Raw genomic sequence first — 72089 nt, 5'->3', positions numbered from 1 at the left:
AATAAAAAGATTATTATATAAATACTAAGGCATGGGCAGTGTCTTGGCGGTCCGAAAGGAGGAGCGCAATAAGTGAGAGTTAACAATGGGGCAACACTTCCATTCCTCGGCCTGAAGGAGTAAGGGCACTGGGAAAATACCAAAACCCAAAGTGAACTGGGTGGAGAGGGCCTAACAGAAGTTGCGACCTTTGCTTAAACCTAGCCAGTCCAAGGCCATCCTAGAAATCAGGAATCTGGGACGTCATTATCCTCCCTCCTTCCAATAAGGCACACATTGATCTACAGTAGACCATAAAAATCAGCCTCCCAGAGCAGAGGGCGGGATTGAGAAGGGTGGAAAATCGATCTGGAGGGGCAAATGGAAGGTAATCCAGAGTAGTGTACCTACCACTCATCTTGAGAAATGGAATATCGCCAACACCGTTGAAGTCCTCGGTGTACCCTTCCCTGATCACGGCCGCCTTCTTCCTCTCCTGCAGGAGAGTCATTATCCTAACGGTGGTGTTGACTGTTCCCATGAATATCTTCAAACTTTAATGGTCTTGTACTGTGTGTAGTCTTCAATGTACCCTCATCATTCTTCATTATGACTGTGACATTCGTCCTTGTACTTTCACTCCAGTTTGTTTATATTCTGTACCGCACAGTAGTCTATTCTCTGAATATACCACACTATACATATATTCTCCTGTTCATGGGGGCAGCTCAGCATGGAAAGTCAGAGCCTGACGGGGGTAAGGTGGGATACCCCCCGGAGGGACAGACCTATATGGGGAGTCAGAGCCTGAACACCGTGAGTCCATGGGGAAGGGGGCAGGTGCCGGGTGTCAGAGCCTGAGCTGAGTGAGGAAGTCATCCAGATGGAAAGGGGAATTCCAAAGGGGGTGTGGGAGCCCACGTGTGATAGGAAGAAAATGTGGACAGGGAAGGGCAGCTGCAGCCTGGAGATGAGTTGCATATGGTCCACCAAATAAATTAATATGTTAAGGATAATTGAAGCCAGTCTTCTCTCTGTCAGAGAAGAGAATTAGAATATGGAAAGGTGGAAAACTGAAACAAATCCTGTGATGTTAAGTTGGAATTGGGGGACTTGGTGTCAGCTACGGTTTTCAATATATAGTATATAGACAGATATAGACATCAATATAGATGTGGATGTAAGTATATGTGGGATGTGGGTATATAAATGCATCCATCCTCTAGCTCTATCCACTGAACGAACGAGCCTGAGACCTGCAGCATCCCAACAGCAAGGATCATACCTAGTGCCCAGATCTTGGCTTCGAAATATCAATCTGTGCTAAAAGGAACGCAAATAATGACAATGATGGTAATAGATTATAACCCATTGAATAAAGTAACAAACAATGAATCATACTGCTCTAAAATGATAAATGAATAAATTGACAGTTTGATAAGGAATAGAATACTTACATGGTTTCAAAGTACTTCCCCACAAAATGCTTATCAATTACAAAGAATGAAAATTCACTTCAGAGCTGACAAGTATAGCAGACACCATCTTAATCAAGTACTCAAAGTAAATACCATCGGCAAAGAGACACATTGAAATCGTGTTCCACCTGACAGGATCCAGTGACAAGAATTTATGTCCAAAGATGCATAAACTGAAAGTTTATCCAAAGATGCATAAACTGAATCTAATCACAAGGAAACATCAGACAAACTAAAATCGAGCAACATTACACAAACAACTGCCTTGGAATGCAGAAGAGTCAAGGTCACGAAAATAAAGGAAAGACTAAGGAACACTTTTGGACTGAAGGATGCTAAAGACACATGACAATTGAAAACAATTCATGATGTGCTGAAATGGATCCTTTTGCTCTAAAGGACATTATTTGAACAGTTGGCAAAACTTGAACAGGTCTGAGGATTAGATGGTAGTAATGTATCAATGTTAATTTCCTGATTTTCATGGTAGCGTGTAATATGTCTCATTATGTAGGCGAATGTCCTGGTTGCAGGAAATATGCTCTAAAGTATTAGGGAATGATAGGTCATCAAGTAGGAAATTTATTCTCAAGTGGTTTAAGAAAATATAATTTTTATACTTTTGACTTTTCTCTAAGTTTGAGATTGTTTCAAGAAATATAGCCTCATCCTATGCAAAGTATTTACAAAGTAATATTTTATGTATCCTAGTTAATTTTTCTAATGTAGAATACAATAAACTTTAAAAAATTTTAATTATAGGCAGAGCTAGTGCTTGACCTACAGGTATTGTGAAAATTGCCTGACCTACTTTGAGGTGATACCTTGACCTTGACTTAAATGCTTTCATTTTAGCAGATACATATTTTAATTCTACTAGAGAGCGGACAGTTAATATTAACAATGTAATACTTGTGTATATTTTTATGTGTATACCCATATGTACACAAAGTAACAAAATAAAATGATGGGACCACACAAATGTACATTTCGGCCATGCCACATAAAACATATCTCTCTGGTAATATACAATATCCATGTGTTCATTGAACAGTGGATATGGCAAATTGTATCTCCCATAATGGTTTTTACTCAAGAAAAGCAATAGAATTAGCATGTTTTGCTAAAACCTGTCTAGAAGTCATATTTCCTTTACTGTGTTGCCATAGAGAGACTTTTCTGCAATTTACTTTTTACATTAAAAAGAAAAAAACAGATTATAACAGGCTGTTTACAATTCTGAGCAATGATGTCTTGTTCTTATTAAATTATAAAGCACTAAATGAATTTTAATAGATGATTTGATTAAATTATGAGTATGAATAACAAAATTTCTGTTGGTCTTGATTTACCAACATGGATGTAGAATCATCATCAGGGGAAAATTCTCCCACACTCACCTTGCACATAAATGAATAAGCTCTTAAAATATTCAAAATATGATATTTGCATTTAAAGCCATATTAAAAATAGACATAATAAATTTTAGTTGATAAGTATTTGTTAGTGCTTTTAAGAGGATGATTTTCACACTTTATAAATGACATCTACTCAATATAACAAATTTGAAAATATAACAAAAAGGTCTTCTTTTACAATACCAATTTTAAAAATACCAACAAGTAGCTTGTTGAGAAATGTGTTAATATCAAGAGGAAGAAATTTAGAAAACCTTATTGAGAGACTTAAATAAATGGAAAGACACACATATTTATATATAGAAATACAGATTTAAAAAAATATATATGTTTTTCCCAAGTGAATATACGTTAGTTATAACTACGATTAAAATACCAGTGAGCTATGTTGTTATTTTAATAGATGATTATTATTCTTATTGTTCTGTTGGTATTGAAATGATTTTGAATTTTATTTATTTTTTAAAAACAGGCAAGGGTAGCTACAAAATTATAGAAGAGCAATAAATGAAAAAAGAAGACTAATTCTACCATACATAAACAATATATATTAGCAGTATAATAATACAGTCCCATGGGACAAAGTAGTGTAGAAAGCAGAGTCGTGAAGTGGGGAAAATGGGAATGTCTGAATTCAAGTTCTAATTCAACCCCTACCCTTCTATATATGAGAATTTTCTCACATATGATGTATGATAAAAGTATTACAAATCAATATAAAAGGGAAGAATGATTGAATAAATAATCTTAAGAAAATTAGGTAGCAGTTTGCAAAAAATAAATTTAAAAATGATGAATTAAAGAGTGAAGTAAAAAAACTGAAGATTATAAAATTAGCCAAAGAATAGGTGACAGAAATAAAATTAGATATTTAGAAAACCTCTGATTTTCTAGAATTCCATTTAGAAATTATCAAGAACAAAAGAATAAGTCCAAATGCCACTGTATCTTGTATCATTGAGCATCTACCACATCCTAAGCACTATTCTAGATCCTCAGGATAGATCAGTGAACAACAGACAACATATAGTTTGTATTCTTGAAGGTTCCAACAAGAATCAAATAAATACATGTTAGGGGTACATAAGTGCTTTCAAGAAAATGAAGAACTGTGTGATACTAGCTTATAAACAGAAATATAAATCAGTGGAGTAGAACCGAAAGTCCAGAAATAACCCCATACCTTTATTTTAATAAAATGGAAATGCCCATTAATTGATGAGTACATTTTTAAAATGTGTTATTTTTATATAATAGAATATTATTCAGCCATAAAAAGGAATGAAGTACTAATACATGCTGCAACATGGGTGAACCTCAAAAGCATTATGCTAAGTGAAAGAAGCTTCACACAGAAAGCCACCTATTATATGATTCTATTTATATGAAATGTCCAGAATAGGCAAATCCATAAAGACAGAAATTAAGCTAGTCATTTTCAAGGTTTCTATTTAAAAGCCAGTTGTCAGTCTTTTTGTTGTTCCTTTGAAAGTGATTCTGCACCCTTCACCCCTGAATGCCTTTAAGATTTCCTTCTTTGTCTTTGGTTTTTAGTAATTCTTCTGTGATGTGCCTAGACATGATTTTTCTTTGTATTTATCTTGTTTGAAATCTAGAGCTTATTGACTCTATAGCTTGATATCTTCTATAGGATTTTGAAAATTCTTAATCAGTATCTCTCATTACGTATGTGTTAAAAGTAAACTCCAATTGAGCATATATTCAATTTCTCCTCTATGTCCAATATGATTCTCACGCTCTTTAAAAATATTTTCTATCCTTTCTCTTTTTCACATTTCTGTTTGAATATTTCAGACAACACGCTCTCATGTTAGAAGCCCAAATGTTATTATTTGGTGATCTTTTCTACTGATCTTAAGTTCTCTTATTTTCTTAAGCAGTAAAATAATCTCCCGCCAAAAAGTTGTATATATCTGACTGCCTCAACCCTCAGCAAAGAGTCTGCATATTTTCACTTTATTCTGATCGGCTCCTGGAGTCACAGCTCCCTCTGGTCCAAATCTCATATTTTCATTCTCATTTCTTTCGATTTTGTGAGTTTGAATATATATTCTTCTACTGTCTCTTTAACAAAACTTTGACTAGAAGAGAAAAGAAGTATATATGGTCAATGTGCCCTGTTTATATATATAGCATATAAATATAATGCTATAATATATATAGCATATATATAATATTATTCAATGCTGGCAAGAGTGCCATGAAAATAAAGCACTCTCATAGAGTTCTAATGGTATTGGATGGTAGTGTCCTTTTTTTAAAGGTCTTTAAATATGAGTTTCCTTCTTTTAAAGGTCTTTAAATATGAGTTCCTTTCTGAGAAGAAAGTCTAAATAAATCATCTAAAATTCAAAATTGAGAGTATTCTCTATGCACAAAGATATTCACAATAGTATACTTTATGAAAGTTAAAACTTAGATCACCCGAAATATTTAATGATCTGAGACTAGGTAAATAAACTATGGAGCCCACATTTAATACAAAATTGTATGACCCTTTAAAATTGTTTGTAAAGGTATGTATTAACATAAATAAATGCTGTTACTTACTGTTAATCATAAAGGGCAGAATAAAGCAATTGTTTACAAAAACAAACAGAAACTCAAGACAGAAACATAACTAAAAAGTACAAAGGAAACATATCCAAATAAGGATAATACCTATCTTTGGATGTTGAGACAATGACAAATACATTTTTTTCTATATGCTTTTCTATATGTTCCAGTTCCCTAATGAAGGTGTGCTTCCTTAAAATGGAAAGCTATTTTAAAATGAAGAAGCATTATTTCTTTAACTTACATACTATGCTACTTATAATAATATGAAACCCATGTTATTTGTCCAAAATGTCCTATTTCTCTTGAATTCATTACAAGTTCTGGATTTTAGTTCAATGATAAAGATAAAAGAGATTTTTCAACATGCATTTCTAAAAAATAGTGTCTAAGAGTTTTGGACTCACAAACCTAACTAACTCATGGGACCATCCATCTTCTTTACTTTTCATAGAAATGCATGGTTCATTTACAATTCAGCCTCTGAATTAATTGACTCAAATTTTGTGCTAATACAACTCTAAAATGCAATGCCTCAGATAAATATCAACCAAGCACTGCAAAGTTAAATTTGAAATGTGTTCCACGTTACAGTCTGGTTTCCCTCACTACTGTCTAATAAATTAAAATGGCAAGTGGCATCATCTGTTAATGCTTTGAGGCAGCAAAAGATATTGAAGAGTTGCTTGAATTTATTTCTGCTGTAATGTATTACAAGACTGAAGACTGATTACATATCCAAGTTGAACTAAAAGTGATTTTCTTAAAACGTGGCTTGAACACATGGTATAAAGTAAGCACTACCTGGTTTTCTGTCTTGAGTGCTTGCGATAAATTTAAAAGAAGTGAAATCTTTGAGTAAGCAGAGTTAGACAAATTTCCATAAATTGTGAAATATTCAACATATGCATTAACACCAAAGCCACATTGCAGATTCTGAACTTTATTTCTCATTTGAACAGTAAAAATGCATCATCTACAGGCTAACAGGATCAAAACGATGGAGACTTGATTAACCAGGAACATAACTTTTATATGCAAGGAAATAGCCTCTAATTTTCTGCTATGTTCACAGCAACCCGTTTAGCAAAGAGATAGACCCAGGAAAGAAGGGGAAGTGCAATTCTTTTATATCTTTCAGTTTTATATCTTTCAGCTCAGATTACACAGAATGGTTTGTCATGCCTTCCAAGTAGATGGCAGGAAAGACATCTACACTACACCAAACCAGTCTGGAAATGAAAAACTAGCATCTGTTTGATTTATAAATTTATCAGCTTATTTTCTGATAGCTTCCTACGAGGCCCTCCACAGCCGCTCTTTCACACTGCTTGGTGGTACACTCACATGATTTCTGTTGCTTCCTTTCTTAGCAAAATGGCCTTTTTCTATCAGTGCTTTCTAGTTACTCTATTTGCATAGCTTTATTTCTCTCAAAGGAACACACACCATATAGCATCTAAATTAGGAATTTTATAGTCTCCATTCATGAACGTTGATTTATGGCAGGACTTCACTTCAGCTCTATTCTGGGCATGTCTGAAAAAGTGCAAGAGATGAGATCTACAGGGCCTAGCAGAGAAGGCTCAAAGGAGAGGTCAGATACTATCAAGGTTAGAATATCTTTGTGAGGATGCAACTTCACCCCGCTGTTTTGAGAATGAGCATGACTGTGTGATGCTACTTAATTGTTTCTTGATACCATGTTTCCCCAAAAATAAAACCTAGCCGGACAATCAGCTCTAATGTGTCTTTTGGAGCAAAAATTAATGTAAGATTAATATTATTATAAAATATATATTATAATATACTATACTATAATATATAATATATATTATACTATACTATATTATACTATTATATTATATTAACATCCAGTCTTATATAAGACTGGGTCTTATATAATATAATATAATACAGTGTCTTATATAAGACTGGGTCTTATATAATATAATATAGTATAGTATAATATAATATAATATAATACAGGGTCTTATATAAGACTGGCTCTTATATTAATTTTTGCTCCAAAAAATGCATTAGAGCTGAGTGTCCGGCTAGGTCTTATTTTTGGGGAAACAGGGTACTTCGAAAAGCATCAGTGTGCAACCTGGGATTGCAGAAGCGATCTGCTTTATTCCAGTCTCATCAGTATCAAAATTAATAATGCAACTGAATAATATAATTCAGTCTCTTTCCTTATCTTACATTTAAACCATATTTCTTCTCAAACACAGTGCATTTAGGCAAGTTTCTTTCAATAATAGTTTTTACAACAAGAATATTAGTAATGCATCTCTAAGGATTCTCAAGTAATTTTATATTCATTACTGTTTTCTCCATGTATTCTAGTATTTTTTACAAAGATTGACAGGATAGGCTTCCAATTCCTTGTTATTTCATATTATTTAAAGCATTGCTATTATCTATAAGTACTTTATAATTTACAAAAACTGAGTAAGACATTACCATAAAATATTTTTGGAGAGCTCTCTAAAATGTCTGATATTAGTGAACTTGCTTTTCTAAGGCTTCCATCCTCTCTTAAAATAAACCAAAATAGAGGTCTCCAAGAAAACCATGTTATGCTCCCAATAGTCCCACATTCCCTTGAATTTTGAAGGAAAATATTTACGATAAAATCTTTCTTTTATGTTTCACGTAGGAAGAAAGCATTTGATGAATGTGTGAGATTATCAAAAGAATCTTTCTAACTAACACTATTAGTGATATTCCAAGATTGAAATGCATTCAGCAGCTTTGTGGGATATTCCCGACTTACTTGAAGAACTGGATTCTCTCAACCCAGAAAATAAAGGAACAGTTTATAACATACTGGGATTTTATAGGATGCGGGCAGAGAGCTCTTGCCCGTGGAATTAGTAAAACAAAAAAATATTTGTGTTCATAATATTTAGAGACTGGCTCCTATATAAAAAATCTTGCCCACACTGTGTAAGATTACATTTGTGATGACAGGAGATTTGAAGGGCAGAATGTTGATTCTGGGGGACAAACTAATCTATTAGTTTACTAGGGCTGCCATTACAAAACACTACAGAGTGGGTGGCTTAAACAACCGAAGTTTGTTTTCTCACATTCTAGAGGCTAGAAGCCCAGGATCAGGTGTCGGAAGGTTTGGTTTCTTCTGAGTCCCCTTTGCTTGGCTTGCAGATGGCTGCCTTCTTGCTATGCCCAGGTATGATCATCCCTTAGTCTGTGTTGTCTGTGTTCTAATCTCTTATAAGGACAGTCGTCATATTGGGTTAGGACCCATCTACATGACCTTGTTTTACATAAATTGCATCTTTAAAGTCCTTATCTTCAAATACAGTCACATTCTGTGATGCTGGGGGTTAGGACTTCCACATATGGATGGGTGGGGGATGGAGGTGCACAGTTCAGCCCATAACATTGGGAAATACGCTATTCTAGATCTATCAGAATCTAGATCCAGGAAATCTGGAAGCAGTTCACAGTATTTCCTCATTGATGTTTTTGATTATTTACATGGTAATTCTAGGAGGTCCAGGGAAAGATGCCCCAACCTACAAAAATATTTGCATATATGGCCACATAGGAAGAATGAAAGTCAACTGTTGCTGTAATGTATCAATCTTTAGTAAAGATCAGTAAAGATTTGCAGAATTTTCTTCCCAGGGCCTTTTTCAAATTTTTTTTTAGGTCACCTCACTTAATACCAGGGTCCAAAGCATTTACATGGTTTGAACATCTCAACTACATATTTACAAACAAATTTACAAGTTTTATTCAAGAAATGAATGGATGCTTACATGGCATATTTGTCTTAATAGGCTAACTGCTATAACAAACAAACCCCCACAATAAATTGTGTTTCTCCCTCATGAAAAGTCTAGTAGATGTTCTTCCTAGGCAGTTCTTCTCCAAATGGTCACTCAGGGAGCTAGCCACTTCCCTTCTATGGCACTGCTATCTTAAATATGTGAATTCCAAGGTTTCCATGCAGGGGAATAGAGCATGAGGAAGGCACACCTGACACTCACCTCCTTGACCTGAATGTGAGGCACATAACTTCAGCTCACATTGGCTGGAACCAGTCATGCTGGTTTCATGCTCCTACTGTGTTTCCCCAAAAATAAGACCTAGCCAGACAATCATCTCTAATGTGTCTTTTGGAGCAAAAATTAATAAGACCCGGTATTATATTATAGTAAAATAAGACCGGGTCTTATATTAATTTTTGCTCCAAAAGATGCACGATAGCTGGTTGTCAGATTAGGTGTTATTTTCAGGGAAACACGGTACTTACATTCAAAGGGAATGGAAAACATAGTCAGTGGCTGACCAGCTGCTTTCCAATAACAACTAACAACTCTCCACTTTGAACACTGAATTGGAATCTTTGGGGGTCAGCTAGCCACCTCTGCTATGCACAGCAACTCCAATTCAGTCTCTTTAAATTCAGTTGAATTGAAAAGACAGTGGTTACAAACCAGACTGCCAGCTAGAATTCGGCTCTGCTGCTTACTGTCTGTGTGACCTTGGAAATATTGCTCAACCCTAACCATCTTAGCTTCCTCATCTGTAAAATGGGAATTTTATTCAGAGCACACTAACAATAAATCATTTGGAACAATGTGTGGCCCACAGTTAGCACTGGGTTATTATTTTCAATATTCTCACAGAGTCTGTTGCTACCACAACTCGTTTTGAAGTAGGCTCAGAAAGGATCAGAAACCCATAGCCCTGGCTGCAGCAGAGATGACCCAGGTGTAAGAGTTCTGCCCAGCAAAGGTGGCCATGACTGAATGAATGGCCCAACATTCTCTCTTGCAAAGGCTGAGTATACAACACACAGAGTAAGTCAGCAGTTTACTGTAGGGGTAGAATTCAAAAAAATGAGAAGAACAAAACCAACCAAACACCCAGAGGAAAGGCAATGATCAGAAGCCACAAGACAATAAAAGCTAAGAGAAGTCAGAAATCACAAATGGCAAGAGCTAAGAAAGACAATGGAGGGAAGGGAATAGCAGCTACAAAGATTAGCCGAGTCCCTGAATGGTGTAGAATTTCAACAGGATCCATGGTAGCATGAGAATACAAATGGCATGAACTTCTAGGAGGCTGAATGGCCTTCTAGATTCATTCCAATGGGGGAAGAGGGTCTGACTGTACGATATTGGTCTTCCTCACCTTAAAGCCCCATTACTTAAGATTTCCTAGCCTGTCATTTTGGCTTGTGATTTGAGAGAAGCTATCATGACAGCACAGGTGATTAATTTGAAACTTAGAAGTGATCTTGGTACTTTTTTCTGGTAATGTGAATATCAGTTCACAGACATATATGTACAAAAATTGTACGTCAAGAAACTTCCTGATTCTGAGCTCTATCACCACCATTCCACCAGGCACGTGGAAATTTAATGTGGTTCATTCTTGGAGCATGACCCCCACCTGCCCAGAGTTGTTCATGGTTTTAGAATCTTATGCAATGCCAACACGTACACAGGTAGGGGAAAAGGCCCACTGGTCATTGGTTATCTCTTCACAGCTCTGACCATGCTGGTCTGAATCATCCCTCCGAGTCCAGCAGCTCTCAGCTGCTTCTGCACTAGGTTTGCAGCACGGATATTTTTACCAAGGCTTAAAATGCCATGCCTCGGGTCTCATGTACCTTGCAGCAATTCCTTTCTGGAGTCGATCTTGCCTAGTAATACTACCTGAAAGTATGATTCGGGTTCCCATGTTCAAAACCCAAATCCTTTGGCCCCCATGAAGCCTGCAGAATTTTTTTTTTTCCCTGAACTGTGGGAAGTCCTTTTACTTCAACTTTCTCCAAGTCATTTTGTCTCTACCTGCAATTTCTCTCCTCTACTAAGGATTAGCCTTTTGAAATAAAAGCCAGAAAGTTTTCCAGGCAATTTCAATATCCATCTTCACTACACACTTCATTTTGATGAAGAAAGCACAAACTTGGCTACGTACTTATCTGAGAGGAAGGGAGATGGAAAACTAAAGGGAGGCAAATGTTTCAAATATTTTTGTTCTCATTCTTTTTCTTTTTGCCTTAGATACCTGAAAGCTCAGCTTCAAATTTTTATGTTCAGTACACAGTAATTATAGATCCTTGGAGTTAGAATATTAACTAGCTTACCTTTCTTAAATTCTGATTTCCAATTGTCATTCTCACGTTATTAACTTCATTAGGTATGCCTTGTAAACAAATACATTTTCCTACCTGTTCAAATCAGTATAGATTTTGTTAAACTGATAAATTTTATTGCAGCCGTGTAGGGGTAGCTAGGATCCAGCAGGTTATAGGAATAAAAACATACTCAAGCTATTAGGACTCAGGGAGCTAGAACGTGGCTTGGGAACTAGAAAGCCTGTCATGGTGTCCAGCAAGCACTTCCAGTGACTGTATAAGCTTCCAATGACCCCATGGTATGTCCCATAGCATTATGTGCTGCATAAGGCTCAGCTACTCCTGATCTGATTGTCCTGCTCTGTGTCAGAGGCCACCGATAAAGTGACTCTCTTCTTTTTCTCACCTGAAGGAGAAGCTTATCTTTTCTCCTCTTAGCCTCTCCTTGTTCTTCCTTCTGTTTATAGGCTTCTACTAATCACCTTTTCTCCAACTTTGTCTTTCAGATTTAGCCTTTGCTACCATTTGAACACCTTGCAAAGAAAGACGACATTCATCAGACCAATTAGATATGATTTTCCCCATTGGACAGAGTTTTCATGATAGATTAACTCACAAGTGTTTGACGAAATAGGTTATTGGCTTTCCTTGGATCAGACAACTGCCCTTGTTCACATTCATTATGCCTTAGGTGACAAGGTCATTTTATAAAAGAAGACAATTCTATGCAGAAATGAAACTATAGGGAAGAAACTCAGAAGGAGCTATGCGCAGACAGGTATACTAAGGTTTAACTTGTTCAGTATTGCTGTTAAAGGTAGGGTAAATAAGGCAAATATTGCTCTCGGAATATAAATATATCCTTTCCCTTTGGGCATAAAACCCCACACTGATTCATGCAGACAGGGTTTTTGGCTCCATGATCTCTATGAGGCAATGACCAGAGTCCAGATTGGTACATTTCCCAAAGTCTGGGTTATTTAGTCTTATTTAAGACCTTATATGTGGTAGCCTACAAAATGAGATTACTTTCTATGTGTCTGTAAATTATTATGACACTAGTTCCCAAGCACCCCCTTCAAATATTCCCAACAGGTCTGATGATGATTTCTGATCTCTAGATTATTTTATATATCCATTTGCCCAACTTCCACTAGCTTGTAGATACAAATAAGGTCACATTAAAAGGAACAACCCAGTAATCAGTTGATGGCCCCCCTTTGAAATATCACTTTCTTGAGGTGTTTAGGTATTTTCAGGGGTGTCTCTGATGTGCTCGCAAACACCCGGATTCAGCAACCACCAATCATTTACCACCTTCACTCACTGGAGCCTGGTGCTCTCCCACTAGCACCGAGTTCCCCCAGCAGGATCCGGCCCTGCTCTGCTAGCCTGGTGACTTCCACTGGCTTCTGCTGATGGTCAGGGAGGCCTCTGGGTCACTTGACAGGCCCTGCAGGCACACCAAGCTCCCTGCAGACTTTGCTGGTGTTCCACAGGGAGGCTCAGCCTCTGCTCTGCTCCCACAGGCATGGCAGTTTTTACTGGCCTCAGCCACTGTTCTGCCTGCCAGTCTCACCAAGCACCACCACACAGGCACTGAAGGAAGATGCTTCTTTTCCTCTTGGCTTCAGTTCTGACAGAGCATGTTGGTGTCAGCCTTCAGTGAAACAACACTTTGCCTTTTTACATACAGTCCTCTCTCTCCTGAGGTCCCAGACACCCACTCAGGGGACCTGTGAGAATGAGCTAAAAGACAGTCACCAAGCTACCCACAGAACACTTCTCCTACTAGGGCTCTCTTACAAACTCAGATCCATTGTTTCTGACTTGGTCTTTCTTCAAGGCCCAGCCTACCTGTTTTCCAGACATCCCTACCCACGCCTGAAACTTACCTAATTTCAGATTGAGACTCCCTGTTGTGCTTCAGTACTATTTGGTACGTACGTTGTTCTCTCTCAGTCCTATCTGCCAGAATAAAAGGATATCTTCAAGTAGTGTTCCACAAATACATACGCTGTTTCCACTACTAAAATAGAACTAAGGCATCCCTATAGACATTGGCAAGTGATAACATAGTGACAGAAAATACTGTAGAGATGAGAAAAACAAAACCTACCTCATGTCAGAGCCAACTGCTTACTCTAATATGTGTAATTAATTATAGACTTGCCAGATTTCAGCAACTTTGCAGAAATTGTTGCACAAATAATAAATCATTGAAATCCAGAATCTTAGAATAATTTAGAAAGCTGTCAGTAATTCACAGTACTGAAGAACAAAGAAAATAAAGACCAAACGTATCATGATCACTCATAGAAAGTGACTTGATTTAGTCACATAAAACTTGCTTAAAGCAAAATTTTTTATCCAAACTAAAAAGAATAGAGAAAATAAAATGAAGTTTTAAGCTAGTTTTGTTGAGAAATGCCAAAAATATTTATTAGGGATTCAAGAAGAATTTACCATGAACTAGATAAAAGTTAACTGTAAATTTTCTTATAATAAATCACTAATTGATTAAAGTGTTTTGTTTCATACTGAGTTTACATATCTCTTAGGTTTCTGTAGCCTTGGTTATTTCTTTGTTTGCTTTTTGTCTGTTCCATTTCCAGAAGAGCTTTTTTTTGTTTTAATAGTAAGCGATCCAAATAGCCTGATAATGAAGGAGCAAATGAATGACTGGCATGTGTAAAAGGAAGAATGTTTCCCTTAAATGTTTTGGCCACTGTTCTTGCAGCAGCATGGCAAAGTGGATAAGAGTACATTCTAGAGCCAAGCAGTCTGGGTTCAAATTCTGACTGTGTATCTCTTAGCAATGTGAACCTGTACAATGCACTTAATATCTCTGTGCCTCAGTTTCCTCATCCGAAAATGGGATAATAGTGCCTATCTCATAGGGTTCTGGTGAGGATGAGATTTCACATGTAAAGGCCTTACAATGTTGCCTGACACATGGTAAAGCAAAAATGATTTCTATTATTATTCCTTCAACTTATGTATGAATGTTCCATTTTAAGAAAAAACAAACTTTAAATCATTTTGGACTTTCAAAATTATATGTAATTAATTCGTTTTACATAAGCTGAAGACTAAACTTCAAGAAATTTTCAGAATAGAAAATGTCATGCTTGCTGAAGAGAACAAAGTTATCCAGGAAATCTCACCACGAAGTAAGAGAATTCTGAGGTTTGGGGAAAATCCTGGTGACAGAAGCTAGTACTGATGGGCAAGGCAAAAAGCAGAGCTGAGAGATCCCAAATCACAAGGGACTAAAGAACCCCAAAACAAAGATCACCAATGGACATACCACAGGTCTGGTCACCATATGAATTTGATCTTAAAAGATTTCAACACAATCTTTTGGGCAACTTTTCCCCTATGGAACGATTTCTTGCATTTTCTAAGTGGACAGTATAAACAGACACATCCCTGAGGCTACCTCTGATGTGTACCACCACTGACGTGGTTCACAATTACATGCAAGTTCAGACAGAGACTAACAGAGTCTCACGTCAAGCTCACTTGTGTGAGTTTTTCTGCTCTGTTTCTGCGTTGTGTTTGGAGATGCTTACCGGCCAGCTAGCACACACACAGGTGCTACCACGATATAGAGCTTCCCCACATGAATGCGATTGTCAATTGACATTTATCATTATACTTATGTTGCAGTGGTTCCTATAGTACAGTTCAGAGGGAAATAAAACCTTTCTTAAACCCATGTGTTACATGTTTCTTGAAAAAGGAAGATAGCATTCTTCTTTCTTGTGGCAAAGAATATTTTATCATACCCTGGCTGCTTCACACATTCATGCAACCTACTTTCCATGTAGGTATTTTGTCCAGGCCTATGCTCAGAAACTTTGCTTACGTCGAACCGTATAGAAAGTCATAACAACTATTATCTTGGTACCGATTTTTTAAAGAATAAAAATGTCCAGGACTGACTTCAAACGAATGCCTGTAGTATTTCATTGTTAAGAATGAAATTGGCAAAAATAAAATAGAAAAAAGGAAGAAAAACTTACAAAAACCAGAAAAAAACCAAAAATAAACTAAAAACAAATGACATTGGCTATTTGTTTCAGATAAGTAATTACTGTGATAGTAAGAGAGGAGACTGTGATTCTAGTATGAATCTGAGGTGGGCACTGAATTTTTATTAAACATATTTTCAGTATCTTGATTTGCTAAGTTTTTACTTTAACTGTTTAATGTCCTCATTTTTATATATAACACATATATACAGGTGATAGGCTTTTAATAAATGCATTATTTTGCATCGCTGAAATAAATCTTACTTTGCCATGATTCATTTTAGGATACAATTGGTATACTTTATTTTGGAATTATTTTTCCTCTTTTTAAAAAAAATTTAGGTACAATTGACATAAAACATTAGTTTAGCTTCAGCACAATGATTTGATATTTGTATATATTGCAAAATGATCATCACAATAAGTCTAGTTAACATCTATCACCATACATAGTTACATTTTTTTCCCTTATGATGAGAACTTTTCAGATCTACTCTCTTAGCAACTTTCAAATATGCATAAAGTATTACAAACTATACTCAACATGCTGTATATTATATCCCCTTGACTTACCTATTTTATCACTGGAAGTTTGTACTTTTGATCCCTTCACCCATTTCTCCCACCTCACCACCTCCCTTTATCCTATATATATATATATATATATATATATATATTAAAGATTTTATTGGGGAAGGGGAATAGGACTTTATTGGGGAACAGTGTGTGCTTCCAGGACTTTTTTCCAACTTGACAACAAGTCAAGTTGTTGTCCTTTCAATCTTAGTTGTGGAGGGTGCCGTTCAGCTTCAAGTTGTTGTCCTTTCAGTCTTAGTTGTGGAGGGTGCAGCTCAGCTCCAGGTCCAGTTGCCATTGCTAGTTGCAGGGGACGCAGCCCACCATTCCTTGCGGGAGTCGAACCGGCAACCTTGTGGTTGAGAGGACGCACTCCAACCAACTGAACCATCCAGGAGCTCAGTGGCAGCTCAGCTCAAGGTGCCGTGTTCAATCTTAGTTGCAGGGGGCGCTGCCCACCATCCCTTGTGGGACTCAAGGAATCGAACAGGCAACCTTGTGGTTGAGAGCCCACTGGCCCATGTGGGAATTGAACCGGCAGCCTTCGGAGTTAGGAGCATGGAGCTCTAACCGCCTGAGCCACCGGGCCGGCCCTTATCCTATATTTTTAATTGACTGTTTTTATAGATTTAATTTTAAATTTTGTTCTTTGTTTGGCTTTGATGTCAGAATCATGTTAGCCTCTTAAAATGAATGGAGAGGTCTTTTTATATTTGCTCCAAAATATCTAAATATAATATATAGTGTCGCCTCTCTGAAATCTAATATAATTTATCAGTTAAACCATTTGGGCTTTTTGTTTGGGGGAGAGTTAACTCTTTGACCATTTTCTCCATTTCTTCTGCTGTTACTGGTGTATTTAATCATGACTCTTCTTGGCTAAATCCTTTTTAAAAATTTTTTGCAATAAAGTTGTATATCACTTGTTCATGTAATTTTTAAAAATCTCTTCCAGATTTTTGGTTACATTCCTTTCTCATTTCTAACAGGATGTATTTGGTTTTTTTCTCTCTTTTTTGCTGTAATATAATGCCATCAGTCTGAGAACGCCTGAGATAACCCATGTGCACAATAGGAGTGGTCTTGTCAATAAAACCTCTCCACTGGCCATGACTCGCCCTTTCCTGGACGCACTCTGTATGGGTGGGTGCTGCCTACATTTGTTTCTCTGACTCTTCTCATTCAGAGCTTCAATAGTAGACCAGTCCCCTGCTCTCTGACGCAGTCACACATTCTTTAGATGTTAATGCTTTCTATTTTACAGCCCAGTCAGGTGTGTCTAGAAGCCATTCTATTTAGGATGACTTTATCCATTATTGGATTTTGCTTTTCACATGCAAATAAGATTTTCTGATTTTTAAAATCAATACAATCTGGTTATGAAACATTTAAATATTACAAAACAGCATAAAGAATGTAAAATTGACCAGAGACCCACAAACCAGTTCAAACTACTGTTAACATTTTGGTAAATATCCTTCCAGATCACCCTTAACTTAAAAAAAAAAAAGTATCATATTATACATGCCTTTTATATAACCTACATTTTTGCTGAACAAGATTCTATAGACATGTTTCCATGTCAATAACTACAAATCTATGTCATCACTTTAACGTGTATGTATTACTACGCTGTATAATATTTCATCATTTATTTGTGTTTCATTTTAAAGTTAAGTATCAGAGGAAAATCTTATTCCCTTATTCTAAATTCTTGAATGTTATCTCACCACAATCCCCCTTGAGCAAATACCCATTTTTGTTTAAGATTATCATGTGCCAGGTCCTCTGCCAAGAAACTCTATATACATTAGCTTATTTCATTCTTCTTATAAGGGCAGTGAGACTGGAGTAAAAATCTAAATCACAGACCATATTCCAGGTGACAAAGCACCATAGATTTTGCAGAAGAAGGTAACTTGTTTTCAAAGTACTCTTGAACATATCCATTGACTTTTGGGGCTGACTCTTCACTTTCAGTTCAACTAGGATTTATTGGGCTCCTACCAACTGATTTGAGACCTAGTTTCCTCACCTAAAAATGAGATAATTGGATTAACTGATTCCAGGACTTCTTCCAGCTCTGAAATATTTGATTCTGGGTAGAAGACACTGTGACAGGTGGGTTTGTGTATTTTCAGGGGAGGGGGAGACAAAATGATTGTAAAATATCCCCTACAGTCAAAGAGTTTATAATAGATCAGAGAAGTCAAATATGTAGACAGCTGTTAATAAAGTATAAGTTTTACATATATATACTTGATTATTATACCATATAACATATAATTATATTATAACATATAATACTATGTTTCCCCGAAAATAAGACCTAGCCGGACAATCAGCTCTAATGCGTCTTTTGGAGCAAAAATTAATGTGACTAGGTATTATATTATATAAGACCCGGTCTTATTTTATTATAATGTAAGACCGGGTCTTATATTAATTTTTGCTCCAAAAGACACATTAGAGCTGATTGTCCTGCTAGGTCTTATTTTCGGGGAAATGGTATATATTATACCATATTTATAAATTGATTATATATAATATATACATATAGATATACACATGCAGTAGTCCAAGGATAAAATTGCTGTAGGTACACACAGAGAAATCATCAGCTCAATGCTTAAGTATGCAAGTTTCTTGCATTTCTTTACATTTGTACATTTCTCCCTCCATATTGGCTTCATCCTAGAGCTTGTTCCCTCCTGGTCATGAGATGGCTGTAGCAGTTTAAGCATTTACATGCAGACACAACTTCTAGTAAGAAAAAGACTATCTCTTTTTGGGTTCACTTTCCTAAGAATGAAGAAATCTTTCTACCGGTAGAAGCCCTCTAGTGGACAATTCCATAATGCCGCATCGACCAGGTTGGGAGTCTGGGAGGGCTGCCCAGTCCTAAACCTAACACTGGAAAATAAAGAGCTTAGACTAGTGGTTCTCAACCTGGGGTGATTTTGTCCTCCAGGGGGCATTTGGCAATATCTGGAGAAATTTTGGTCACAAGTTGGGGGAAGGGTACTACTGGCATCTAATAAGTAGAAGCCAGGGATATAGCTAAACATCTTAAACACACTGAACAGCCCCCCACAACCAAGAATTACCTGATTCCAACCCTGGTGCACTGTTGATGGGAATGTAAATTGGTACAGTCACTGTGGAAAACAGTATCGAGGTTCCTCAAAAAACTAAAACTAGAACTACCGTATCATAGCAATTGCACTTCTGAGTATATATATGTCGGAAGGAAACAAAATCACTGTCAAAGGGATACCTACATCACCACACTCACTGCAGCATTTTTTACAGTAGCCAAGACATGAAAGCAACCTAAGTAACCTAAGTGTCCATCGACAGATGAATGGATAAAGATGTGACACACACACACACACACACTCACAATTCAGCCACCCAAAAAAAACCCCACGAAATCTTGCTATTTATGACAACATTTATGGACCTTGAGGGCATTATGCTAAGTGAAATAAAAGTCAGGGAAAGATAAATACTGTGGAATCCAAAAACAAAAACAAAACTCGTAGAAAAAGATCAGATTTGGGGTTATGAGAGGCAGTGGGTAGGGGTGTGGAGGGGAATTAGATAAAGATGGTTAAAAGGTACAAACTTTCAGTTATAAGACAAATAAGTACTGGGGATGTAATGCAGAATATGATGAGTATAGTTAACATTGCTGTGTGGTATATTTGAAAGTTGCTAAGAGAGTACATCCTAAAAGTTCTCATCACAAGGAAAAAATAATTTTTTTGTTAACTATATGAGGTGATGGATGTTAACTAAACTTATCTGGTAATCATTTCACAATATGTGTTTGTTATTATTATGCTCAAAACCTTAAACTTACCCGGTATGTCAATTATATCAATAAAACTGGGGGGAAAATCATCTGACCCCAAATGTCAATAGTATGGTGACTTACTTAGACTAATCACTTGGGAGGGACCAGTGCTGGAGACTCATGTACCATGATCTCTACAATTACCTTGATTTGAAGGTTAAATTTCTGAGCGCATCCTTTCAGTTATGCCTCCCCTTCCAATTTCCTACCCTGTGTTATGTGCCTCCCCACTTGTGGCTGGAATAAGGGGATATATGAGAGACATTCAGTAGGACCACATGGTTAGCATGGAAAAAAGTAGGTCACCAAAAGAAGAGAACTGCTGTTACCAGAAGGAGAAAATTGAGCAATAGATCTAAAGATGCCAGCTACAATAAAATAGTGAGAATAAAGATGAGAGGGGATATTTGAGACTATTAAAGAATTGTTAACACCTGATAATTTACTAGACGTGGAGGATGAGAGACAGTCATTAGAGGGATGTTATAAGGTTTGTAGAAAAAGAGCGCCAGGAAGATGATTTTTCATTAATCAGGATAAAGAATTGAGGAAAAGCAATATGTTTGCTGAGGTAGAAAAGACATTAATACTGTTTTGGACTTCATTTACCTTCATCAGCTTTCATCTGGAAACCATTTTCAGGATTAATTTTATTTGGCTGTCTTTGAATTTTATAGCCTATTCAATAATGACAAGTGTCACCAACTTTGTTAGTCTGAGATAGGGAGATTCCTGGCCCGCAGGTCAGCTACCACATTTGTGTTCCAGGGCCCTGAATTTGCAGGCAACATACAGCCAAATTTATCTTTCTGAACTTTCCTTTTAAATATAGCATGGGGACCACATGAATCCCATCTCTCTTGTTAAGGGACAGTTGTTGTTCAGGCAGAATATAGTGCAATCACTTAGTTTTAAGTTTCTTGGTTAAAATCACAATCCAATTGTGCTTCCCTAAATTTACACCTACCATGTTTCCCCGAAAATAAGACCTAACCGGACAATCAGCTCTGATGCGTCTTTTGGAGCAAAAATTAATATAAAACCCAGTCTTATTTTAATATAAGACCCGGTATAATATAATATAATACCGGGTCTTATTTTACTTTAAGACCCGGTCTTATACAATATACAATTAATTTTTGCTCCAGAAGACGCATTAGAGCTGATTGTCCGGCTATAGGTCTTATTTTCGAGGAAACAAGGTAGGTCATTTTTATTGAATTTTATAATTTCTACTCATTATTCTATCCTGTTTGGGCATTTCCCCCTGAATTATTAAAAAGTCTAGAAACTTACTTGGTCCAAGGATGCCTGCTCTAATTCCTAACCGCTTAGCTGCTGAAGACAGAATGAGAGAAGTGGACCAGTTCACTAACAGCCCTAGTTGGGGGTTATGCTTTTGTCTATTAATATAACAACGATAGCCTTACTGATCCAAATGGGGCACAGATCACTCTAGGTTTGGGCCCCCAAAGCTATAGCATTTTATCTTACATTTGGGGACACGCTCTCCAAGACAAGTAAGACAAGAAAGGCGTGAAGTGGGGAGGAGAAAAGCTCCCTTGTGAGCCACATGCTGTGCTCAGAGGGCTTGGTTCCTATCCTCAAAAGTCCCCTGTTTTCACATTGAATTCCTAATGGCTTTGGTGTCCTTTACTGCCAGAAGGCATTAGTTGGGACCATCTCAATCTATTAAATAGATTCTAATAAATTGGAATATCAAAAGAGGAGAGGTCAAGGTCTTGGTTCCTTTCTACCCAGGAGGCTCCTTGTTTCTATGAAAATTTGAATATCAAGAGGCAATAGGAAGGGCAGCCTTTGTCAAGCTACAAAATAAATGGTAAGGGGCGCCTAGGTTCTTTCATTTACATAACTAAAAGCAGCCACTCCAATGATTCTTCTCAGAAAAAAAAAAAAAGCATCTGCTCTAAAGTCAAATTGTGTCTCCACTTAGAGTAGCAGCTGGCAATTTTTAAATTTGTGGAAACAAATGTCAAGTTCTACCTCACCCAGAAACATTACACTTCCTCATTCTATTCTCCCTGGGGAAGTGTACACATCATTTTGTATCATGCCTCGCTTTTATCTCCCGGAATCACTTAAATTTACCCCCACCTCACTTTTGTTATTCTTTTTAAAATTATTGGTTACAAGCCTGTCTCAACAATCTAGGTCTTAGGAATATTTGAACTATCCCTAGCCAACTTTCTCTTGCCTCAGATCCCTTGAATCACTTATTTTTCTTTCTTATCTATCTAGACTCCTCCAATGCACTCTGTGACCTTACATTAGTACCTTACCAATTTCATCAGCGTTGGTATTATTTCTCTTGCAGATACAGTAGGTCCTCGAATAACAGTGTTTTGTTCAAAGTTGTTTCATTATAACGTTTGTGAGAAAAAAATAATCGATTCCCAGCCAGGGCCATGGTCTATGTTCAATTGGCATGTTCACCCCATGTCACCCCTGCGTGGGTTTTCTCCAGGGACTCTGTTTTCCTCCCACATGATGTGAATGGCATGTCTAGATTGTCCCTGAATGTAAGTTTTGTCTCCCTGGAGTTCCACCCAAATCTCTGAATTTTGGGTGTTTGCTACCTTGTAGGTTATTTCTAAAGACTATTAATCTTGTCCTATATGTTTTAATTTTTTCCCAATTTCAATTTTAAAAGATAAATTAAGTTCATTTTGGGAAGTACCTTACTACTGGCCCAACGTACTACTGACATGAATTTTTCACATACTCTTTGTAGAGTATTTCTTTCTTGTTATTTCAGACAACAATCTTTCTTCTTAGGCAGTCAGTCTAATTACAATCTAGTCGATATTATATAGTGTTAAGAGCCCTGAAGACAGAACTGTTGTTGGGAAAGTTATTTAACCTCAGTTTCCTTATCAATCTCAGAACGCATTTTGAAGATAAAATGAGATACTATCAATGCATGTGACTTGATTAACATGGTGCCTGGCATATAGTAATTCTCCTATTACTTACATTAGTAGTCCTGAGGCTAGCTTTTGGTGCAGTTTTAAAAATTAGATTTGGGTTTTCCCCAAATATTTGTTAGCAATTTACCTACAAATAATCAAGAAGCTAATACTTACTAGTGGAGACAACCAACAATTAATTAAATAATGTTTAATATAATACAGGGTTTAGAGCTAGGGTTATTATGAAGTGTTCTGAAGAAATATAAAGCAGGATAATTGGATAAAGAGTAAGGGGTATGCCTATTTAGATAGGGAGCTCAAAGAAAATTTCCCTCAAGAGACGGCATTGGAACAGAGATCTGAATGAAATGAGGGAAGGAACTGAACTATGTGACGGTCTTATTCATCAGGTGAATGAGTGCTTGTTAGCTGCAGCCTTTTGGTTCTTAGTCATACGTCTTTGTAGGCGTACTGAACTGTTTATATTTCTATAATTTAGGATGCCAAGCAGATCTTACAGTCTAGGAAGGAAATGACTAGGCTTTCCATGTCCTTTAGATAGCCTTCCGCAATTACACATTAGTACTGCTTGAATGGTTTGTCAGGTCTGTAAATGAACTTAGTATTAAAAGTCCTTTGAAGAGAAAGGCATTTGGAAGAAGCTATCAGAGGAAAGCAGCTATGATATGGAGGAAAGAATCTTAGAATCAAGAGAATTCGGTTTGAATTCCAGCTTACCACTGGCTATGTGGACTTGCATGTATATCCCCTAACTTTACTGAATCTTTTTCTTTATCTATTAAATGGGGATGATAATGTTTAATTCAACATAATTGTTATCCAGGTCAAATGAAGTAATTGATATGAAAAATACTTGGTGCATTACAGGAAATCAATAAATGTTCATTTACTTTGAAAGTTTAGAATATCCTTAAAGATACCAGGCTGGTTGGTTCTCTGCATAAAAGAATTCTTAAGCATATTATACTATATTAAAAAGAAGAAATAAGAAATGTATGTGATAATATTACATCATGGGAATTATAGTTACCATTGAGTGCTTAGTACGTTCCAAGAACTATTCTAAGCATGTTACATAGATTAACTCATCTATTTCTCATACCAACCATACAACATAAGTATATTATTAAGCTCATGTAATTCATGACAAAAATGAAACATAAAGAGACTACTTACGGTCACACAGTAAGTGGTAGAGTTGGGATTATAAACCAAGATAGTTTGACATCAGAACTCATGTTCTTAATCACTAAACTATACAATTTATTCTGTTAGAAGCCATCATCTTAGGTCTTTCCTCAGGAAATATCACTGTAGAAAGTGATAATAACAATAAAAAAATAGAACATAAAGTATAACTAAGTTTAAAAAGACAGTAAAGAAGGTTAAAAAGTAACAACAATGTTAGTGTTAACTAGAGCTTGGTTTACATTATATCTAAATACCCAACATTGCAGTATTAAGAATTATTTGTTTTGTAATTTCATATTCTCTGTCTCCTACTACCCATTTAAAGAAAAGTAATTGCTACCCATTCTCCTACTACCTATTTAAAGAAAAATAATTGCTTAGTATTCATCAAAGACTAAGAAAAACATCTAATCCAAACAGAATGTCTAAAATTCTGAGGCCTGGTGTTTTAAATTTTATTATAAATTGTAGACAGTGCAGCAGTAATATTTTTGAGCGATTGATCATAGCCAATATGATCAATTTGAACTACAGTTAAACAACGACCAGCAAAACAATAACTAGAAAATACAAATAAAATTCCAATGACAAAGAGCTAAGTACATGATTAAAAGCAACTTGTGTTCTACCAAATTATTTAGTCTTTTACTATGAGTTAAATCTATAAAGATTAATAATATAACAGATTGAATATATTATGTAGAAAAAAGTTCATGACTATTTACAGATGCTAAATGATAACCAATTATTCCAGGCTTATAAATAATGGTTTCTATGATAATGTACTGAGCCATATGTACTAAACTAGATAACTTGATCACGTAGAATAGTATTACAATACCATATCTCATTTCATATATTTTTTAATTACTCTTTATTTTCTTTAAGTATAAACACAAATATAGTAGTAAGGTAACAAATGTAATTTTTTGTGGAACAGAGAAACAAATTATAAAATTTCTGCTCTGTATATCTGATTGGCAAAAATCAAACAACCACATACACACATAGATAAAATCCTAATCCCCAAATCTTTGACATGGTAGAATCTAATGGTGATACGAGTCAAACACACATGAATGTGCCGTAAAACATGTATACGAAATGGAGAGAAATGAAGTTATAAAGAAAAAGAGCAGTATAAAGTGTTATAAAAGTACTATGTAGGATAATTGACAAAAGTGGGGAGTTTTTGATCAAGAGAAATGTTAATAAAATAAAAGGTATCATTAAAAATAAGTTTTAAGAAAAAAATCACTGGGTTTCAATTCCATATAGGGACTGAAATTGCCTTAATTCTTTGCTCTGTTATCTAGCAGCATTGTGAAAATGGGACATCTATGTTAGTATCTGTTCAAAGAAGATAAGCAGATACTACTTTTAAGCAACAGAAAATACCTCTCAGATCAACTGTAATTATTTTGGATAGTTTAAGTAACTATAATAGTTACAAGTTACAGATAGTCTCTGTTAAGTAGAAATCCATTTATTGGTTATTTTTTTTTAGAGTTCCAACTACTTTAAACCTACTAGAGCTAAGCTGACTGGATAAAAGCTTTCATCAGTCACCTCTGACATCCAAAACATATGAACAGGCATTGGTTTTGAGTTCCAACCTAGCCTCAATTATGTGTTAGTCAACTCAAGCAACCATTATGTACTCAATAATAGATATGACACAGCTCTGGACATCAGCAACAGCATAAACAGGCAGGCACAGGCTTATACTGATTTTTCTGGTGTTACATTCCTAAGAAGCATGAAAACTAGTACTAATATAGTGTCTTTCTCTTTAGAATGATATAGTAGCACTCTACTAGATTTCTTTCTTTGTCGGTTGTATGAATAACCAGACTAGGCGGAATAACACTGTCTTGAGAGATGATAACACAGTATCTCAGAGGGAATGGAAATACAGGATGCCAGCATGGGGGCATTTCTAATTGACAGTGATTGTTGTGAATATAACAATGTTTTCCTGAACATAAAAACATCTACTGAGGGGTTATAAAATTATAAAGGGGAAAAAAATCTTTAAACTTTAAAATTGCATTGATGTACATGAGCATGTAACAAAGTAAACAAAAAACCTGAAAACATTGTTAAAAAAACAGCAAGGGAAGTAGCTGATCCTTAGGAAGGCACGAGGTTGCTTATTATGAAGCATTTATAGAGTCTGATGCATTTTCAAAGCAGGTTACAATCATTACCACAGCACACCCTTGTGAGGTAAGTGCATTATCACCTGTGGTTCATAAATGAAAAAGCTCAGGCACTGAATGATTAAGTCACTCGCCTAAGGAGAATGAGTCAACGTCGAGTCATAGTTGACCCGGCCTAACGACTCATGACCCGTCAGTCCAGGGCTTAGTCAGCGGGGCCCGGCGTGGCTTCCCTGGCTGGCACCTGGACTTAGGCGATTTCGGTTCACGTTAAAGCAGAACAGTGGAACCAAGAGGACAAAACTTCCAAATAATTTTTACTTCCACGCAAGATTTAGCCCTGAGGTCTTAATCTCAGGATTTGGGACAGGAACAGCTGTCGGGTACTCTCTCCCCTTCTCTAACCTGTGGCAAGTGTGTACTGTGGGCGGTTCCGCCACCCCTTTTCGCAGTGATGGCAAGTGACCACCAGCGTTAGCGGAGTCGGGAGACCGGGGAGGGTTGATTGCTTCAACAACGACTCTCCATCGCCGCCGCCTCTTTTGGAAACAGAGGAAATGGTGGGAAGTCAAAAGAAAATTAAATAAACACACAGGAAACTTGTCCTAGGACCTCAACTAAACAAATGAAGCCTTATTGTGCGTGCTGAGCCTCCAGTTCCCCACCTTTCGGGAAAGATGGGAGGACAGGGCAACAAAGGGCACAGCAGGCATGCCTGGCAATAAGTGCGACAGTAGCTACCCAGGCGGTAGAACAGAGGACTGAAAACCACTCTCCAGCACGCGAGTGTCTGCGGCGCCGAGAACCACACATCTTACCCACCGACCACGTGACAAGTCTTTTTTTAATTTCTTTGCACAAAAAAAAAGAGACTCCACTTCCCAGAAGCCTCTCGTTACCCACGCAGCCGCAGCCTTGCGCAGGCGCCGCCAAAGCCAAACGGACACGTCCGTCACGTGGACAGTAACCGGCCAATCCGGTTTGAATCTCATTTTTTTCCTCTCACCCCCCTTTCAGGAGCGGTTGTGTGATCAGATCGATCTAAGATGGCGACTGTGGAACCGGTGAGTATTGCCTTTGGCCCCCACCCCCACTGGTCCCCGCGCTCCGTCTCCCTTCGGACTGGGGGACCCCGCGGGATGGCGTTCCCGGCGCGCACGCTACCCCCTTGTCGCCCCCTCCCCCTCTTCTTGGGCCTGACTTTCCCGTGGGCAACCGGGGGCGCCCCGGAGACTGGCCAGGGCGGCGTGTAGCGCACACGTTCTGGTGGGGGCCTGAGAGCTGGGGGAGATGAGTGGGGGAGGGGCGGCGTGGCGCCTTCTGCGGAGCCGCGAGGTGGCCCACTGGGTGGAGGGTGCTCCGACCCCTGGGATAGGTGTGTGCGGCTGGCCTTCGGGATGGGAGAACGACGGGCTCGCTCCGAGCGGGCGCGGGGAGCCGCAGGGAGGATGGGCGGCGTGCCTGCCTGGAAAGAGATGGAGGAGGGAGCCTCGGGGTGGCCTTTCCCCTCCCTCCCTCCTCCAAGCCAGGCGCTCGGGCGCGGGGCGCGCGCGGGTCTTCATTAGACCGGTGGGCCGGGGAGCCGGTGGGCGCGTGTTACCGGAGGGAGGGTTGGGCGGGAGTGGTGCCGCGGCACGCGCGGAGAAGCTTCGACCGCGCCGAGCGGAGCCGAGAGGGGCGAGCGCATGTTACTCCAGCGCGCCCGAGAGTTGCGGGGGTTGGCGGCAGGGAAGACAAGAAAGGTTTGGGTTGGGGAGGAGGACCTCGTGTCAGGCTGTAAAGCTCTCCGAGTCGGATGAAGGGTGGTGGTGGTGAGAAGGGGGATCACATTGTCCTGGCCCCTCCATGCTTGAGACTGGGCTGTCATGGAGGAGGGAAGGGGGAGGAGCGAAACCTACTGATCGCTGCTGCGGGTCTGGTTGCCGGCTGGACCCGCTGCATTTCACACGCGCCTGTTTTCCATTCATTCATCCTTTTCGCGCTGTGCGCACGCCTCAGAGAATGCGAATGGATCTAGATCCATTCTTCCGAGTCTTTATCGTCTAAAACATTTCCAAGACAGCTTATTGGAAATAGGAACTTTTAAAACACATTTTCCATTAGATTATTTTTCTCTTTATCTGTTCTACGGGCTTCCCTCTCAAATTGGGCACCATTTTAAACTTAGTTGAATCAAGCTGATCCCAGAGCAGAAAGTTGGCAGTTACTGCTCAAAGGAGAGGGTATCTTTTTCGAGTTTCCCGGTGCTGGCTCACTGAAACTTCTAGGCCTATGTTGCCTGTTTAGGAGTGTCATATCTAAGTGACATTCTTTTGGAGGCATAATGGAGTTTATTAACAACCAGAAAACCTATTTTTGTATATCTTTAATGGTATGTAATTTTGATAATGGTTTATCAATTTGCTTTGACTTTTTAAGGACTTTTATAACTGTTTCCAGAACTTGTCATGGAAAGGCCTGTAGAATACAAAAAGGCTTATTTTTTATTACATTGATGTAATCTACTCTTACTGTTGTCAGAATTTAAGGCAGCTCTTCTGCTTGATTACTTGTTCTTTTACGGGTACTAGGTTTCATTTACGTTCCTGGAAATTAGGTTGACTGCAAAACTGCTCCGTAAGTTGCTGATGGAATTATGTAATTGACTTTAGAATATTAATCTTACATAGGTAAAGACGTAGGATAAATATGTAAAAATTTAACTTAAAACCCTGTTAAAGGGTTCTAATGTTCGCTTTTGACTTCATCTGCGCTCCTACACACTGTACCAGTGTCATTAAAAAGCATTAGAACTGGTAATTTAGGGGCAAGGCTAAAACCTCTAAACAATAAAGTATTCTGTGAAGTTTCAGTAACATTTAGGTCCTTTGGATTTTGCAAAGCTATGCAATTTTGTTTCAAAAGCACAGAACAGAACTACAAAGTGTTGAAGGACTATTTTGAGTCAGTAAATATTTATAGACCCTGATATGTTTAAGACATTGTACCAACTGTTCTTTAGTATACAGAGTTATACAAGATGTGATTCTATACCTTGTTCAGTGTAAACGCTATAGTGAGCTTAATTCCCAGTGATGAGGTCGATGCAGCGTAGAATTTTTTCTAGTTCTGACCCTGTGGAGATTTGGATACTGCATTTACAGTTGGGGAGCAGGAAACCTAAAAACCTAAAGTGTGTGAAAATGGAAAGCCAGATTGGAACTAGTAGTTTGAGGATGTATGTAAAATAGAATTGAAGTGTTCATTTTTAGTGAAAATGCAGACTTTTACTATTAATGCACCCTTGTCCAGAGGTTATTTAGAATACTGAGAACTTGGAATTGCGTGATTTTTTTTTTTTAAAGCAGCTGATTAGTATTGGTTGCAATTGAGGTGTCCGTGCTGAAGCCTACAAAAAGTATTTGTTCATTGACATTTTAGCTAGCTGGTGAGTTTCCTTATTCCTTTTCTGCTGGACATAATCATAAGCACTTAAAGAGCCTTGGAGTTTTCCTGCTTGTCCTACCTTTCATAGGTATTTAGGACTTTTTATCTGTGAATGACAACAAATGTCAGTTATTTAAATTTGATATATTGTGTTGTTTTTCTCAAGTGTGAGTGTATGAGTTAACATTCAAATATTTGTTGAGAAACTTGATGGGGCAAATTAAAGGAAGCGTTTTCCCTCTTTACGGGTTAATATGGCAAAATTCTGAACATTGGGATAAACAGTACTCTCCTGTTATTCTGTTGGCATTTGAATTGTGGCTAGGTCAGAATTAGACTTAGTTGGTGAAGATGGTAAGGCATTTTCCCCAGGCTATCTTGTCTCCAGTGGGTCATGTTTCTTTGTAGCTGTATCTTCATTCTGCATTCTTGCGCTGTTTTTATAATTTGTAGTTCTTTTCAAGGTAAGAAATTAAAATTTTTTTTAAACCTGAAGGTATATAATTTTACTTGTTTATACACTGTGTCTTGATTTTTTTTAGACTGTACATTAATTTCATAAGTGGAATCAACTTGGATAGTCAGCTGATCTGTTTCCTTTTTTATATCCTTTAGAGACATGCTTTGTATTGCAAAGAGTTTATTAAAAGTAAGTTGTAAATATATATTGACAAATATGTTGTTGCATAATTCAGTGGTCTTTTAGTTAACCAAAGACTGTTGATTGACACGCAGGCTTTGCAAATTAATATATGTGTTCTTGCTTTAATGAAAGAATCCAGTATATCATAATTCATTCAAAAACCAACTAAATTCAATTCTGGTGTTTATATTCTAAATTTCATTTTATACTTTGAATTAGTAGTATACATAATTGTTTGACTTACAGAAATTCAGTTTAGAAATAGATGCAGTTTACTCACTGAAGTTGCAGAGAATGAAATGAAAAATCAGTCATGTAAACTTAATCCAATTTGGACAAAATTCTAGGCAAAATTATTTTATAAAATATTCTGTATATATATGATTAAGAATATGGAAGTATCAACAGTCCTGGACATAACAAGGAACCTGTGAAATAGTTGTTCTTGCAATATTTTCTATTTTTCCTTCCCTACTGTTACTGGAAACTTTCTGGCTCTTTTTGTATTTTTGACTTGCTCCATCTTTGTTATAGAAACGTTTGAGAAGTGGAAAGAAACATGGTTTGTAGTCTAATGTGTGTGATCTTGAAGACTGAAGATTTTAAGTGTAGCTGAAAAATGGGAATAAGAAGATATCTTACAGTGATTTTGATGTTCTAATGCAGTATTCTGAAATGACAGTTTGTCAGTTATAAAGGACTAGATAAAGTTCAACCTCCATGAATGTGTTGCATGCAGGTGTATCCATGCTACTTACATACACTATTTCCTCTCTTTACTAGGAAATTTACGTAGCTGCCTTTTGATTGTCAATCCTTGGCCATTAGCAAGAAATACAAAGCTTATGATCCACAATCCTCAGATACTCTTCCCATTTCTGTCTCTACCATAAAAACCACTAGTGTTTCATCAAAAGTTTCCTGTCTGGAAAAAAAAGAAAGGATCACTTTTGTCTCTTAGGTAGTCATTTCTAATCACTTCTAGAACCTGAGAGTGTGGTCAGAAAAATAAGTTACTGTGTTTCCCCGAAAATAAGACCTAGCCTGGACAATCAGCTCTAATGCAACTTTTGGAGCTGATTGTCCGGCTAGGTCTTATTTTCGGGGAAACACGACAGTTATACTGGTCATATTTTAATAACTGGTCCAGAACTTCGTGGGTAGAGTTCTAAAGAAAATGGTCAGTTTATTTACTTTTCCCCCTCTCATTTGATTTCTGGACCTTATCAATTCAAATCCTTTGCCAGTTAAAATATTTTGTGGGGCCGGCCCGGTGGCTCAGGCGGTTAGAGCTCCGTGCTCCTAACTCCGAAGGCTGCCCGTTTGATTCCCCCATGGGCCAGTGGACTGTCAACCACAAGGCTGCGGGTTCAACTCCTCGAGTCCCGCCAGGGATGGTGGGCTCTGCCCCCTGCAACTAAGATTGAACACTGCACGTTGAGCTGAGCTACCTCCCGGATGGCTCAGTTGGTTGCAGCGCGGTCTCTCACCCACAAGGTTGCTGGTTCGACTCCTGCTAGGGATGGTGGGCTGCGCCCCCTGCAACTAGCAACGGCAACTGGACCTGGAGCTGCGCCCTCCACAACTAAGACTGAAGGGACAACAGCTTGACTTGGGAAAAAGTCCTGGAAGTACACACTGTTCCCCAGTAAAGTCCTGTTCCCCTTCCCCAATAAAATCTTTAAAAAAAAAAATATTTTGCTAGTGAAAACAGGGTAGTAAAATTTAAAAAAAAAAGTGTGAATATGGAATTTATTCTCAACTACCTTTGTTCTTTTAGTAATTTTGGTGAGAAATTTGGCAGAGTTAAACAGTTGTTTTGAAAAAATTTTGTTATAATATGTTCCTAGTCTTAAAAGCTAAATTGTTTTGGGAAGGTAGTAATAAGACCGTAAGATTTCTCTGAAAGTCATGGCTTTACAATAATCTTTAAAGATAAAATGTACGTATGTATGTTTTTAGTTGTATGTTTTAAACTTATTATAAAATACTATACAGAGATTAAGTATTAAGGCAAGAAAATTTGGTGTCTTAATTGGAAAGATAAAACTAACATCTTTTTCTTGTTTCTTTTTTAATCCTCTTAATGTTATGGGATAAGTACTTTTTATAGATTAGAAGTTCATACTTCAAGTGATTTTATTTATTTATTTATTTTTTAAATATTTGTCAAGTCAATATAGTTCCCAAGTGAAAGAGCTGGAAATAAAACCTAAGTTTGGGCCTCAAGCTTTATTACTATTCTGTTCGAAAAAGAAATAAATTCAACCAAAACTAAACAGTCCAACTCTTTATCTTCAGTAAAACTCCTACCTTAAGGATAAAATCAATGCATAGGTCATCATTATACACACATAAATATAAAATCATATCTCTGAAAGTATGTAGTAGATGATTCGTGGGCAGTGGCATAGTGGGTTACGCGTGATACATTTTTTTCGTTTCATTTGAACTTGTACACTTTAATTTTTTAGTGATGCTTGGGATTGTAAAATCTCTTGGATTTTCGGTTTTTAATGGTATTTAACTTTTTTTTTTTTTGTAACTTTGTTCTTGAATTAGTAATACATGCTCATGGCCCAAAATTTAAATGGATCTCTAGCAATCTGGTGATGACCGCGTTCTCAGAATAATGTTTTTAAATGCGTTAAATAAAATACTTAGGATTACAAAGGAATTTAGTTCTATTTCAGTGTACAGTTAACATGAGGCATTGAGGATGCTCCCTGGCACGGGCTGAGTCTTACTAGTATGAATCACCTGCCTCCTCCTGTCTGCAGCTGCCCTCTCCTCTCTCCAAAGCATCCGCTGTTAATCAGGTATTTGAGGATTCTTCTGAAAAGGTCTGTCCAAAAGAACTTTCTGTGATGATGGCAATATTCTATATATGTGCTGTCCAACATGGCCACCACTAGCCACACATGGCTATTGAGCACTTGAAATGTGACTAGTCCAACCAAGGAAAACAATTTTAAATTTTACTTACTTAGCTTAAATGTAACTTTAATTACTTAAAATTTAAATCCATATGTAGCTAGTGGCTACTGAATTGGACAATATAACTCTAGAGTCCTGACATATACAAACATATGCATATTGTATTTGGCCTAATTTTGTAAAGTACAACTGAATATGACCAATTAGGTTGGATAAGTTATTGTTTAATTTTGTCCTTGGAAAACGTCTCTCTCTCTTTTTTTTTTAAATAATAGAACTCGTCACGAATTTGCGTGTCATCCTTGCTCAGGAGCCATGCTAATCTTCTCTATATTGTTCCAATTTTAGTATATGTGGTGCCGAAGCAAGCACAACTTCTCTATATATTTTAAACTTTCAAAGATAATTATTTGGTCTTGTATGGAATTGAAATTGTCTTATGGCCTTTTTTTGCTATTTAAAAAATGTGTGTGAATAGACAGTACTTTACATTGTTCAAAACTCAAATTTTGTACAAAACAGTACGAATATACAGTGAAAGCCTCCTCAAGCTGATCCCATCCAGAACGATCACCTCTGGAGGCAATTAGCATTGTCGTTTTGTATCTTTCCATAAAGATTTTTATATATACAAGCAAATATGATACGTACTTTTTTTCTTTTTAATTTTATTGGGGACAATTGGGGAACAGTGTGTTTCTCCAGGGCCCATCAGCTCTAAGCCCAGTTGCCGTTTTCAGTCTTTTAGTTGCTGGGTGCACAGCCCACCATCCCATGTGGGAATTGAACCGCCAACCTTGTTGTTCAGAGCTCGCACTCTAACCAGCTGCCCCATTGGAAGCTCAGTAGCAGCTCGTTGTCTTCAGTCTAGTTGTGGAGGGCACAGCGCACTGGCCCATGTGGGAATTGAACCGGCAACCCTGTTGTTCAGAGAGCCATCCAGCTTCCCCCCATGTATATTATTTTTTTAAAAATAATTGGTAGTCAGCTATATACACTATTCTGACACATTGTTTTTCACTTCAATGTTCTTTAGTGTATCGCATATCAACACATAAAGCTTTCACTTTTTTTCTGATGGTATGTGTTACATGGTTTGGTGTTATACATAATTACTTCTATATTGATTGACACTTAGGTTCTTTCTAACCATTTGCTCTTTCAGTGCTCTGATGAATGACTTTTTACCTATATCATTCCATACGTGAGGTAGATAGTATATCTATGAGGTAAATATATAAGGTAAATGTAACAAATTTAAATTTTAAAAACTACTAATCAAATATAACACTTCTGCAAGTAGTGTTGACTATTAGAGTACGTTTTTTAAAGCTCCTCTTTCAAATTGTGAAATGTTTATATATAGAAAGTATAAAATAGTGTATGTGTGTAAGTTTTAGAGCAAAAAACTGAAGAGCCATGGTACCCATCACCAAGACATCATCAGTAGGCCAACTTTATATTTCATGATGACATTCATAATTTTTTACCCCCATCATGGCTTGTGTTATATTCAGTTGATTCTTTTGATAGCAAAATTATCTTTAGAGTTTACTGTGCATTTATGTATATCTTAGCTATGTGTTTTAGTTTTGAAAAACTTAGATGATATGTAAGGATAGTATTGCTACTGTTAGTTGAAGTTTCCCAAGAGAAGATAACACAGTTTCTGGGTTATAGTTTGGCTTCAGCTTCCTGGAATTTCTAGTAGAGCCCCCCTTGGGGAAATCAGTGGGCAAGATCATGAATGTTTTCTGGGAAACATAGGGCTCTGGTGGGGCCACACAGAAAACCTTCAGCTTGGAGGGTGGTTTGGGGAATGAGCCTCTCTTGTTTTACGAGTAGGTTAAAGCTGAACTCTTCTAGTGTGAAATTCTTAGCTGTTCCAGGGAACAGGGCACAAAGGAGAGAAAAGGAGCTTAGTTAGCACATGGCTAAGCTAAGTATAGATAAAAGTTAGGGCCAGACACGCCATGGCAATCAGTGTTTTTCTTTTCTTTCTTTTTTTGTTTTTTTAAAGGGGGTAGAATAATAGGCATCTTGCCATGAATGTAGCTTGAATCACATTGCTCTGATCTGGACTTTTGCTCTCTATATCTATTTCACACCTGTCTTTCTTGGATCTCCTTTTATGTGCTCCTGATGCTCCCTCATCTGACTTCTGTGTTGCACCTCTCAATTTTCTGTGTCCCTTTTCTTCCTCTTGTTTTCTTGTTTGCTTTGGTGGATCACATCTCCAATAGTTTTTTGAGAAGAATTATTTCATAAAAGTTGAAGATTTTTGAGACCTTACATTTTAAAGAATGTCATATGTTTGTTGTTTGGCTGGGTGCAGAAATCTGTAGAATTTAAAATCATTGTTGCACGGCCGTCTGCTATTATATATGTTGATATGTCAGAAATTATCCTGATGGCTGTTTTTGCTTTTTAATGTGATCAGTTCCCTTCCCACTCCTCAGAAATCTGTAGATTTATTCTTGTTCATTGTCCAGGGTGCTCATTGGAATTTTTTAATATGGCAACAACTCATATCTATCACTTCTGACGTATTTAGTTGTTATTTTCCTCTCTCTTTCTTTTTTTTTCTTTTTGAAACAGTTATTCAGATAGTGGGTCTCCTGGACTGATTTTCTGACTTAAAAAAAAAAATTAAAATTAAATATTGCTCTAATTTTCTGTCTCTTTTTGCTTTTATGGGAAATTTCATTTATTTTCCAACCTTTTCTGCCTGATAATTTTAATTTCCAGATGTTCTCTCTCTCTCACTCTCTTTTTTCTGAATATTCACTTTTATAGCTTCCAGTAATTCTCTGCATACGAAATCTTAACTTACCCTTTGGGGTTATATATAGGTACATATTTTAAAAGACTTGCTTTTTTTTGCTGCCTATTTCCTCCAAGTTGCTTATTTTCTTTTCAGTTTTGAACCCATATGGCAGCAATCGTAGTGACTTGGAGTAGGGAGAGGGACATGAGGTTTCTAGTTATATCCCAAACAGCTCTCACAGAATTTAATTTACCCTCTTCCTTCCTTCACTCCCAGTTCTGAAGGTGTTGCCAGCTCCTGAGACTTAAAGGATCTGACTTTGTACACTGACCAGTTAGTGCTTGTCCTCCATCTACTTTCCAGCTCTTTTTATCCCATAGTTGTGGGTTTAAAAAAAAAAATCACTTTACTATAGTTTTAGTAGAATTTTGAGAGGGAACAAAATTGGAATTATTTATTCAAACATTTGAGTGCCTAACCCAACTCTCTGGAGCTTACAGCAACTGAGTTATTGAATAGAAAAGAAATAAAGAAGTAACACTTACCCTGATATTTTAGAAGTAACTTATTGATGCATTCTGATTATAGAATACAGTGTTATGGTTTTTCTAGGCAAAAAGTACCAGGAATAACAAACCTATCAAGCAGTTTACAGCATTCATGTACTCAAGTGCCAGTACCGTCAAATGCCTGGGAATTACAAATCTAACAAGTAATTTTCAGGATTCATAAATAAAAGCTATACAACTCCACTGAGGAATACAGTGAATGACTTTAATAAACAGAATCGTAATTTATTTTCGAAAAATTTAATACTGGAAAGAAGTTAATTTTTCTCAAATACTTAAATTCAGTACAAACATTTTGAACCAAAATGCCAAAATCTTTGCAGGTCGGGTGGGAACTACCCTTTATGCTGGGGTCCCCTAACTGGCCTTGGGGCTACTTTTGTATAGCCTGCTAGCTAAGAATGGTTTTTATATTTCAAAGGATTGTAAAACAAAACAAAGAATAAGAAGGATCACAAGCCTGGAATAATTACTCTCTTGCCCTTTACAGAAAAAGTATGCAAGCTCATCCTTTATAAAATGATTGTGAAGGTTAATTGAAAGAATAAACGAGAATTGGCAGTAACTTTCTGAAAAGGAGATAAGGGAGTGGGGAACTTGCTCTACAACAAGAAAAAAAATTACTAGACAAAGGTAACTTTTAAAAATGTGATATTGGTGCAAGTGGGACTGACAGATCAGTGGAACAGACAAGCAATCCAGAAGTACGAAGTGTGATCAAACAATACAGTGAATGTTTAAAAAAAATTATCACACTGCCATTAATCCCCCTCAAAATACTCCCTCTTGCTTCAAACACACTTACCCTATCATTCTTGCCACTTTCTGAAGCAGTTCTGAAAGTCCTCTTTTGTGAGTGTCTTTAATTGCCCTGTCATGGCTGCCTGGATGTCCTTAATCTATTCAAAACCTTTCATGGTCATTTTGACTTTGGAGAGGAGCTAGAAGTCACATGGTGCCAGATCTGGTGAATAAGGTGCACGAGGACATATTGGAATGTTTTTATTTGACAGAAATTGCCAAAGCAGAAGTGATGTGTAACACGGAGCCTTTCCATTGTGATCAAAAGATACGGTGAATGCTGCTGCTGATGCCATCCCATGGAAAGGCAGGATCTTCAGTACACGAAGCGGCTTGTCGAACCTTAGTCACAATGTGTGACAAGTTTCAACTTGTTTGGTGCAGTCAGTTGGGGGTGAGTTACGATTGAGAGAAGGTGTGTTTTAAAGTGTGCCGTAAGACATCCTCCATCATGACAATGCTCCGTCTCACACGTGGCTTCTGGTATATGGCAATTGCTGTCACATAAAAATATTGTGTGTCCTCATCCACCTTATTCACCAGATCTGGCACCGTGCGACTTCTGGTTCTTCCCCAAGGTCAGAATGATTCAGGACATCAAGGCAGCCATGACAGTGCAACTAAAGACACGAAAGAAGGCTTCCAGAATGGCTTCAGAAAGTGGCAAGAATGATGGAATAAGTGTTTGAAGCGAGGGGGTGTAATTTGAGAGAGATTAATGGCAATGTGTCTTTCACTGTTTTTTAAATTTAAATTTTCACCATATTGTGTTATCATACCTTGTAGACTGAAGTGTATGTTTGCGCTTCAGTATAATTTTGTTATAACAAATTTGAAACATTTAAATTGGTATGAGGAAAATAAAAATCATCAGTAATTCCAACAACGAGGTGTTTAGTATCTTGGTTTACTTGTTTGTGCATTCGTTTTTCTCACCATATCCCTCTCTGTGCCTTTTTTCTTTTCCTTTTAAATACACCTTATGTTTTAAAGCAGTTTTAGGTTCACTACACATTTGAGCGGCAGGTGCAGAGGGTTCAGTGTACCTCATGCCTCCCACGTGCACAGCTTCTCCACTGTCAGTATCCCACACTGGAGGGGTGCATGTGTTACATTGGGCGAACCTACATCCACACTTCATTATCACCCCAAGTCCATAGGTTACATTAGGATTAACTCTTGCACATTCTATGGGTTTGGACAAGTGTATATGGCATATATTTACCACTGTAGTATCATATACAGAGTAGTTTCCCTGCCTGAAAATCCTGTTCTCTGCCTAGTCATCCCTCTTAACCTCTGGCAACCTCTCGTCTCTTTACTGTCACCATAAGTTTGTCATTTCCAAGATGTCATACAGTTGGAATCATATAGTATGTAGCCTTTTCAGATTGGCCTCTTTCACTTAGTCATATATGTTTAAGGTTCCTCGTGTCTTTTCGCAGCTTGATAGCGCATTTGTTTTTAGTGCAGGATATTCCATTGGCTGGACTACAGTTTATTTAGGACTTCTTACATTAAAAGTAAGGGATCTCTCTCCCCAGAAAAGTAAAGTGCTCATTGTTTATAATTTATGTAACCTACTTTTCCCCACGTTTACATGAGCATTTTAAAATAACTTTCCAAACATCACATTTAGTGCCATCATGAACACCATGATTTATGTTACCATTTGGTTGTATCTTTTGATACAGATACTGTCTCTACTTTTATTTACTAATATACAATATATGAAACACTGTTCTGACAGTTTCTTTGAAGAAATGTCTGAGAAGTGTAATTACTGGCCTGAAGAATATAGATCTTTTTATAGTTGGAAGCTTGATCATTACTTAAAGTCAGTCAGTGGAAGGATCTAATCTACTCTAAACCGGGGACTTTGGAAACTGACTATATCCTGTTTTTCTAACTTTTTAAAGAAATATTGGTTGATTTGTTTTGAAAGATGATTTAAATACTTGTATAAAAGGACAAATTCAAAATTTTTCTTATTAAAACTGTAGTTTACATCGAAATTTTAACCATTAACTTTTAACATTATAGGACTTTTAAAAAACTAATAGAATTTAGAATGAATTTAACTGCTTATTTAACTGACATGTAAAGATTTATTTTTTAAAACTAACATTAATATCATTACATTTCACTTATGCTTTTCAAAGTTTTGAAAGGAATAAACTTAGAAGCAGTAGTTAAATTTGTTAAAATGTTTGCCTTTCAGATTGTAATTATAAAGCTTATTAAAGAATAACTGAAATAGATATTACCACGTTACTGGAATCGGTATAATTTTGTGCATTGTAAATGCTTGTCCTGGCGTCATTTTAGTATATGTTGAAGTACTTTTAACTTTTGTATAATGTTGAACTTACATAAGCCTTTCTTTTTTTTTCCCCCCAAATTTTATTTATTTATTTATTTATTTATTTTTTATAAGCCTTTCCCATAGTTATTTTTAAATGTGAGTCTTCTGGTAGCCTTTGGTTTAAGTAGCATTGACGTTTAAGTTTTTTTTTTATTAGCCTTGTTATTTCTAGATCACGTTTATTTCTTATGTCTCTATTACCACACTTTACTTTCTAGATTTGTAATTTTGTCCTAAGCTACATAAGATGTGCAGAATAATTTAGTTGACAGATATTAGGCTACCTTAAGAATTAGTTTATTTTAAATGTAGCAAGATGCTTACAAGTCTTTCTAGTATTTAAGAGTTAAGGATATGTGCATCCAAGTTTTAAAATTCTATATTAGAAGGTCAGAAGTTCAAGTGTGGTCTGTAGGGATTTTTTTATATTGTTAAAATGTAGTTAAGGATAGCTTGCTGTCTATTCAGAAATGTAAATTTTTAGCTATGGTGCAACAAACTTAATCAACTCTGTTCACTTAAGAGTCTGGTGCTACTCATTAATTTTAGTCAGTTAATTGGGTTATTGTTATTTAAGTAGATTGAACAGCTATTAAAAAGTACTGCCTTTTGAATCAGAATTGATAGATGGGGTCTCACAGTCCTTTGCATGAAAAAATTCTTCATCTGAGCAGTACAGTATATTTAAAGTCTTTATATTTTGCTAAATCTCCATTATGTTGTTTTTCTACTTCAACTTTTTAGTTTATTACCATTTTAATCTTTGTTCCAGACAAGGAAGAAGACCTGCAGCATCCACAGCCGCACTTTCTTGATGAGTGATGTCAGATTAGTTGGTATTCCTTTACTATAGATACATATTTGAAAACTAAAAACCAAGACAATTGATTTAATTATTTGTGCTAATTTTCAGTGTTCGCACTAAATTTTTCATTCCTTACAAGGCACGTGGTGAGAATCTACTTGTGTACACTTCATTTATTATATTAATTTACATACGGGAGGCTGCTCGGGGAAATCATCTTTTGCTGAAAAGAGACCTGGGAACTGAATGTTTGGAAAATAGAAGGAAGAGTAAAATATGAAGTCTGTTTACGTATCTTGTATTAAATAATTATCTCCTCAGAATTGGTTATTTGTATCCTTGAGAGGCTTTTATTTTACACTTACCTGTGTTTCTGAGACATTTGACCACATAGGCATTTAGTATGCTGTCTTGCATACTACTCACTGTAATTAATCTTGGCATTCACTTGCTGTTATCTTAGTGGGATTGTGTGTGTGTGTGTGTGTGTGTGTGTTGGGGGAGGGAGAGGGGTACCATTCACACCTTTTCTCCAGTCTCGATATTGGCAGTGGTGTGTACATTAAGGTTGTGAAGGTGCTGAGCCTGAGGCTGGGGTGCAGTTGAGTAGTATGTGCTGTGGGTTATGCTGGAGGGAAAGAGGACCTGGAGAAGAGCATACAAGCATCCAAGTCTGGGTACTTTTGAGAGTGAAGAGGGTGCTAGTAATAATAATGCTGAAGCAACAAACAAGTAAAACTAGGACATAAGGTAGCCCTAGCCACAAACACTGACAGTCCTGGATTTGAATCTCCAAGGGCTTAGATTTGAAGAGTGGAGACAATAGTAGTTTCACAGTATTGTGAAGATTGAATGTATTGAAGTAATGTGTATAAAAATATATAGCACCTTGCTTGATAGTTTGTAAATGTTGCCTATCAAGTACAAATTCAGTTTGGGGGGAAGTGTGAGTGCTGGTGTTACCACTTTAAAAAATCGTAACGCCATCATCCTTTTCTTACTTAGCTTATCCTTATTATTTTATATCTTTATTTAATGTATATAGTGCTTTCAGTTAACTGAAATATTGGGTTAGTATCCTGTAGAGATAATTGCAGCTGTCTTTTTGCAGCATTTACATTTTTATTTAGATCATAATCATAAATGGTCTTTCCAATTCAGTTGAAACAGTAGTGAAGCAAGAAAGGAGGAGTATAAGGAAGTGCTATTGTAGGTGGATTATCAATAGTATTGTTATCCATTATTTAGTGCTGTGACTTTGAACTTGCCCAAACTTATGCAACTGTGAATGGCAGAGCTGGGATTCCAGCCTGACTAGCATGGCTCCAGAGTATGTGATCTAAACCACTGCTTTTTATACTCTGGTAAAAAACTAGTTTGTTTTTAAGCAATTTCCAATATAGTGTTTTTGTAAAATGTTAAAAATGGGATAAAGATGAAAATTGCGTACAAAATGTAAACCTGAATTTGATATTTGTTTCGACAGACATAAAAGTACTGTCAAATTGCTGGAAAGTTCTCTAAATGTTTACTTTCCGTTTCTATACTTAACCTGGCTGTAGACTATAACCTGTAGAATTCTGTGGACCACACTTTGAGTCACTGCTTCAAACCATTATTAGTGTCAGGAAAACAATTGATTTTTGCATACTTCAAATTAAGGCTTAAGTGATGTCCTCACTTGGGCAAAAAGTCCTGGAAGTTTTTCGAAGTAAATCTTTTTTTAGTGAAGTAATGGAGGACACAAATTGGGTGTCATGAAGGAAAGGCTCATTCTTATTTATAAAAGAGATGGTTTGTGTTTTTGGGTTGAGAAATATTGAATATTAATAACCATGGAAAAGCACACCATGGTTTTGGAATTTAAGCTGTGTAAATTTGACATAGTGAGAAGCAAGAATCTAAACTTTAGTCACGTTAGGAAAAAACGCACCGAAATGATGCTAGATTTGGAAAATACCTAGCTTTATAATATTAGGATTGTCCCACAACCTTAATATTATGGCTGATACATGTGTTGAGTTTTGCAATGTGTACAAAGTTGAGATTCTTTACAACTAGTTGTTTAGACTCGTTGTCTAGACTAGTTGTTTAGACTCCTTGCTCAGCTTTTTTTCTTCCTCAGCTTTTTTTTGTTAACAGCTACTGAATCCCAAGACCACTAAATTGTAATGTTGCACATTTTTTATTTGAATCTCATAAACTCAGCAAATCCAAAACCAGGTTTAATATTTTGTATTTAAACTAGTTGTTTTTGTTTCCTTATTTGTCATCTGTATTTAATCACTTTGACCTGTCAGTTAATAGCCTCCATTGCTCACAAGCTGAAAAGTACTTTTAGCCCGACCTTTGAGGCCTTTCACAATCTCACCCCAGCCTACCATCCTAGCTGTCTGATTTCAGGTACCCTTTCAGTCTCACTGGTGCCTTACCACCTTCTAGATAAACACACCACCATCTCAAGGCTTTACATCTTCTATTCTACCCACCTGAAATGTGATCTACAATGGTTTTTCAAGTGCATTAAAAATATGTGTAATTGACAATAGCCATATCTGTTGAATTAGCATTTCCTGCTTTGGGTAATTTTTTAACCTAGAAATACTGGTAAAACGTGGATATCTCAGATGTAATTTCCAGTGAAATTTCATGGATATTTCAGATGTAATTTCCAGTGAAATTTTCTCATGGGGGAGACCAGCAAGCTGAGAGAATAGATAGAGGGATATTGTGTTACTTGGCTGTAAGAATTTGGTTTTAAACTGAATGTAAATTTAAAACTGTTTTTACTGTGTGCTCTATAGGAAGTAACTATAAAAATAACAAGTTTGTAAAACAATTTTTAGTTCTCATACAGATTATATCATTATTTCCTTTACTTTTTTTTTTGACAGTCTTACATAATTGAAAAATATGTGATTAAGTCAGGTTTTGTTTTAACATATTCCATGAAAACACCAGGGAGAATTTTGCGAAGTTGGTGATATAAGTATCACATAGTCCTCCTTTTAATGGTGATCCTATTGATCCTGTCTCATATACCTCATTAGTTAATAGCCTTACGAAGACTTTTAAGAGGAGATACAATTTCAAAATGCTTTAATTTTATGTCAAGTTCAATTTATATTTAAGTACTTAGTGAATTAAAAACATAATGAAAAATTGGAGATTTGTTATAGTTAATTGAAGTTTATGCTTAATTGAGGACTAACCTGAAAGCATTTTTATTATGGTTCTTTTAAAAATAAATTATTTTTATTTTTATATATATTTGGCCCATAATTATAAATCACGTTTTGATTGAAGAACTTACTGCAACATGACCATCATTCTGCACATCATTTCTCATTGTACATGTTACCATAGATTCAAAAGGTGTAGGAACTGGACTTTTCCCCATAGAATGGACCACCCCCATAGAATTAGCCTGGAAGTTTTAAATAACATTCTAAATGGATATTGTTGTTTTTTTTTTTTCATCTAAGTTGAAAATAACAAAAGCATCCTGCTTGTTTAACTTGAAGTTAGGAGGTTTTTTAACAACAAAATAATAAGTTGAAAGAAATTAATAGAAAATGATTTTGTAATGAGGCATGTCTCCACAGTCTCAAACAATTTTGTTTTCCTTTGCAGTAATTTACAACTTAATTACGAAATCCAGAAACTTACAGGGTAAATGGTTTTTGGTTTAAATTTCTGCTGATTAAAAATTAATTGTTGAAATAAATCTGGTCATAGCAAAATAAGACCTAAAGGAGAAATTTGTACTGAGAAAATACACCCTCATTATATGCTTTTTAATATTAATGTGTTCATAAGCAATTTCCATCATGAATTGATTTCTTCTCATGAATTGATTTCAAATCTTATTCGATTTGGTCTGTGCCATGTGAATGAGTATTTTCATAGAGTATATGAGTATTTTGTATCCTTGTAAACAATTGGCTAATGAAACATTTTTGCTTTAGGAGGAGAGTTTGAGAAATTTGTGAAAGTTAAAAAATTTGAACACAAGACCATTAACTGTAGATAGTAACTTAAAAGGCTAAAAGAAACATCAACACTATGCTTATTTAAAAGATTTAAAAAGATTTCAAATACTGAAAAGATAATTGTGGTTAATAAACATTTTTTTCAGTGTTTTAGAACATTTGTCTTAAAATGTAAAATGTTTATTTAAAATATTAAAAGTGAAGACTGAAAGATTTTGAATGAGTATACTTATCAATTCATACATCCACACGTATTTACTTAAAGATGAGCAGCTATTTTTATTTTAGTTACAGGAAAAACTCAAAATTATATATTATTAAAACATCAATTAAATTAGGATTTTTAATTCAAAAGTAAACTTTTAATTCTAGGAACTGATTATATTTTTTCCCCTGAGATTATTACCTGCTTTTTTAGTTCCTTTGTGTCCAGAGACCTTTGATACCATCTAAGTCTTCCGTCCTTCTTCCAATGGTGAAAAGTCGAATAACAGAAAAGACAGGAAAATACTAAGAGTTAGAGGGTAACATTTTGGACTCCATGAAACTTGTAATTACTTAGGTTGCAGTTCATTGTTTTTTTAATACACTGCTGAAGTAATAGGATTAAGTAAATGTGAAATTTTGGCTTGTAATGAGGATTTTGAACTTACGAAATTTTTTTTTTTTTTTTTTTGCCTTTTTGTTTTTTCCTTAGATAAGAGAATTTACAGTACTTAACTTTTGGAGGAAGACTATGTTTTAATCACACACCCAACCTCACAAAATCATATATGCCCAACTCTTTGGTAGGACCATTGTTATTATATTAAACTCCATAGTCATCATTATTGCTCCTTTAAACTATTAATAGTCTTTTATCTATTTAGCCAATACTTACCCAGTGTTTTTCATTCTTTTTTGTACTTCCATGCTCCCATCTGGTATTTCCCCCCCTAGCCTAAAGACGTTCCTTTGGTGTTCCTCTTTTTTTGGACCTCCTGGTAGGGGATGGGGGGGCGTGGGGGTTGGGTGGGGGGTGTAGAGCGGCAGTGTCTGTGTGAATCTCTTATTTCTCCATTTCTGAAGGACTTTTTTTTCCTAAGCACCAAATTCTAGGTTGACGGTTTTTTCATTCAGCTCCAAGATGTCATTTTGTTGTCTTATGACTTGCATAGTTTCTGTTGAGAAGTTAGCTGTTAGTCTTACTGTACCTGTGAAAGTAATGTGTATGTGTTCTTTTTTCCCTTCCTGACTGCTTTTAATATTCTCTTCATCTTTAGTTTTCAGTAGAGTCTGATGTGCCCAGGTGTTGTTCTGTTTGTATTTACACTATTTTGAATTCCCTGAGCTCTTTAAATCCGTGACTTGGAATTTCTGATGAGATTTGGTTAAGTTTTGGTTATTACTTCTTTCTTTCTTGCTTCTGTCCTGTTCTCTTCTCCTCTTTTTGTCCTTGAACTTTATAATCATCTTCCACCTGTTTCTTACCATTTCCCCCCCTCTGTGTTTGTTTGAATATTTTCTATTGGCCCGTCTTTTAATTCACCAATTCTACAGTCTGTTGAGTTCAGTCTGTTGTAACTCGTTCAATGAGCTCTTAATTTTGGATTATAGTTGGAAGTTCTACAATATCTATTTGATTCTTTTTAAAAATAGATTTCAAGTTCCTTTTCAAATGCTTTCATTTTTTGTTTTCATCCCTTTACACTATCTTTTCTTCTGTTTTACGTTAGTAATCACAGTTATTAAGTCTTTGCCAGTTCTGTTATCTGGGTATTTGAGTATCTTTCAATGAACAATTGAATCTCTTGAACATTAGTTACTTTAAACAAATTTTTTGAATGTTTAGGAATGTTTGTTTGCTGGGTATTGTAGATAATATTCATAGAGGCTCAGGATTGTTTTAATCATCCTCTGAAGAGTAGAGTTTGGTTCTTGAAGGCATTTATAGGTAGATTCCCTTGATATCCTGTCAGGGATTGATTTTTGGATTTATTAGGCAGATGTATTTCACCTTATTCTTAGGGTATGAAATTCCTAGAATTTCATTTGAAAATTGAAGATTTCCACCCACGCACTCTGGCTAGGTCTGAACTCAGTCTTCCTACTCATGTTCAGCCTCTGAAGTCTTGACTCAACTGTTCTCTGCTAGACACCCCCAGAGTTGCACTCTGAACATCCCATTTTAGGAGTCAGCCAAGGACCTATGAGGGATTTTTTTACAAAGATTTTTGAGGCTCTCTCCACTGCAGCTCACTTTTTACACTGTCCCACAAAGTCCCCTACCTTGTCAAGCTCTCTCTAACTGTCCCTTATTTTCTCTATTCATTGAGAGTGTCTCTGGAGACCATCATTAATTTTAAGACATAGCCCCCTGTTATGAATGACTTTATAAGCTAGCAGAAAGCAGTTTCTGGACATGTCACATTGGCAAGAAAAATGTATTTTGTAAAATAAGTACTTACTGCTTTTAGCTCTTTTAGATCATACACCTCTGATTACACAAGCTTGTTAATGTCAACAAAATATCTGTTTAGCTGGTTCAATTTAAATCTGATGCATAAACTCTTTTCAGTACCGCCGTGCCCCCCCTCACACCCCCGACCCCCCCAGCCCCGCCACTTATATCAGCTTTTGTTTCAGCTTCTGGTGACTTTCCTTGGCTCTCTGTTGACACCGATTTTATAATACGATGAAGAGCTACATTGAGCAATGTGGAGAATGTCTGTTATACCCAGGCTCCTTTCTTTTCTGATATTAGATGACAATATGAATTATGTCTAACCTAGAAGAAGACTTAAGTTCAAGCCAATGTCCAGCTTTTTTGCATAGGGCCAATTGGAAATGACAGAAGTTGCTGAACTTTTAAGTTACCATATGTCATAACAGTATGGCATGAAGGCAAGGACCTTAATGTGTAGAATTGGCTTGACACTTTATAAAATGTTTTTCTTTTTGTAATACAGTTTGAGTTTATTTGAGCCAAACTGATGACATACGCTGGACAGCAAGATCTCAAATGCTCCTGTATTGTACTTACTATGCTCTTCATGGTCTCTAATAATCTTTCTGCTGTTAAAACTTGTAAATGGAAGATAACTATGTATAGTATTGTTTTTACCATGTTTCCCTGAAAATAAGACCTAGCTGGACAATCAGCTCTAATGCGTGTTTTGGAGCAAAAATTAATATAAGACCCGGTCTTATATTGTATTATACAATAATTTATGTTATTATTATATTATATATAAGACCGGGTCTTATATTAATTTTTGCTCCAAAACACGCATTAGAGCTGATTGTCCAGCTAGGTCTTATTTTTGGGCAAACACAGTATGTTTTAAATTTGAGAAACCCTTTGCTGTTAATAAAGGTACGCTAGAATTGGGAGTCTGGGGCTTTTCTTAGAGGTTGGTATGTGGTCTGTCTAGTGTGTGAAATGCTTCTGTTGTAATTTCTTCTCCTTAAAAAAATGTTGGCACTATTGGTTTAAGTTTATTTAGAGTATTGCTGTCATAAATGTGTTAAGAAATTTTAAATAATGTTTATTATTTTCCACTAGGAAACCACCCCTACTCCTAATCCCCCGCCTGCAGAAGAAGAGAAAACAGAGTCTAATCAGGAGGTTGCTAACCCGGAACACTATATTAAACATCCTTTACAGAACAGGTAAGCTTTCTGATGCATATGTTTACTGACGTAGGCAACAAGGTAAATGGTAAACAAGACAGGTTTGGAGGAAAAGGTTAGATGAAAGTAGTTTTAGATATGTCAGGTTGAGGATTCCATTTTCATTTGGATGACCCATGTCTAACAAGCATTTTTATGTGGGAGTCTTGAGCTCAGAAAGGAAAACTGGTTGAGATTATTGGTTTGAAATTCATCAGTAGTTGGTGATAGTAATTGAAACCACATTAATAAATGAGTTCTTTTAAGAAGTAACTTGACCCAGGATAGAGGCTTGGGATATCAGCATACAGGGAGTTGTTTTTGTTTGTTTGTTTGTTTGTTTGTTTGTTTTGAGGGAGAATGCCCAGGAAGGATGTAGACATATGAAATACATAAATTATATGTCACAGAGGTCAAATATGCATTGGATTTAATAATAAAAAAAAAAGTCCTTGCTAACGTAGGAGAAAGTTTAATAGAGTGTATATAATAGAAAAAGATTGGAGTAGTTTCAAGGGTGAATAGAAAGTATACAAAAAATATATACAGCAAGAATAGGCAACTTGAAGTTGGACTATAAAGGAGAAAAGAGAGAGCTAGGAGATTTGGAGTCTGGAGGTTTCCCCAATTTCACCCTACCCCTTCCTAGTATGTTTGTATTTTTACTTAATTGCCTTTCTGGTTTATATAATGAACATTAACATGAATTCATTGAGAGTTGATGGTGGGAAGAAAATGGCAACAAGTAAACATTGTATTATAACCTGGAGGAAAGTAAATTGGAATTGACCTCTGAAGGTATTTTAAGTATTTCAATTTCTTTCATTCCCCTACTCCCACCTTTTACTCTTATTTACTTTAAAGATTCCATAAGCCTGTCTATAGTTCAGTTTCATTTATCTAAAAAGTATAGTTTCCCTTTATAACCTGGATTTTTTAAATCTATTCTTCATTATTGTAGACCTACTGAAATAATAGTCCAAACGTGTCTTACGTCATTTTTTCATAGGAGATCTGTGGTTTAGTATATCCTTTAGTGAGGAAAATATCAGTTCTTTAGCCAATGGGGATTGTCAACTAGTGAGTGAGAGATCAAAGGTCTAATACTCCATAAAGGGTAAAATCCTTCCTCAGGAAAACACGGTACCAAAGGTATTAAGTGGAACAATTGATTAGTGGGAATTTCATGTAGTTCAACCTAACCAATAACAACAAAATCCTTAGTATTTTTTATCTTTTCAGTGGTATCTTTAAAAAGCTACCTTTGTATGCCTTCTGGCTGTCTGTGAACACAGTTCTTAGTGTTGCTATTATCATAGGAAGAAGTAATAAAGGCAAGTACTTCTCATAGCTTGAATGAAATCTTGAGATTTCTGAAAAGTGTCCCCATCAGAAAACAAACTGATTAAATCCTAAAATGAAGTCTCTGAGGATTTCAATTTCTCTATAATTTCTCTATTCTTCTTCTTTTTAAAAAAGATTTTTCTTAAAAAGTATAGCTAACATACAACATTTTATCAGTTTCAGGTGTACACCATAGTTATTCAAAATTCATATACCTAAAGAAGTGATAAGCCCAGCAACCATCTGACACCGTACCATGCTGTCACAATATTATTGACTGTATTCCCCATGCTGTACATTACATCCCCTTGACTTGTTTTATACCTGGAAAGTTGGATCTCTTACTGCCCTTCACCTTCCCCCCCTTTTTAGTTTTTCAATTACAGCTGACATTCAATATAATTTTATATTAATTTTCAGTTGCACAGTATAGTGGTTAGACATTTATATAATTTAAGAGGTGATCCCCCTGACTAGTCTAGTACCCACCTTGCACTATACATAGTTAGTGTATTATTATTGACTATATTCTCTATGTTTTGACTTTACATCCCTATCACTATTTTGTAACTACCAACTTGTCCTTCTTAATCCCTTCCCCCTTTTCATCCATCCTTGCAGCCCTCCTCCCATCTGACAACCATCAAAATGTTTATTTCTGTGAGTTTATTTCTATTTTGTTTATTTTGTTCTTTAGATTCCACATATAAACAGAATCACATTGCATTTGTCTTTCTCTATCTGACACTCAGCACAATACCCTCCAAGTCCATCCATGCTGCCACAGATGACAAGAACCCATTCCCTTCCATGGCTGAGCAATATTCCACTGTATACATGTACCACCTCTTTTTCCATTTTTCCATTGACAAACACGCAGGCTGCCTCCACGTCTTGGCCATTGTAAACAATGCTGCAATAAACATATGATGCACACATCCTCTAGAAGTAGTGTTTTGGGTTTCTTCAGATAAATACCCAGAAGTGGGATTATTGGGTCCTTCTTTGTCTCTTGTTATAGCTTTTGTTTTAAAGTCTATTTTGTCAGGTGTAAGTATTGCTACTTCAGCTTTTTTTTTTTTCCCATTCCTTTACTTTCGGTCTGTGTGGGCTTTTTGATCTGAAGTGAGTCCTTTGTAGGCAGCATACATAAGGGTCTTGTTTTCTTGTCCATTCAGCCACCCTATCTTTTGATTGGAGCATTTAATCCCTTCACATTTAAACTAAGTGTTGATACATGCTACACAGTTATTGTCATTTTATTATTCATATTTTTTATCTTTTTTTTCCCCATGTTAAGTCTCTCTAAAATTCCTTGTGATTCTGGTTTGGTGATGATGAACTCCTTTAGCTTTTTCTTGTCTGGGAAGCTCTTTATTTCTGCTTTGATTCTAAATGATAACCTTGCTGGGTGGAGTAAGCTTGGTTGTAGGTCCTTGCTTTTTATGACTTTGAATATTTCATGCCAATCCCTTCTGGCCTGCAAAGTTTCTGTTGAGAAATCAGCTGACAGTCTTATGGGAGCGCCTTTGTAGGCAACTAACTGCTTTTCTCTTGCTGTTTTTAAGATTCTTTCTTTGTCTTTAACATTTGGCACTTTAATTATGATGTGTCTTGGTTTTGGCTTCTTTGGGTTCATCTTTTTTGGGATTCTCTGTGCTCCCTAGGCTTGTATGTATATTTCATTTTTCAGGTTAAGGAAGTTTTTGGTCATTATTTCTTCAAATAGGTTTTAAATTCTTTGCTCTATCTCTTCTCCTCCTGATACAAATGTAGGGATGCTGGATGTTGTCCCAGAGGCCTCTTAAACTCTCCTCTTGTTTTTTGGATTCTTTTCTCTTTTTGCTGTTCCAAGTGGGTGTTTTCTGCTACCTTGTCTTCCAAATCACTGATTTGATCCTCTGCTTCATCTAGTTTGCTGGTGATTCTTCCTAGTACGTTCTTCATTTTAGTTATTGTATTCTTCACTTGTGACTGCTTTTCTTTTATGGTTTCTATGTCCTTTTTTATGCTTACTATCGCTTTGTTGAAGTTCTCACTAAATTCCTTGAGTATCCTTATAACCATTGTTTTGAACTCTGTCTCTGGTTGGTTGCTTGCCTCGAGTTTATTTAGTTCTTTTTCTGGAGTTTTCTCCTGTTCTTTAATTTGGGACATATTCTTTTGTTTCCTCATTTTGGATGCCTCTCTGTGTTTGTTTCTATGTATTAAGTAGATCTGCTACATCTCCCAGTCTTAGTGGTGGCCTTATGCAGTAAGGCAACAGTTTTCCTGGTCACCTGTGCCAGGTGCTCCAGGAGTGTCCCTTGTGTGGGTTGTGTGCTCTCCTGTTGTAGTTGAGCCTTTTTTGCTGTTGGCACATCAGTGGGTGGGATTGACCCTGAGGCTGTGGGGTTTGGTTACATCACAGTTTATGGGCCGCTATGCAGGGGCTTATTCCATAGAGTGGGATTTACCCCAGCAGGCTCTGGTGCTTGTTGAGATCGCCCTTTATGTGTGCCTCTTGTGGGGCTAAATGGGTGGTGCTCTGCTGTGATGTGAAGCCAACCTCCAAGTATGTTGGTTCAAGGACTCTAGGGAGGGGCTCCAGTGCAGTCCAAGGTCAGCCACTGCCTGTGACTGGCCAGGGACTACCTGGTTAGGAGCTACAAAACAGTCCACGGTTGGTCACTGCCTGTGCCGGACCTGGAGGCGCCTGGGAGAGGCCATGCTTTGAACCGAGGGCAGCTACTATCAGTACCAGGCCTGGGGTAGCTCTGCAAAAAGCCAGGACACGTCCAGGTTTGCTGTCAGCGGTTGGCTCCCATAAGCTTCAGCCACTGATAAAGCCTTCTGTGTTAAATAGAGTTGGGTGGGGCGGGGTCCCATTGAGTCACCAGGGTGGAGCAAGCAGACCTCACCAGACCAACTCAGCTTGAGATTTGGCTATGGCGTTGGGGGGAGGGGTCAACACAGAAAAGATGGCACCTGCCTGCTGGCTGCATGGGAGAAAAATCCCACAATTCAAGGGAACTATCCCTTGAATTCTCATCCTGAAGCCACACAGGTCAGTCTTTCCTTGTATATCTCTGATGCCCCTGGAGTCACTGTCTCTCTGCCCGAGCCCAGGGTGAGTGCCTGTGAGCAAGTGAGTCTGTGCATGGACCCTTTAAGAGGACATCTGGGTTTCCCACAGCCTTCTGTCCCGCCCAGATGATCAGACTCCCCATTGTTATTCACAGGCAGATGTTGTAGGGGCCCCTCTTCCCAGCACCAGCACTCTGGGCTGGGGAGCCTGGTGTGATGCCAGGGTCCCTCACTCCTCTGGGGGGAACCTCTGTGGTGGAGATAGCCCTCTCAGTTTTCAAACGCCACATAGAGGTTTCCAGCTGGCTTGTTTCATGTCTGCACCCCTCCTACCAGTTTTGATGTGGCTTCTTTATATTCTTAGTTACAATCTTCTGTTTAGTTAGACTTCAGTTGGTTCTTCAGGTTGGTTGTTGTTTATTTTAGTTGTAATTTTAACGTGTTCAGGGGACGAGGCAAGCACAGTGTCGGTATACTGAGTCGTCTTAGATCTACCAATTCTACTTAAAGTTATAAATATCGTATGGAAAAGTATTCTGAGATGCTTTATGGTTCCCATTTTGGTAGTTTTATGAGTTACTTTTCAAAAATACTGCAGAATTTATTTTGCATTCTTGAAAATAGCCTCTGATAATTATAATAATGATTAAATTCGCTGGGTACAAGTACATAAAGGAAAAGTTCTGTGCTTTTCTCAAATACCCTCTTCCCCATTTTCTTTTCTCTGCTCCTCGAGTGGTCAGTGTTAAATTTGATTTGTATTCTTCTAAAACTTTTTAATGTGCATATATATATTTTTTTTATACCATGGCCATACTATTAACTCTGTATGTACAGATTTTGCATTATTATTTTAAATTACTGCCTTATAATAAATTAATATAAAGTCATGGATTTTATCAGGCTTCACATTAAATAGGTACGTAGATTTTTTTTTTTCTATTTACAAATCAGTGCTATAATGTATGTTTTGTACCCAATATATAGGGTAAGATACTGCCAAATCATCGTTCTTGACCCGCTTGGACTTTGAACAGTTTGAGGGTTTCTGGTTTTTATGTCCTTGCCCACACTCAGTCTTTCTAATTATTGCCAATTCAATTGGTCCTAGTCTGATTTGAGAAAACTATTATTGTTTTAAATTTACATTTCTTTCATTGAAGTTTCAAAACAATTTCATAATCGTATTGAGCATTTGTGTTTTTAAACAGACTGTGGGCAGTCTGCTTAGTTCTTATGTCTATTTTGTTTCTCTTGGGTTATCCTTTGGAGTTTATTTCCAAGCATTGTATATTATGGACGCTAGCCTATTCAAGAGGAGAATTAGGTTGAAAAGGAGTTATCAAAATCGCTTGTTTTTTAACATTGTCTATGGACTTATTTTTTAGAGGCTTTTTATTTTCATGTAGTCAAATATCACCTTTCATGGCTTCTGAGTTTCATGTCAGTCTTAGGAGAACCCACCCACACAATTATCCTAACAGCTGCGTAGTAGTCTCTTGCATTAATATGTTTTGTTTCCTTTAAATCAGCAGTTCTCAGATTTTTTGGACTTATGACTGATTTATACTCTTAAAAATTATGGAGGATTCCACAGAGCTTCGGTTATGAAGATTTTTTATCTATTTTCATTTTTTATATTAGAAGATAAATCTGAGAAAACTGAAATTATATATTCAGTTAAAATATCCATTACATGTTAAATGGGTTTATGAAAAAGTATTATTCAAAGTAAAATATAGTGGGAAGAAGAGCATTTTTGTATTTTTGTGAATCTCTTCAAGTGACTGACTTAGAAATTGGCTAGATTCTCATAGCTGCTTCTGCATCCAGGCTGTGGAAATAAGTTGTTTCGAAGTATAAGAAAATATGACCTCACACAGTTACTTGGTTGGAAAAGGGAGGAAAACTTTTTAAGTCTTTCAAAATAATTATGGATATTTTCCTTTGGTACTAGATATGTTACAGGTTAGTTGCAATGTGGAGCCTGAAACCATATCCAAGAACTTTTCCTACTTTGTTACATTAAAATCCGTTGGTCTATCTTGCAATTGAAATTGACTTTTTTTTTTTTTACCAATAACACAAGTTTGCAATATACTGGTCATTTGGAAAATATTGGTTCAATGAGTTATGTAGATCTCCCAAATACCGACACGTTTTATTATACAGTGTGAAAACAATAACATTTATTTATTTTTTTAAAGAGTCACTTAGATTTTTTTTAAATGTTCTTCCTTTTTTTTTTTTTTTTTTAAGATTTTATTGGGGAAAGGAAACAGGACTTTATTGGGGAACAGTGTGTACTTCCAGGACTTTTTTCCAAGTCAAGTTGTTGTGCTTTCAATCTTAGTTGTGGAGGGTGCCGTTCAGCTTCAAGTTGTTGTCCTTTCAGTCTTAGTTGTGGAGGGTGCCGTTCAGCTTCAAGTTGTTCTCCTTTCAGTCTTAGTTGTAGAGGGCGCAGCTCAGCTTGCAGGTCCAGTTGCCGTTGCTAGTTGCAGGGGGCGCTGCCCACCATCCCTTGTGGGACTCGAGCAATTGAACTGGCAACCTTATGGTTGAGAGCCCACTGGCCCAATGTGGGAATCGAACCCGCAGCCTTCAGAGTTAGGAGCATGGAGCTCTAACCACCTGAGCCACCGGGCCGGCCTAACAATAACATTTATTAATATCACTTCTAAATTCATCAGAAACGTCCTTACATTTTAATAAGTTGTCAGGCTTTCAGTGACACATGCAAGGCTTTCCAAAATTCTGATTTTCTCCTGAAAGTTCAAATTTTAACCAACAGGCTCACTCTGTTCGTTTTTCAAGAAATAACAATAGTTTATCAGCCAGGCATTCTTTCAAGTAAAAATGGAATTTCATGAAAAAAGTGGCTAGTTCACTTCAAAATGCAATTGCCTAAGAATTGTATTTTGGTATGCAGTAGATGTATTTTTTGTACAGAATATGAAAAACGTATGTACACAGATTGAAATTTAATGAAAGCAATGGTTTTTACTGCTTCATCAATGGTATTCTTAACTGAAACTGACGTTACTGTGCTAGTTGGTAATAATAAAAGCTACAGTTGATATTCGTACAATTTGGTGCCACTGGATCATTCTTACTAAAGCACCATCATTGCTTTTGCACCATTACTGTAAATGTCAACACAATGGAAAATAAAATAATGTTTTCACATTATTAGGAAAATAGATTTTACTCATCAGAGCTGCTGAAAGGGTCTTGGGGTCCCTTAGTGGTCTGCAAACTACACTTTGAGAACTGCTGATTTGAAAATCCCTGTTGATAGTCACTTTAACATGTTTGCAAATTTTACAAAATTAAGAGCATTCTTGTACATTTTTGCTTAGTCATTAGTTATTTTCTTGGAATAAATGTTTTTGTGTTTAATGGCTGAATGAAGTAAAGAAAAAGACTGAACTAATTTTATTTTTTAAATTGAGGTGTGGTTGACATATTATATAACATTAGTATATTAGTTTCAGGTGTACCACATAATGATTTGGTATTTTGTATGTATTGTGAAATGATCAAAACAGTAAGTCTAGCCAGCATTTATCACCAAACATAGTTACAAAGTTTTTTTTTTCTTGTGGTGAGAACGTTTAAGATCTGTTATCTTAGCAACTTTCGAATATGTACATTACATTCCCATGATTTATTTTATAACTGGAAGTTTGTACCTTTTGACCTTCTCCACTGCCCCCTCCCACAACCACCAATCCGTTCTCTATGAACTTTCTCTCTTTTTTAAGATTCCACATGTGAGATTGTATGGTATTTGTCTGACTTACTTCACTTAGCATAATGCCCTCGGATGGATACATGTTGTTGCAAATGGCAAGATTTTCTTCTTTTTTATAGCTGGATAATATTTGTGTGTGTTTAATAGATTTTCTGCCTTTGCCTTTTATATTTTTTTCTTTGATAGTGGATTGGTGAATACAAATTATCAAGTAGATAAGATATACCTCATTTTTCTGTCTGAGATTATCAAGCATTAGTTATAGAGTTAATGAACTACATCCATTTGGAAACCTTGTCTTCGGACAACATTTTTATCAATACGAAAATGAAATTTCCTTTTGAATTACTTTTGGTATAATAATTCAGAGAATACAATTCTACTGAAGGTGAATCATCTTGGGATGACAACATTTAAGTGTGACTTTGATGTGACATGAGTTTATCTTCAAGGTATTAGAGTAAAACGTTTTTTTAAACAGAAGTATATACAGATATACAGAAGCTCACACATCTTGTTGCAGAACATATCTGTGGTAGCATTACTCAGTAAATTCCTTTATTTTTTTGTTTTCCCATTTGTGTGTGAGCAGTCACTTTTAATAATTTTCCCCTTTCTAGTACTCCCATTTCTTCCTCTCGGCTTATATTCTTTGGTTTCTCTGAAAACTTACCTTTGCTGTTCCCCATTTTCCTTTCAGGTTAAGTGCTTTTGCTGTGTTTTTCTTAAGCACCTGTGCTTGACTGTTGTAGCAGTTAGCACACTGTAATTATCCCTCTACTAAATTTCTGTAAGTTCCCCTGAGGGATGAGCCCCAGTGGTCTCTGGAGAATCTTATGTATTAGGCACAAAATACATACCTATTTTAAATGAAAGAAATAGAGAATGCTATTTATTGTCTGCCACTTGACTAACAACTACCATTGAAAATTTTTTACTTATTTACTTTTAATTTTGGTAAAATACACAAAACATAAAATTTACCATTTTAACTTTTAAGTGCACAGTTCAGTAAAGTGCATCCACATGGTTGTGCACTCAGTCTCTGGAACTCCTTTCATCTTGCAAAACAAAAACTCTACCTGTTAAACAACTCCCCATTCCCCTTCCCTCACGCCCCTGGCAACCACCATTCTGCTGTCTATGAATTTGACGACTCTAGGTACCTCATACAAGAGGAATCAGTATTTGTCTTTTTGGACTTGTTTATTTCACTTAACAAAATATCCCCAAGGTTCATCCATGTTTAGCAAATGTCGGAATTTCCTTTCTTTTTAATGCTGATTAATGTTAGTTACACTGTATGTTTCCACCACATTTTGTTTATTATTCATCTGTCAATGGACACTTGTGTTTCTTCCCCTTTTTGGCTATTGTGAAGAATGCTGCAATGAACGTGGATGTAATATTGCCATTTTTTCATACTGACTTTTTATTTTTAGATGGGCGCTCTGGTTTTTTAAAAATGATAAAAGCAAAACTTGGCAAGCAAACCTTCGGCTGATCTCTAAGTTTGATACTGTTGAAGACTTTTGGGCGTAAGTAACCATTCATTTTAGGGTGTTTGTTTTATTAGTGTGTAATTTTTCATTTTAAGTCACATTTACAAAATGAAGATAAAGACGAAAAGTTAATATTCATCTATAAAATTACCTTTTGGTTTGTCCCTCTCCTCAACAACTGTTTGAATTGGTGATTATTCCTCATCAGTTTTAGAAAGCTTCAGAATTGTCATCTTTTAGCCCTCCATGTTCTCTATTCCTTGTCCTGACATATTCTTCGCTTGAGAATCCTTTATTGCCCCTAGAACTTTTGACAACTTCTTGGAGCTTGTCGCCTTTCTTGGTTGCCTAGATACATTTGCCCTATAATTGGATATTCCAGAGCTTTGTTAGGTCCTCATTTCTGCAAATTATTTTCAGTAGTAACATTTGGGATTTCTTGTTATAGAAAATCTAAGATTTCAAAGGCTGAAGTGCTCAATATTCAGGGTTTGTCAAAGATGAGTTTCTATAGTGATCCTTTATTAATTTCATTATACTTTGTGATCAACTTCAAGAATAGTTGAAATTTTTTTTCAAGATGTTGTTTCAGGTTTAGCAAAAAGTTAAGATTGGGAGTCAAACCTTTGTATGACTTCAAAATATAAAATTGTAAAGTCTTTTTCTAAGAACAAAGTTAATTTAGTATGTCATACTTGAAAATGTTAAGGGAGAAACTGAGAACGTGGAAGATAAAATTTGTTAAAAACATTTTTAAGAGCTGTAAATTATCTGGCAGTTATCTGAAATATTCTGATTTGTTGCATCTGGTATATTTTTGAATCTCAGATACACTGAATAATTGATGCTACTCTTGTGTTTCAATGTAACCCCCTGAATGTATTCTGCCCACACAAAAGAACAGGTTATGGTCAGAAAATTTATATATGTATACTTCCTCCAGAGCAGAATTCTTCTGTATATTTCTAATGCTGTGCCCATAGTAGGTATTTAGTATACATTTGAATCACTGAAAGAAAAAGTATAGAATAATTAAAACTATAAATTGTGAGCTAGCCATTTTGAATGGTCGCTTTTTACTGAAAGCATTGACTTTTTTTTTTTTTTTAAGTAATAGAACTACATCTAAGCCCCCAGTAATTCATAGGTCTGGTTGTCTAACGGGTTATTCTGTTTTGTCCTTCATCAAAACATCGTGGGTTTCTTCTCTAATTTATTCAAGAGTCCTCTAAAACATAAAAAGTCTCCCCTCTATGGAGGAGGAGCAAGAGTCTTGATCCATTTCTCCCACTGAATCAGATTTGCATTTATTTAGTTTGGCTTTCATCAGTGTACATAATTGTGTTTCTAATTAAACCATTGCCCTACACTTCAGTTATGTGTAAGCAATGTCATTATGTAGTAGATTTTCATACCATAATTTAGTTATGAAGGAATCCTTCAGCTTTTTGTAAATATCTAAGTCACCTCTTAGTGTCTCACTTTTTTCTGGCAAATTTAGTAGTAAACAACCCTTGAGTCCTTTTGGATTCATCCAATCTGTAGTGAAATTCTGTTAAATGCGCCATTACATTTAGAAATACAGATTCCAGAGTTCCACCCCACATTTAAGGGTTTAAAATCCGAAGGAGTGTGGCCTGGAGCTAGTGGTTTTATGTGGTTTTGTTTGTTTTTTAAAGCTCTCCAAATGATTATTATACTCACTGACTAGTAACAGTCTGTGGTATCTGGGAACCATTGTCTGTTCCACTCTTGGATACCTTTAAGGATAATAATGTTGGCTTATTTCAGTCATGCAGTGCTGATGGTCAAAAAATTCATCTTGCTTTCTCTTGATTTGTCTTTCTGTGTATTTAAAATTCATTAGACTCATAAATTTTTCATCTACTTAAAGCCACCTCATACCTCTATTCTGTTTCTTATGTGTACCTATGTATGCATTGAGCTAATACATCAAAATATATTTTTGTCAATAAAATTATTAAAATTATTTTCTTGAAAATCATCAGATGTTGATTCTTGAGCTGACCATTATTAAGATCTGTTTAGTCCATTTCAGAAATTGACTATAGGAAAATCTTTATTTTTATCTTGTTTTCTAACTGTAGATATAACCACCTAAACTCAATGTTATATATTCTGTGTTTATAATTGTCCTTTTCTTTTACCTAGTCTGTACAACCATATCCAGTTGTCTAGTAATTTAATGCCTGGCTGTGACTACTCACTTTTTAAGGTATGCTTAATTGGTGATTTCACGTATTTTTTATAAGACTAGACCGTTCAGGTATTCATTGAGAAATCTTTTTTCTTTTTTTTTTAAGATTTTATTGGGGAAGGGAAACAGGAATGTATTGGGGAACAGTGTGTACTTCCAGGACTTTTTTCCAAGTCAAGTTGTTGTCCTGTCAGTCTTAGTTGTGGAGGGTGCCTTTCAGCTTCAAGTTGTTGTCCCTTCAGTCTTAGTTGTGGAGGGCACAGCCCAGCTCCAGGTCCAGTTGCCGTTGCTAGTTGCAGGGGGCGCTGCCCACCATCCCTTGTGGGACTCAAGGAATCGAACCGGCAACCTTATGGTTGAGAGCCCACTGGCCCATGTGGGAATCGAACCGGCAGCCTTGTGGTTGAGAGCCCACTGGCCCATGTGGGAATCGAACCAGCAGCCTTCTGAGTTAGGAGCACGGAGCTCTAACCACCTGAGCCACCGGGCCAGCCCCATTGAGAAATCTTGCCACAAACTTAAAATAGTTAGTGTTCTAATGCTTGAAGAAAAATTAAATTAGCTTTATTAGGCGTTAGCATAAATATATTTTGTACTATTTTAGTATAAATGAAATTAAATGAGCGTTACTCAATGGGCACATACTATGATTGATTTCAGTCCAGTCTCTTTATATATTTGAGTAGACTGACGTCCAGAGTTTGTCAGGAATTCTTAATGTGGATCCTTGAGATTTATAAATAGTTTTGTCAGATGATAGAAGGTAGGGCAGTCACTAATTTGCTGAAATTGCATAAGCTGTACATAAATTTTGCATATATTTTCTACGTATAGAAGTGTAGGTAGCTTCTCAAAGCTACATTATTTGGAATGTTTAAGAACCTCTAAATTAAATAAAACCCAAGCTTTGACAGCTAATAAGTACCTAAGTCAGGAATTTAATTCTGCAATTCCATGTCTCTGGCCTTAAGTCCTACTGTATGCTTTTTTCCACTACATCAATGAGTTTTATGGGGAATGAAGTCAAAAGTTGACAGGGTGTTGCTTCCTGTTTCTAGTGATCTCTCAAGTTAAAGTAACAATACTATCTAATATTGTCTTCTAACCTCGTAGGATGGTATTGAACCTATGTGGGAAGATGAGAAAAACAAACGAGGAGGACGATGGCTAATTACATTGAATAAACAGCAGAGACGAAGTGACCTCGATCGCTTTTGGCTAGAGACAGTAAGGTTTTAAAATTATCAGTTTTGGAATACTAAAACTTAATTTACATTACATTTTACATTGGTTACTTAATGAGGGATAAGGAAGCCCACTCTAGAAAATCAAAGTGAGCAATTCATTTTATTCTATCATGTGAATCCTGTATATTTTCCATACTAGTACAGTGAAACCCCCTACCACATTACAAATCAGATGTAAAATGATTGACAGTTGACTCTCAACCTTCCACAGCAAGCTCATTAACTTCAAAATTATAGAACCTCACATTTTGTATAATGTATGTTTTCACAACCCTCTTAGGTTATTGTTTAGCATACTAAACTTCTTAGATCAATGAAGCAAACAATGAAATTGTAGCTTGATATTCAGCATATTTATTGTGACATAACCTGGAACTTTTGGCTTTGTAAGACATACATTGAATATGAGATAATAGGCATTTTCTATAGTGAAAGGTTCTAAACCCCAGCCTTTTAGGAGCAGGAATTATAGTCTCTTTGCATCTCTAGTGCTTGACACAGTATTTATAGTTAGCAGTTACTAAGTTCAACAATTAATAAATCTCTGAGTAAAATATCTAAATTTTACAAAATATTATTTTGTAAAAAAGAGACTTAATTTTGCTCTTGAGAGAGATTATCAATAAATGCCATTTTAGAATTCTACATTAGAAAGCCATTTCAGTTTTTCAAGATGACAGAAGTTCTGGATTAGAGATGGATAGTGGTAATGGTTGCACAACGTTGTAAATATACTTCATGCTGCTGAACTATACACTTAAAAATGGTTAAGATGGTAAATTTTATGTTATGTATATTTATTGCAATTAAAAAAACAAAGTGTTCATGAAAAATAAGAACAAGAGGTAATTAATCTAAGCAGCAGCATAACAAGTGAATATTAATAAAATAACTCACCTTTTATACGTGTCCTGATATCAATTGCCCAACTTGCCAAGAGCATTAAAACAAATATCACAGTTCTTGATATTAAAGAAACAAAGGAACAAATGAATTTTTTTACAAGTCAAGACAAAGCACTATATACGTAAATATAATGTAGACATTCAGAAAGCCAGGTCTTGATTTAAAAACTGTTTTTCCATTTTTTGTATATACAAATATATAAGAGACCTCTGCAGTTGAATAAGCTGTTTATAATCTATTGGATGTAATTAGGGATTGGGTTTTGTTTTTAAGCTGCTGTGCCTTATTGGAGAATCTTTTGATGACTACAGTGATGATGTATGTGGAGCTGTTGTTAATGTTAGAACTAAAGGTGATAAGATAGCAATATGGACTACTGAGTGTGAAAACAGAGAAGCTGTTACACATATAGGGTAAGTTTTGCTGTTTATGCATTTCTTTTAAAATATTAAGATAACTAAATGCAGAAGTTATCTTTTATTTAAGCTACTTTTATTTATAGCTTTAGAAATACTTGGATTTGTAAGATCATTATTTTCCTTGTATTTATATAAACACTTACCTACTTTAGCATGTAGCCATTTTATTTATCAAATGAGAATATAAGTTTTTTCTGCTTTAAAAAGGTGCTAATAAAAAAATGTGCTACTGTACAATATTCATAATAATGGAACGTTTTTCAATGAATATTATATGTCTGTTTTGTGCATGTGTGTACACTGTACATAAAGTTTTTACTGCAATTTAAGTGACACTATCTTGGTTTTGTCCATAGTTAAAATGCACATGTGTAAGCTTTAAACTTTTTTTGGTAAATATTATTCTTTGCAAAAATTGCCTGTTTTTTCTTTTGTCCAAACATCAGGATTTTCTTCTTACTACATTTACATTAATAAAATTTTATTTCAGATTTTGTGCTAAAATTAAATACTGCTCGTAGGTCATAAAATGCTGATTTGCCTGCCCCTTTGTGTAAGATTTTTTAGACATTATAAATTCTCCTAAGAATCCTTTCTAACTTAAAAGGCATGGGGATTTTCCAGGTTTTGTTCTACAGAATGTTTCTACAAGAGAAAGGAGTTGACTGTTGATTTGTCATCATACTCCTAATCTTTCTGTCAGCATCAAAAGTTATTGTGGGAGATTCGTATTTATTTGAAAATGAGTTAAAGAAATTAAGTATGACTTTCTTTCCTCAGAATATTTTGTATTTGCGTCCATATTAAAAGTTTTGAAATCTTTATAAAACATTTTACTTCAGTTTTTCAAGGACAGATTTTTGTTTCCCCCACCCATCCAAGTTACATGGCTCAGTGCTCTTGCTTTCTGACATTTTAAACGATTAAGTATAATTGAAAGGAATACATTATATCATAATTTAAGTCTGATAATGGTTATAATTTTAGTTATAAAATTATTTTTAGATGCCTTAATCGAGGGAAGTAGTGAAATCTTCCGAAGGGTAGATTATGACTACAACTGTCTTAGTGTCATATTGGAGAATTTAGCTCCATGAAAATGTTTATCCCTTTATTTTTATCTAATTTTGGTGTTTAGGTTTGGAATTTTGCTATTTTTTTCTTAGAATAAAGAACCAGATTCCTGACTTCACCTATGATACTCGCTGTGATCTGCCCCGATTTTACCTTGTCGCCGTGGCTCTCATGCTTACTTTTCTTATTAGCTGTAGCCACACAGCCCTAGTTTTGTTCCTCAGCCTTCAGATGTGTTTCACTACCTTAGCATTATACTTTTGGTTTCATGATTTTTAAAGGGGAAATTTCTTTGATTTCACAGATGAGATTAGCTTCTCCTTGTTAAAAATATCACAGCCCCTATACTTAACCTCTTTGGCACTCATCACATTTTGTTCCTAAAATCTTATTTGAAAGTTGGGTTGTAGAGTTAGTATATAAGGCAGAAATCATGTATGTTCTAAATTATCCTGAAAATATCATAGATTGCCTTCAGTAATTGGTATGCTAAATGTAATTGTGCAGTAACGTAATAGTATTTACTAGGGTTTATATATAAAACATATTGTAGCATTTTAGATCAGAGAATTAAAATAGACATGTTCATGTATTGGATTTTGTTTTTGATTTTAATTATATGTGTTATAGCTGCACCATATGTATTTGTGAATCTTGCTTTGTAAATAATCAAAAATACTATGAACAGCGAGTCCAGGGACTGTCTCTGCTTTGCTTATTGTTGATTTATTAATAATTATCACAGTACGTGATACATAGTAACCTTTCAAATACTGGTTAAGTGATTAAGATTATTATGAAAATGAAGAATAAATTTTGCTGAAAGGAAAAAGTGTAATTTCCTATTTCACTCTCTAGTCTAAGTATTTTTTTTTTAATATAAAGTATATTAATACTGAATTTGGTGTGTGTATGTGTGTGTGTGTGAGAAAGAGAGAGAGAATGAGAATAAAAATTAATGGCCACTTTTTTTCTTTTTCTTCTAGGAGGGTATACAAGGAAAGGTTAGGACTTCCTCCAAAGATAGTAATTGGTTATCAGTCCCATGCAGACACAGCTACTAAGAGCGGCTCCACCACTAAAAATAGGTTTGTTGTTTAAGAAGACACCTTCTGAGTATTCTCATAGGAGACTGCGTCAAGCAATCGAGATTTGGGAGCTGAACCAAAGCCTCTTCAAAAGCAGAGTGGACTGCATTTAAATTTGATTTCCATCTAAATGTTGCTAAGATATAAGAGAAGTCTCATTCGCCTTTGTCTTGTACTTCTGTGTTCATTTTTAAAAAAATTTTTGCTAGAGTGTCTACTTTCCCAATCAAAGAATTACCGTACACATCATCCCCAGAATCCATAAATGTGTTCCTGGCCCACTCTGTAATAGCTTAGTAGAATTACCATTACAAATACATTTTACTTATCCACAATATTAAAAAAGAACCTGCATTCTATACCTTACAGGAAAAGAATTCTGTTTATGTTCCATTGTATGCAGGAGCATATTTTGCTGGTTTGAAAGAGTACAATGCATACAGTTTTCTAGCAATTTTCTTTGTTTCTTTTTACAGCATTGTCTTTGCTGTACTCTTGCTGATGGCTGCTAGATTTTAATTTATTTGTTTCCCTACTTGATAACATTAGTGATTCTGATTTCAGTTTTTCATTTGTTTTTGCTTTTGTTTTTTTCCTCATGTAACATTGGTGAAGGATCCAGGAATATGACACAAAGGTGGAATAAACATTAATTTTGTGCATTCTTTGGTAATTTTTTGTTTTTTTATAACTACAAAGCTTTGCTACAAATTTATGCATTTCATTCAAATCAGTGATCTATGTTTGTGTGATTTCCTGAACGTAATTGTGGATTATAAAAAATGTAACATCATAATTACATTCCTAATTAGAATTAGTATATCTGTTTTTTGTATCTTTATGTTGTATTTTAACACTTTGTATTACGTAGGTTATTTTGCTTTGGTTAAAAAATGGCTCAAATAGAAAAGCAGTCCCATTCATATTAAGACAGTGTACAAAACTGTAAATAAAATGTGTACAGTGAATTGTCTTTTAGACAACTAGATTTGTCCTTTTATTTCTCCATCTCTATAGAAGGAATTTGTACTTCTTATTGCAAGGCAGTCTCTATTGTACCTTCTCTTGTAGTGTCTTCCCCGTGAACAGCATAAGTTTGGAGCACTGGTTTGATTATTATGTTTATTAATTTTTAATAAATTGAATAGGTAGCCTCATATATATGGAATTAATTTGATGTCGCTATCTTTGTTTTTTATAAAGTAAGGCATAGTCCTTCAGTCAGATCAATCATGTACTCTTAATATGTTATAACTTATGAGAATTGTGATCTTGGTGCATCACCATTTGATTGGTAGGAATAGTAGTTGTAAAACTTGGTTGCTGAATTGAGATGCTGTTTTGTAAGTGTCAAAATATTAGCATAGGGAAAGAATACAGGTTGGTAGGGGCATATGCATTAAGAATTTTGTTAGTGTTGCTGTCTAAATAGAATGGAACAAACAGATATGAAGACATGTTAGTAAATTGGTGTAGTATGGTTTTATGTAAACTTGAAAAGTTGATCTACCCTTTTTGTAGTCATCATTTGAAAGCAAATTTGAAAACATTTTGCCTATAATACATAATTATATATTTCAAATACTGTGAAATGAAATATGGCTATCATAGAAAAAAGGGTAAGCTGAACTATAGGTAGGCTGAAAATCATTAGTTGAGAGGAAAATTTGTCTTTAAATGGTGAATATGAATTCAATCATTTAAAAATGGAAAAGCTTAACAAAAATTCTATTAAAAATAAACATGAAATTAATAGTATTGATTTCATTGAAGAATTTTAAAACAGTTTAAAGTTTAAAGGGTACCACAAACTGTCAGCTGAGTACTCTCAATACACAAACTCCTCTTGTTCAGTGTTCTAGAAATATTGCCTCTTGTGTTTATAATCTTAGTTTATCTAATATTTGCTTTTTAAGCTTGGGTGATTGATTAAGGTGATTTGTTGTCTGTGTTGATATGTGTAGTCGTGAGCAAGCACTTCAAGAGCTTAAAACTGGTGGTGGTGTGTTGTCAGTGGGATTGGAGTTAGTATATCTATTAGAAATGAATGCTCTATTTCCTGAATTCTAAAATGCAGACCATTTTAAGAAGCATCAGCTTTTAGGGGTGAAGGAAGAGTAATGCATTAAATGCACACAGTTCTAAATTTTTAAAAACCCTAATGTATAGCCTCTGATTATTCTTATCATTGCTATTTTAGAATCACAATGTTTTATTTTGAGTCTTTTTCCCAGTTGGTGGGGAGAAATTATAAATTACCTGAGTCACTTTTGGCACATGCCACTTAAGGATTACAGTGACTTTCAACTTTTCATAATTTCATTAGCATCTTTTCTAAGTGTAAGATTAGACTGTACATGATTTTCTAACTTTTTTTCTCCCTACCCAACAGGATATTATAAATAAATATATTTTCATAATAGAGAAGATAATCTTTAACAGATGAATAGTAGTTCATTGTGGGGATGTGTGATATATTACATTTAATCAATTTAATTGTTAATCCCAATTCTACAGAAGGGTTTGAGGCATACTATGTCAGAATTCAATAATTAAAACACTTACATAGCACTTACATAGTATTTACTATCTGCCAGCAGTGTTCTAAGCACTTTACATGCACTTTAACCTAGACAGGAATCCTTTGATGTAGGTGCTATTATCCCTATTTTGCAGATAATGAAACAAACTGAGGATTTAAGTCACTTTACAGCTCGTAAGTTGCAAAGTGTGGATTTGAATGCTGGAAACTTGGTTCCAGAAGTCCTGTAAATCACATTATACTCTCAATATTGTAGCTCCTATCGGATAGGCTGTAGTAAATCGTACTAGATTGTAGTCAGTTTATAGGCTAGGCATATAAACATTTCATTTTACTTCCTTAGGTAATGAAACTTAAAATAAGTGGAGAGTCTCCCTAGGCTCACTCTGTTGGCAATGAACTAAACTAATCATTTGGGGGGAGTAGTTTTGAGAATATGGAGACAGGTAAAGGAGTTTATCGGCATATAGTTGAAGTGAATATTTTCATAAACAATTTTAAGTGTCTATATCCTATTATTGTCTAAGATATACGGCAAAATAAAATTTTCAGGTTGATAGGAGTTGAGATTTTTAAATGCTAAAGTTTACATTTAAAAAGGATAATTTTAATTTACTAAGGCAGTGTTACGTTTCAAAATTAAAACAAGGTAATGGCAAGTCTCTATGCTACTTTTTAATTATTATGGATTGTCTTCATTGTTGCGTAGGAGAAGAAAACAACTGAATTTTCTCATTCAGTCAGACCCTCTAGATTTTAGGTCAGATTTACATTAAACACTATAGGTCAGTGCTATCCAGTGTCTCTGTGGACTAATACAGAAATTGAGTGTCTAGCAACTTATACAGCAATTTTATATTGCTATGACATTAAAGTATGATCATTTTTCTAGAAATTATTTTTTTTAATATATTTGCAAAAGTATGTTTTTGACAGAGTGCAGTTTGTTTGAGAAACACTACTCTTAGGTTTTCCTTAATAGCCAAAGCCAGCTCAGTGGCCCATTAATCCCTAAAGCAACTGGTTTGTTATCACTCCACTTCTCATTTCCTCACAACTAATGGACTTGGTGTCAAAATTTTAGTCCTATCTGTAGCATCTTTCAGTAAGTAACATTCTGTGGTATCCTGTTTGCTATAAATCGCAAAGTTGGCATTAGGCAGCCTTCCTAGTACCTTAGGTAGTTTTAGAATTTAATATTCTTGTGACTGTTTCTTCCACTGCTAGAAGCAAAAAATGGAATTGTGGGAATGCAATCATGTGACTGTCTTTTCCAATTCAATTGAACCAATTTTCGCATTTTAATTTCGCCCCTTTAGAACCTGTAATTCCTCATAGTTTTTCATTTCACATGCACTTATAGTCCTACCTTTTCCCCCAAAAAATAATGTATTGAGTACCTCTATTTACTACCGTGTTTCCCCGAAAATGAGCCCCAGTTAAGATCGTCAGCCAGACTGATGCATTTAGTAACATTATGACAATGTTCCAGAAGAAGATGACATGACTGAATAAATGTAGATTGTTGTACATGAAAAAATAAGGCATCCCCTGAAAATATACCCTAATGCATCTTATGGAGCAAAAATTAATATAAGACCCAGTCTTATTTTCCGGAAAACATGGTATGCTCTAGATGTGAGCAGAAAACAAAATGAACTGGCCCCTGCTCTAAACTTTTAAAAGCAGACATTCAAAATAAGTCCATAAGGTTCTACATACAGTTTTTTGTTATTGAAATAGAAGTCCTAGGGTTTGTATTTCTATGGATTCATTTAGAGGTAAAGACAAAAGGAGGTTGTTTGCTCTGAAGACCTTTAGAGCTCTAACATTGCATGTAAACAGATCACATTATAGGAGGACTCGGCCAAACCCTCACATGCAAATGACAGTTTTTGCATGACTTAATTTCTACTTTATAATTACTGGACTCTTGATTTTTCCAAGTAAAGTTTTGTGGCTCTTTTTTCATTATGTGATTGTACTTTTAAAAAATTTTACTGTTTAACATCCTTTTTGAGTATGGGGAAACATTAAATGTAATTATATCTGCCTTAGTGTGGTTTTATAGATAGCAAATTCTCTCTTTAGCCACTTTCCCAAAATACTGATTGACTTTTTTCTTTAATGTTTAACCAAACATAATATATATGCTTATTGTATTTTCACTACAGAAGAGTAGAAGGTGAAAATTTCCTGTCTCCTTCAAAATTTCCTACTCTTTTTCAAGGTACCACTCAAATTTTTTGTAAATGTCTATAAATTTTCTGTGCATACACCAGATATATGTGTGTGTGCATGTGTGTATAACTTTTTTCTTTGGACATGTAATTTTGCTAGCATTGTTTTCTCATTTAATAATCGTTGATATTTTACATGTCAAAGCACATAGAACTTTTTTTTGTTAATTGTCTAGTGATCTGTTACATGAATGCATACCTTATTGGAGAACTGCCTGTCTTTCCCTTTCCCTCTCCTTCCCCCCTCCCTTGCTCCCTTCCTCTTTTCCTCCCTCCCCTTTTTCTTTTTTTTTGCCTTTACAGCCCTCCAGTACATGTTGTAGTCTTATCTGCGTGCACTGTACTTACTGGTATGTGTAAAGAAAACAGCTTTTCTCTAGCAGTACTAAGTGGCACTTATTCTCTACCGTTTCCACACCCAGATTGTTTTAATTCACACACATGAATCAAAATCAGTTTTATAATTGTGTTCTACAGTGCTACTTTATAAGTTTTACAGTTTTGGCCCTCGTGATTTTTTTTTTGATTGGGTTTTAATTGCTTTATTTTAATGAGCCAACATTGTTATAAGTACAAGTAAAATAGTTTTATTTGCTAGACTGTACTTTTCCCAAAGACAAGCAATACGCTAGTAATTCTATTTTACCTGTAAACATTGAAAAAGCTTGAATCAAATACAGTGATATTGGACTTTGTTTTGTTTTTAAGCCTTGTTGTAACGAACTTCACAATTTTTGAAATGAGAACATTTCCCAGACACATCTTGATACTGTGTAGCCAGTTTACCTTGGCATTTGTTTTGTTTATAAGGGTGTTATTTTTTTGCTTTATTTTTGTCTTCAGCCTTTGACTCTGTTTTGGGTGAACGGTTTGTGTGTGATTCCTGACATTTTCTTTGACTTAGAGGACTTTGTAAGATACGTGTGGCATGAGGTTTGTCCAGCTTGACTCTGCTCTGCATTGTCTTGTTTGGTCAGAGTGTTGATGCATTCATACACATTTGGGGCTTTAAATTTTGCAGCGTCCTGCACTTCTCCAAATACAGGGATTTGTAGTTGAGCCAGAATGATATTTAAGGGAATCATAAGTTCCTATTTTACACACTTTTCTCCTTTCGGGAAATGACTAATTATTTACCTCTTCATGTTTTTTTTAAAGTGTTGCTATTTATTCTGTCTTTAAATGTTTGTATCCTCCATCTCTGCTGTTCTTAGATTATCCATCCTGTCACTGTTTGTCTTCAGCCATGACCTTCCTCTCCCTGCCTATTAGACCTCTGTCAGGGGTCAGCAAACTCTAGTTCATAGGCCATATTTATCCTGCATTCTGTTTTATAAATAAAGTTTTATTAAAATACAGCCTCACCCATTTGTTTACGTATGTCCATGGCTGGTTTTTGTGCTGCAGTGACAGAGTTGGCTAGTTGTGACAGGAACTGGCCTGCAAAGCCTAACTTAATTACCTGGCCCTTCATAGAAAAAGTTTGCTGCTCCTTACTCTAAATGTTTTGTAGTGATAGTGTTGATAAAAAACAAATACCGTATCCTCTTTCCATTTCCCTTTCAGTAACCCCCTAACCCCATTTCCACTTGGTTGTTTTGTCATCAATACAATCAACTAAGTGATTCACATCATTATCCATTATTTCTTCCTCTGACCTTCCACTTAGTGTCTGAGTACACTGCCGTTTCTCCTTTGTCCCCATTACTGTTTGGCTTCTGATACTAAAAGACATCATACCTGACCTCCCTACTTTTTGCACATGTCTTCAAATGCTCATTGTTTATCTGCAAGTTAAGACTTCTTTTACTGTTTTTAAGAAAGCCAAGGTAACCAGGGCTTTCTCAAACTGGAAAATACTGGAGCTTATGTGTATGTACTTGTTATCAAAATGATAATTGGTGTTTGCAATTATAAAAAGGATTGCAAAGTGGTTTCTGAATTGTGCAACAAAGCTTGTTCTCACTCTGTAGGACTGTCTTCTTAGTACATTTCCTGTATTACATGTGATATGCATTTATTTGTTCCTTTATTACAGAAAGTAAAAAAATAAAGAAAAGGAGAAAATGTGAGAAAAGTTTAAGCCAAAAGTAAGGTTACTGTGCAAAATGCATTCCATAAAGCCTATTCTAGTGACTAGTCGAAAGGGAAAAGCAAGTCATTCAGAAATGCTAATGCTATGCTTGGGCAACTGCCATTTGTTGGGCATAATTTTTGCTATAAGTTATTTAACAGGCTATGCCGAAGGAAGACAGTATCCAGTAGATATTCCACAGTAAGATGAAAGAAAAAAACCACCTGCTCCAGAAAAGCACACACATGCTTTGGTGTCAGACAATCTGAGTTCAGATTCTAGTTTTGCTATCTATTATATGTAT

The 72089-nt window shown here is 35.9% G+C and overlaps 1 protein-coding gene and 1 non-coding gene across 2 annotated transcripts; one reads left to right on the top strand and one right to left on the bottom strand.

Moving 5' to 3' along the window:
• Positions 1 to 27372: 27372 nt before the first annotated feature.
• Positions 27373 to 65674, top strand: EIF4E (eukaryotic translation initiation factor 4E). The gene is made up of 7 exons (XM_033105882.1): positions 27373 to 27419; positions 48205 to 48311; positions 57918 to 58013; positions 60150 to 60213; positions 61309 to 61422; positions 62622 to 62761; positions 64828 to 65674. Exons 1-7 carry the CDS (start codon positions 27402 to 27404, stop codon positions 64940 to 64942), a joined length of 654 nt encoding a protein of 217 aa, XP_032961773.1. The 5' UTR covers positions 27373 to 27401; the 3' UTR covers positions 64943 to 65674.
• LOC117022692 (U6 spliceosomal RNA) lies at positions 33627 to 33733 on the bottom strand. The gene has a single exon (XR_004423096.1). It is a non-coding gene; the product is annotated as a U6 spliceosomal RNA (small nuclear RNA).
• Positions 65675 to 72089: the final 6415 nt, after the last annotated feature.

Source organism: Rhinolophus ferrumequinum, chromosome 5 (assembly GCF_004115265.2).
Source record: "Rhinolophus ferrumequinum isolate MPI-CBG mRhiFer1 chromosome 5, mRhiFer1_v1.p, whole genome shotgun sequence".
NCBI lineage: Eukaryota > Metazoa > Chordata > Mammalia > Chiroptera > Rhinolophidae > Rhinolophus > Rhinolophus ferrumequinum.
This window is presented reverse-complemented; position numbering and strand designations above follow the sequence as displayed.

Bases quoted from the DNA above. Each gene is read 5' to 3' on its own strand.
- EIF4E (XM_033105882.1), top strand. The intron at 58,014-60,149 runs GTAAGTAACCAT...TCTTTTACCTAG, and splicing joins ACTGTTGAAGACTTTTGGGC to TCTGTACAACCATATCCAGT. The intron at 62,762-64,827 runs GTAAGTTTTGCT...TTTTTCTTCTAG, and splicing joins GAAGCTGTTACACATATAGG to GAGGGTATACAAGGAAAGGT.